Source organism: Lactuca virosa, chromosome 9 (genome assembly GCF_052849685.1).
Source record: "Lactuca virosa cultivar CGN04683 chromosome 9, Lactuca_virosa_CGN04683_v6, whole genome shotgun sequence".
NCBI classification, from domain to species: Eukaryota; Viridiplantae; Streptophyta; class Magnoliopsida; order Asterales; family Asteraceae; genus Lactuca; species Lactuca virosa.
This window is the reverse complement of record NC_136434.1, coordinates 92273852-92345940: the sequence shown is the minus strand read 5'-3', so window position 1 is coordinate 92345940 and position 72089 is coordinate 92273852. Positions and strand designations below refer to the sequence as shown.

Sequence of the window (72089 nt, the reverse complement as noted above, 5' to 3'; positions counted from 1 at the left end):
ATCAGCTGGACTCCTGAAATTTAGATTCGTACACCCTTTCTTAGATAGCTCACATGTGTGTCTAATCAATTTCCAGAACTATGAAAAGGGATGTCGTAATCATAGTCTTAATTGTTTAGACCTTTGCCATTTCTCACAAGTCCATGTTAGTGTGTCGGTTAACCACACACGCTCCACTAACGACTTTGAGAATGCAAACATCACAATTGCTATCTACTTAAAATCTTCTTAGTGAAAGCATTTCCTCACCATCATTTTCATGAATCGGAGAGAAACCTTATGACACTTAGATTTTATAGTGTATGAGTTTCTATCCATATGAATTTGTCAAAACCATAATCACAAGACAAGGTTAGTGACAAATTAGTCTTACATGGATTGAACTTGTTCAATCTTAATTTCTTGTCACCTGGTAGCACAAGGCCCACCAATACTTCCAAGCTGTTATGCACACAGTTTAGAACTAACAAAACTCATATGCATAGTCAACTTAATAGGAACAGACACAGAAACAAGAATTATGTCAACTTAATAGGTTGCAAACCTTAAGTCGTGTGCTAGTGATAAAACTCAGGTTTTACTCTTGATATCTTGAAATCCTTTCAAGATCTTAAAGACTCCCACTGTCCTCTTGACATATAAGTTTCCCTAGTCAAGGACCATTCCTTGACAAAACAAATATTCAAGGAATAGTGTGGACTCTTATCAAGATAAACACTTCACACAATTGGTCTTAGTTGGTCTTTGTCTTATCCAAGACATCACAACTTACCAATTTCAAATGTACAGGAGTAGAAAACATTTTACACTACATTTGATAAGTGTTTTAAACCTTACTTTATGTCACTCAATGTTACAATCTTGGAGTATGACTCTAAGAGTTCTTTTTGGAACGAAGTATGATCCATCTTCTTGATTTTAACCATTCCAACAATTCACGACCCCTCATCTTAGTCATAACAATGCACTAAGATGTCCTTAGAGTATGAATTTTTGATATGGTTTCATAATCATTAAGATGATCATAAAACATGATACTAAAGTACTCTCCCATCTTTTCAGATTTGAGAAACTTTTTATCTCTCTGCCAAATTTGATTCTTCTCATCCGTTCTGCCATACATTGAAACTTTTTCAATGTTACAGAATTTTACTTAACCTTATAAGTATAACCATATTTACTAATCTGTAGTAAATCATGACGAATCGATCTTTGTGGTGGACCTTGACCAGCACACACCCAGTGTGCCTAACTCCTTAGTCCTTCAATTGGCTCACATATGCATGTGATCAATGAATTAGTCTCAATTTTACAAAGATGAGAATTCTCATTCATCATACAATACAACTTGTATGATTCCAAGTTTCTGTCTAACTGAAGCTTGGGTGATGAGAACCTTTCCTCATTTGGTAAATTCAGACACTACCACAAATGAGAGAATCAAACTCATATTTCCAATATTGCTAGAAACATACAAACATCAATTTTCCATAAATGCCATTGTAAGGGGATATAATATAAAATAAACTAAACAAAACTTTTATTTCTTTATAAAATGCGGAAAAATATTCCTTACAATGCATCTTCAAATGAAAACTATGTTATTACATATTTCCTAGCAATCTATCACAACTTTTAAGTAGTAGCTCAAAAATCCGATCCTCGAACCATGCGATAGAAATCCATCTTCGTGATCAGATTCAGCACACTCTTCTTTTAACCTTCCTTTTGCTCGATCCTGTTAAACATCAAGATGCAACCTATTCACATCATGCAATAAGAATCAACAATTAGGAACTTTAACAAAGTTAGATAGTGGACTTACCTGAAGCCGAGTCAAACATTTTGTCTCTACTTGCTTTCAAATATTTCAGGTATTCAGGGCAGCTTCGCTTCCAATGTCCCTTCTCATGACAATAAAAACATATAGACTCTTTGGGAATGGTACACGAGACAATCACAGACTTAGCCTTTCCCTTTACCTTTTGGTCAACCGGGTTGACCAAGGCCGATCCCTTTCCATTGGGACGAGAAAGCTTTTCTGGACTTCCAATGTTACCATTGTCCATGTCCATGGAAGTTTGAGAATTAGACCTTCCATCAATATTTGCTTGACCATTGCGCCAAATCATTGCTGATTCAACAGCAACAAGCAAATAAGAAAGATCTATTAGGGTTATGTCAGGATCTGTCATATGGTAGTCTTTAATGTCAGGACCTTCCATCAATATTTGTTGGGTTTTGAGCATTCTAACACTTCCTAAGTGTACATGCAACCCTAATAAACCTTGGATCTATGTTTGTCTAAGGTACATGCAAAATATTATTTTCCAAGGTTTATAACCTATCTACCATGGCATGGGGTACTTTTAAACATAAAAGAACTAGATGAATTACATACCTTTTGTTGATTGTTGATTCCTTGGAGTTTGAGAGCCAAGCACCAATAATGTGAATGCCTCAAATGGAAATCACAAATCACCACAAACTTGGAAAATGTATGAGAGAGTATACTAACTCTTAGATTTCGGCCACCACTATTACACACACACTCTAGGGTGTTTTTCATGCAACATAAGCTTGTTTATATAGTGTGCATGGTTAGGGTGAAACCCTAATAACCCATGTCTTTTCCTCTTCCAAGGATCCATGGGTTAAAAGCTCCATGGATCATCCATGGACTTCCATATAAGCTTAGCCCATTAACAAATGAGCATTAGCCCACACCATATAAATATAATAGCCCATGATTTAATTAGTCTTCCTTTTAATCACTAAATCAATTCATAATTAATTCAAGATTAAAACTAATTAAATAACATGACTTTATATTAATATATTATAACTTATAATATATTAATAAATCGTAAGTATACAATTCTCATAAAATTATCCATAAACAGTTTGGGTGAAGTGCAACCCAAATGGACCATGCCGGGTCGGGTCAAGTATATACCAAATAAGTTATGGACTTAGACACCTTATCCAACACTTAACCCATTAAGACCTTATAACTCATGCATGGAAGGGAAATAATGATCATGATCACATGTTTATGCTTCTAAACAACTCAAAACGTCTGAAAGGACGGCTTAAATGGATTGGAGTAACTCATACTCAAAATACCAAACTAATGGGACTAAAAGGGCACAAACTCCATGACTAACTTAAATTTATGCATAGCTTCATCAAGTTCAAAGCTTTTTACCTCCAAATCATGCCAAATGGTGATGAGATTCTGGATCCAAAGAGTCCTATTCCTCCAAGATGATCTTCTTATATTTCTCTCTCCTTCAAAGTAACCAAAACACACATACAAAGTTCAAAAGTGCTCAAAAGTGGATTAGGGTTTATTTGGGGACGAAGGTGGGTTGGAGGCTGATGAAAGAATGTAGGTTGGGGCTAAAGGGTGTTTAAATAGGGTCGAAATCCTAAAAATTAGGGTTTGAGGATCATGCACGTACACCCTACATATGCTAGGTACGCCCAGCGTACGTGACCTCGGGCCAAATATTACAAAAATACCACTATGGGCCATTTTGCAAGCTTTCTCATACACAAGGGCTAAAATGCAATAACTCTTCATTCTTAGGGTTAAAATCGAAAATACCTCATCATCGGAATGTTACATTGGGCGTACAGATTGGTACACTGAGCATATTAGGTCAGCTTTATAATTTTGGTCAAGGGTTGAGTACGCCCCACGTACAGGTTGGGTATGCTTAGCATACTCAGCTGTGTTGACCAAGTTTGACTTTTTGACTTTAACCAAGTTTTACCTAAGGATATTTTGGGTATTTTGAGTGGTATTTGAGATTGGTCATATTTCATGAATAAGTGACCAGTTGAGCCGACATTCGGATCCGTGTCCTGTTCAGAGATCTTTTTCAGACTGAGAGGTGAGTTTTCCTCACTGTACTTATGGATCGAAGGCACCAAGGCCGGCCCATTGGATTGATATCCTGATACACATTGATTGATGATATGTTGAGTATGTGGTAGATCTTCTTTATTATATGATAGCTGATGATATTCATTAGACCGGTAGAACTGTAGGACTACTAGATTACTGGTTGTATGATTATCTATCTGTTAAGTATGTTTGTTATCTGTTATATGTCGATATGTTATGTTGGGGTCGAGGCTTTACTGCTCTGTGTATGAGCCAACATACCAGAGGTATTCCAGTCAAATGACTAACTGGACCTGAGGGTATTCTAGTCCGATGACTGAGTAGACCAATTGTATATTGTCATTCTAGTCCGATGACTGATTGGGCCAAGGGTATTCCGGTCCGATGATTGATTAGACCCAACATGCAATGTTATATATGTTATGTTGTGTGGTGGTACTTTGGGGTAACTCACTAAGCTTTGGCTTACAGTTTCAGTTTATTGTTTCAGGTACTTCAGATGATCACAGGAAAGCAAAGGCGTGATCGTGCATATCTTCCTGTTTTTATGACATTGGGTCTTGGAAAAACTCTTACTATGATTATATTCTTGAAATAATGATTTTGTAAACACTTTATGATTAGCATGGGTTGTTTTTGAAAATTTTAAATTTTTATGATTTTTGGGATGTTACAAGTTGGTATTAGAGCCTTGGTTTTAGAGACTTGGATGGGCATTCGTGTGAATCCGGACTCAAACTAAGGAACTTCAAAAGTTTTAAAATGGTTTTCAAATTTTTTTTCAAAAGTAACCAAGGAAGGATGTGATGTGTACGATCAGCTAGAGAAAGAAAGTATACCCCAAGTTACCTCACTGTAATTTGATATGATGTTTATGATAGAACATCATGCTAGTGATAGGTTAGGGATCTTCAGGAATTGCATGATAGGATTACCTAATATATGATGTCAGATAGCCTAGGGTTACTTCTTGTATGCAATTGACATCATTACTGTAGTTGCTTAGTGTATGCATCAGAGTTGTATATAACTAAGATTTTTTAGCATGAGAATGTTTGGTTTAGCCTTATTTCATATTCCTTATTTGGTTATGGGCTTAGGGTAGAATCAAGTATTTGACTGTCTATAGGATCCAGTGTTATGGATGACTAGCATATACGAGTGATGATTCTCTGAGACAAATACGGGTAAGTGTGGAAGGTAGTATGGGCCCATACTACTGGAAGCACATGACTCGTACGCGTAGCAAGAAAGTTACAATCCCAAGGGTTTCTTTTATTTATAATAGCTTTTATGGTATGGAATGTGGCGTGTATGATACATTTTAGTTTATTTTCAGTATGGTGCTCACGAAGGGATTAGGTTTAGGAGCCAGAACGGGTGGCCAGGATAGGTCGGGATTGACCGAGGATCATATTCATGAGATGATTGTTGTTGAGGTGGTTACTGTCATCCGAGGATCGATTCCAGAGTTGTTTGGGTCTATCAAGACCGCCATGATTGAGCTTTTCGGAGATCGTTATGCTGCACTTTCTAAGGTTGTTGCTGTTGTAGCTACCGCGAGTGTTGTTGCCATAGGGATTCTTGGGGAGAGAGTTGTCCGATATCGGGACTTCGATAATACGAAGCCCCCGGTGTTCGATGGAGTTCAGGACCCGATTATGGAGATGAGGTGGTTATCTGATGTGGAGGGGTGTTTCTTCACATGCTCTTGCACTGCTAACCAGAAGGTCAAGGGCACATTGAACCTTCTCCGGTCAAGGGCAAAGGATTGGTGGATATTGATGACTAGCTCGTACACTCCTCAGCAGAGGGCTGTTGTGACTTGGGAGAAGTTCTCTCAGATGGTTCGCATGAGGTATGTTCCTTTGGTGGAGAGGGAGAGACTGGCTCAGGAGTATGTAGATCTGAGGTAGGGGACTGAGACGGTGACGGAGATCACAAAGATGTTTACTGAGAAGGCTCTTTTCTGCCTTGAGTTTCTGCTTCTGAGCAGGCTCAGATGACCCAGTACTTCCGCATGCTCAAAATGGATATTCGGCAGTTCGTGTCCACCCATAGTTATGGTTCCCTCGCTGAGCTTCAGGATGTCGCAAGGAGGCGGGAGATTGAGATAGAGATTCAAACGAAGGAGTTGAGGCATGCTCATGTTCAGACACAGCATGTGACGAAGTGGTTTAAGCCCGCTGATTCGAGATCTGGGGGACATAGAGACCGCACTTGTGGCAAGGTTCATGAGGGTGTTTGTGGATCATCATCTAGGTGCGGGCCACATTGCGAGGGATTTTCGTCAGTAGGCCCCGTCGCCGAGCACCAAGATTTGTTACCACTATGAGCAGGTTGGACATATGAGGGCCAACTCTCCATTACTCGCGGATAGACGGGCACAGGTTCCAGCACCAGCTACCTTGAGGATCACAAATGGGCGCCAGGGTAGGGAAGAGCCCCCGAGGGCTCGTGGTCGTGCTTTCCGGCTCACAACAGAGGAGGCCAGGGCGGCGCCAGACGTCGTTACTGGTATGTTTCTATTTATCATTTTGTTAGTTATTTTATGATATGCTTATGTGTAACACCCATAAAAATCATGCCAAATTTAAACTTTTAAAAAAGTTTCAAAACCATTAATCATTACAAAACTTGTTTTCAAAATAGTATAATATCATAGTATCCCATAAACAAAGTCATAAACATGAGGACCTGTACGATCACGCCTTTGTCTTCCCGCGTTCATCTGATGTACCTGAAACAAAACTAAAACTGTAAGCCCAAAGCTTAGTGAGTTCCCCCAAAATACCAATACACTGCAAATAACACATACACAAATAACAACATGTACTGGGTCCACAACTTTAAAGACTAGATTACCCAGGGCCCACAGTGTGAGTCTAGCTTGCCTTTAGGGCCCATAGCTCACATCTGGATTGCCACCGAGCCCACAGTACGAGTCTGGTATGCCCCACCCGGCCCTCAACTCGTATCTGGAATGCTCTCGAGCCCACAATACGAGTCAGGCATGCCCTACCCGACCCTCAGCTCGTATCTGGAATGCTCCTTAGTCCTCAGTATGAGTCTAGCATACCCTGCCCGACCCTCAGCTCATATCTAAAATACTCTAGGGTTTGTTGTCTATCGCACGGAGTAGTACAACCTCAACACAACCCACATAATATGTCGACATATAACATAACTAATGCACATACAGGTAATCAGAAAGAAACATAGGTAGTCCTACAGATCTACCAAACTGGCAAAGCACTAGCATGCATAACTAACCGATACCCAACATATCACCAACTACTACGATATCAAATCCAATGGGCCGACATTGGTGCCTTAGACCCCTTAGTATAGTGAGGGTAACTCACCTCTCAACTGTCGAATCGAAGTGATAAATTCAAACTCTCGAACCACGACCACGAACTCCACCACCTATATTTACCATAAGACCATTTCCATAAATTTCCAATTTACCAAAATACCCCACAAGTCAATTAGTCAACCCTGGGTCAAAGTCCAAGTCAAAGGTCAAGATCAACAGTCTATGTTGACCCGACTCGTCGAGTGCAGTTCACCGACTCGTCGAGTCCTTCCAGAACTCGAGAAGTCGTGAAATCCCCAGTTGACTCGTCGAGTTTCCCTGCAACTCGCCGAGTTCATGCACGTCCGAATGTCGGGAAAACCCTAGCTGACTCGCCAAGTCATCCTACTGACTCGCTGAGTCCATGCAGACATCCTCTCACGATAATCTTCATCGGAATCGTCGAGTTTTCCATGCAACTCGTCGAGTCCGTTCAGTCCTTTCTCCATTCAGATGCTTTTTAAGCCACTCCAAAGCTCCATATTGCAGATCAAGCTTCCCAAGGCATGTTTATCACGTAAAGTTGCAAACTTTACGTGTATGCAAGGCTCTAAAGGCTTAGAATATCAAATCCAAGCTTATAATGGGGTTTAACTCAAAAGGGAAGGTTCATAATCGCTAAAGCTGGAGACTTTATAACTATAGAGACCAAGATAAGGTCAGATTTGAAGTTGCAACCTCAGATCCTAGCACATACCCGAAAATGGCTAATATACATGCTAGAAAAGCCCTAATCTTAAACATAAAGAGATCTAGAAAGAGGGAAGGTCAAGGTAACGACTTGTTACCTTCAAACTGATGCCAATAAGCAGAAGGTCAAGGTAACGACTTGTTACCTTCCAAGCTTGAAAATCACACAAAATGGAGCACACACACGAATTAGGGTTTCTAGACTCACAAGTGGTTGTAAGGGGAGGCTAAGGGGGCAAATGATCCTTTTAAATAGGGTGCAAAACCCCAAAAATTAGGGTTTCATCCTTCAACTCCAACTCGTCGAGTCGTGTCCTCCGACTCGTCGATTTGGTCACTTAAACATGTGGCCAAAAACGTTCCTACTCGACGAGTCAGGGTATCCAACTCGTCGAGTAGACCTTTCAAATATGAAAATAAAGCTGTAAAGTCCATACCTGAGAGTCGGGGCGTTACAATTCTCCCCCACTTGAACTAGACTTCGTCCTCGAAGTCCGTTGCGGTGAACAACTCTGGATAGTGCTCCCGCATCTCCGCCTCTGGCTCCCAAGTCCACTCAGACCCTCTTTAGTGCTCCCATTGTACCTTTACCAATGGTACTTCCTTGTTCCGTAGGACCTTCACTTTCTTTTCCAGTACGGCCACTGGCCTCTCTATGTAATTCAGGCGCTCGTCGACCTGTATGTCCTCCAAGGACACTACTGCTGCCTCATCTAATATGCACTTCCGCAACTGGGACACATGGAAGGTGTTGTGGATCTGACGAAGCTCCTCCGGTAGCCCTAGTATATATGACACCTTGCCAACCCTAACAATGATCCTGAATGGCCCAATGTAACGGGGGCCCAATTTCCCCCTCTTCCTGAGCGGATCACACCCTTCCAGGGCGAGACCTTCAGGAGTACCATGTCACCGACCTGAAACTCTAATTCTGATCGGTGCCGTTCGGCGTAGCTCTTCTGTCTACTCTGTGCGGTCTGCAACCACTGCCTAATCTATTGAATCTTCTCGATAGTTTGCAAAACTACCTCTGTCTGCCTCATCACTCTGTGACCAACCTCACCCCAACAGACCGGGGTGCGACATCTCCGCCCGTACAACAGCTCAAAAGGTGGGGCACCAATACTGGAATGATAGTTGTTGTTGTAGGCGAACTTTGCAAGGGGTAGGTGGGAATCCCAGCTCCCACCGAAATCGATGACACAAGCCCTCACCATGTCCTCGAGGGTCTGTATAGTCCGCTCACTCTGGTCATCGGTCTGCAGATGATATGTTGTGCTAAAATGCAGCCACATGCCCAGCTCCTCGTGGAACTTCTGCCAGAAGCGGGAGGTGAATCTAACATCTCGGTCGGAAACAATAGAGACCGAAACTCCATGGCGAGCAACAATCTCGTGGACATACACGTCGGCTAGCTTCTCGGCCGATGAACTCTCCCGTATGGCCAGGAAATGGGCACTCTCGGTCAATCGATCCATGATGACCCATATAGCATCAAATCCCTTCGCCGTCCTTGGCAACTTGGTAATGAAGTCCATCGTGATCTGTTCCCATTTTCACATGGGAATCTCTAGAGGCTGCAGCTTTCCATGCGGCCTCTGATGCTCGGCCTTGACCATCCTGCAGGTCAAGCACCTCTCGACGTACCAAGCGATTTCTCGCTTCATGCACGACCACCAGTAGTTCAAACTCAAATCCTGGTACATCTTAGTGGCTCCCGGGTGAATAGAGAAGTGAGACTTATGAGCCTCCTCCATAACCGTCTGCCTGACTCCACCAGACATCAGAACCCATACTCGACCGCATCGGGTCAACAAACGCCGGCTATCCTTCAAATATCGGGCATTCTCGCCCCTGATCCTCTCTAGTTTCCAGTTCTCGGGTCGCATGCCCTCACCCTGAGCATCTCTAATCAAACTCACGAGTGGAGAATCCACCGATATCCTCATACATGTCGCTGGTGTAGAAGACTTAGCTGACTTGCGGATCAGAGTGTCCGGCACCACGTTCGCTTTACCTAGGTGGTAATGGATCTCACAGTCGTAGTCCTTGACTACATCTAGCCACCTCCGTTGTCTCATATTCAGGTTTGGCTGATCCATGATGTGTCTCAGGCTCTTGTGATCTGTGTATATGGTACAGCGGACCCCGTAGAGGTAATGTCTCCAAATCTTGAGAGCAAATACCATCGCTCCCAACTCCAGATCATGAGTAGGGTATCTCGTCTCATGCGGCTTCAGCTGCCGCAATGCGTAGGCTATCACCCGTCCTCTCTGCATGAGGACCGCCCCCAGTCCCGTGATAGATGCATCACAGAACACTACAAAATCCTCAACTCCCTTCGAGGGAGTCAAGACTGGAGCCTCGCATAGTCGCTGTCGGAGGGTATCAAACGCCCTCTGCTGCTTAGGGACCCACCGGAAATCCACCCCCTTCCTCGTCAGACGAGTGAGGGGTACTGCAATCTTGGAGAAATCATGTATGAATCTCCGGTAGTACCCTGCCAATCCCAAAAAACTCCTGATATCCGAAGGAGATTTCGGAACCTCCCACTGCATAACCGCTTCGATTTTGGTCGGATCGACCAAAATCCCCTCCAAGTTAACGAGGTGTCCGAGGAACTGAACCTCTCGTAACCAAAACTCACACTTCGAGAACTTGGCATAAAGTCGTTCCCGTCTCAGAACTCCCAATAACTCCCGTAGATGCTCCTCATGCTGCTCTCGGGTCTTGGAATATACCAAGATATCATCTATGAACACAATGACCGAGTGGTCAAGCATCGGTCGGCAAACCCGATTCATCAGGTCCATGAGTACTACTGGGGCGTTGGTGAGCCCAAACGGCATCACCACGAACTCGTAGTGTCCATAACGAGTCTGAAATGCGGTCTTCTCCACGTCCTCCTCTCTAACCCTGACCTGATGGTACCCGAATCTCAAGTCTATCTTGGAGAACCAAGATGGTTCCTGCAACTGATCAAAGAGATCATCTATCCTCGGGAGTGGATAACGGTTTTTCACCATCAGCTTGTTCAACTCTCGGTAATCAATGCACATCCGGTGCGAACCATCCTTCTTCCTGACGAAGAGGATCAGTGATCCCCATGGAGAACTGCTCGGACGAATGAACTGCTTGCCCATCAGTTGCTACAGCTGTGATGACAGCTCCTGCATCTCTGGTGGTGCCAACCGGTATGACGCCTTGGCGATAGGGGCCACACCTGGCACTAGGTCGATCCTAAACTTGACCTGCCTCTTCGGAGGCACTTCGGGCAACTCCTTCGGAAATACGTCAGCAAACTCCCTGACACTAGTACCTCTGATACTAAACTCTGATCCCTGACCCACGTATCCACCACATACGCTAGATAACCCGCACACCTGTGCTGAATATAGTGCCGAGCCCTGGCAGCTGAACAAAACCCTGATCCCATTCTGGTACCCTCACCATAAACAATCAACTCTCCCCCACTTGGGGTTCGAACTACTACCCGTTGACCCTCGCAGTCAATCATGGCATCAAATCGACTAAGCCAATCCATACCCACAATCACACACACATCCCTAAAGGGGGTTTGGGATCAAGTCGATTGGAAAAGATACCCCGAAGATCTCTAACTCGCATTCCCGGTAGACCGAAGAAGCGGAAACCCCGTATTCGTTAGCGATAGAGACTCGCAACGGACACTCTAGCTCTCCTACTGGCACACTAAACTCCCTACTAAACGTCTGAGATACAAATAACTGACTCGTCCCCCGAGTCAAACAAAACCAATGCAGGTAAGGAGTTCACTAAAAACGTACCTAATCACAGGTATAAACAAATAAGCATAAAACATATACAATTAATAAGATAAGGGACAGAAACATACCAGCAACCACATTCGGTGTTGCCGTGGCCTCCTCTGATATGAGCTAGAAGGCGTGTCCCTGAGCCTTCGGGGGCTCTGTTCTAACTGGCCTCCCGTCCGTAATCCTCAGTGTAGCTGGCACAGGAGCCTGCGCTGGCTTGGCGGCAAGTAACAGACAGTTGGCCTTCAAGTGGCCAACCTGATCACAGTGATAACATAACCTCATACTCGGAACCGAGGCGGGCTGGGGACAATCCTTCGCATACTGCAACTCCTTGCCACACCTGTGGCACCCACTACCAGCTCGACAAACCCCAGAATGACCCTTGTCGCACTTTCCACAAGTGCGGCTCTGCTGACTCCCGGTCCTAGAATCAGCGGCCTTAGACCGTTTCGGCGCCGACTGTGACTGTGCCGGGGTCTGTCGCTGCTCCCTCAACTACAGCCCAATCTCCAACTCACACCACCTAGCGACCTCCTGCAACTCCAGTAGAGTATCACATCGATGGGTAGACACAAACTGACGGATGTGAGTCTTGAGCATGCTCAGATAACATGTCATCTGAGCCTGCTCGGAAGCAAACTTCGGGTAGAACATCGCCCTCTCTATGAACATGCGGGTGATCTCCGTCACCGGCTCCCCATCCTGTATCAATCCCAAAAACTCCTGAGCCAATCGTTCCCGCTCGACCCATGGAATGTAACGAGCGCGGAACATATCCCTGAACTGCTCCCAAGTAACAGCAGCTCTCTGATCATCAGTGTACGACCTCGTTGTCAATCTCCACCAGTCCTTGGCCCCAGACCTCAGCAGGTTCAGGGCACATTTGACCTTCTGGTCAGTAGGACATGAGCATGTAAAGAAACACCCATCCACATCATAAACCCACCTCAAGGATTTGATGGAGTCCTAAGTCCCATCAAAAGTAGGGGCTTCGTGCTATCGAAGTCCCTATACTAAAAAACCCGACTGGCTCCTCCCCCTGCTGTCGTTACAGCCGATGTAGCTGCTGCAGCAGTTGTCTCTGCAAGGGCTGTGTAACGCTCGTCGAAATACTCGACCATGGCGGTCTTAGTAGACCCAAACATCTCTGCCAGCTGTGCCAGGAACAAAGTGGCAACCTCATCGTGCTGGATCTATCGAATCCTGGCGTCTACCTCATCTGCCCCCATCTTTATCACAACCTCGGGTGCTGTCGGCCCCTCCTGGCCGCCATCTCCTGATCCTGATCCTGATCTGGATCCAGCCACAAAGAGTCTCGTAACCACCATTCTGAAAATATACCAGGAAGATATCAGATAATCTGCATGATAACAGGGGACCAACTCCCAACTAAAATCTAGGGATTGTGACTTCCTTGCTACGTGTATGGGTCTGTGCTTTCAGTAGTACGGGCCCATACTGTAACATCCCAAAAATACAGTCTGAAAATTTCGTTTTAAATCAGTAATAAAACCATAGTCATCATACGTCATAGAAAAATCACAACAATGTATCTCAGAATAATATAGCAAATGTCATGTATATCAGAGTATAAACATCCCAGGCTGAACAAATGGTGTGTGCACTGCAATCTTCCCGAGCTCCTCATTTGAAAACTGAGTACCTGAAACCAAAACTGAAAACAGTAAGCACGAAGTTTAGTGAGTCTCCCCAACTACCACATACCATACAATAACATATAAAGCAACTACTGGGCCTTGCCCACTGCATCGGACCGAAGTCCGGAAACTGCATCGGACCGAAGTCCGGAACTAACCAAGGCCTTGCCCTCTGCATCGGACCAAAGTCCGGAAACTGCATCGGACCAAAATCCGGAACTAACCAGGGCCTTGCCCTCTGCATCAGACCGAAGTCCGGAAACTGCATCGGACCGAAGTCCGGAACTAACCAGGGCCTTGCCCTCTGCATCAGACCGAAGTCCGGAAACGGCATCGGACCGAAGTCCGGAACTAACTGAACATAGCATAGCATAATCATAACTACTAGCATAAACACATATACTGCATACTACATTGGACCGAAGTTCGGAACACATAACACACATACATGCTTGAGTCACGAAGACATCAAGCACACTAAACTACTGCATCGGACCGAAATCTGGAACTACTGCTAACTAAACGAGCCGGCATTGTGACCGTAGACCCGTTCCTACTAGAAGGAAAACTCACCTCGCACTGCTGAACTTTGCTGACACTCCTCTGGCTGCTGATTGGAAATTCCCGAACCGCTGACCCTTCGGCTTCCCGAACTACCAATACCAAACATCACTTAGTCTAGTACGGAAAACCCTTATTAGGGTATAATGACCATTCTACTCCTAGTCCAACCTGGTCCATATCTAAAGCCCAAACTAAGGCCCAATACTAAGTAAGCTTCCCAAGCCCACTAGTGGCCCATTAATGGCCCAATTTGCTACATTGGGCCCAATCCCTTTATGGGCTTTACCCTAAGCCCAACACATATACTTGGCCCGTAATCACTGACTCCTGATGGCCCACTAAGGCCCAAAGACCTATAGTCCAAAGCACAGCCCACACCGAGGCCCAAATGCTCGAAACCCAAACTGGCAGCGTTACGCGGGGCGTACTCCAATGTACGCTTAGCGTACAGGCTTGACGACGAGTACGTTAGGCGTACCTGAACGTACGCTCAGCATAATACCCTGTTAAGCCATCTTTCCATTAAGTGCTTAATACTCCGATTCAGAGGCTACAAACTCAGATCCATGTCTTATTTCATGTCTTAAACCATAAAGTTGCTTACTTTATGGCTTCCATGACTCACATAAGCTCCAACTCCAAAAACCATAATCTATTTCCATGGAGAAATATCTTAACTCATACATGAACTCATTTGGACCATCAAGATATCAACTTTCTGTTCTAGGGAGTCATTTAGCACCAAGGGAGGCAACCCTTGGTCTGGAAATCGGATTTAAGCCATAAAGCTTTCACCTTTGGACCAAAAACTAAACCATACTAGATCTAAGCACCCTTAAGTAAAGTTGTGAGCTTTATACCTTCAAAGTGTTCCAGAAGATGATGTTATCTCAGATCTATAAGCTCTGGCCTCCAAGGTTCCTCCTTGCCACTCTTCTTCTTTTCTCTTCCAAGCTTTAAACCACCAAACTAAGCTTCCCAAGGTCAAGATCTGACAAAATGAAGGGTTGGGGCGTTCTAGGGTTTCTCTGAAGTTGGGGAGGCTGATAAGGGGGCTAGGGTTGGAGCCATTATGTTCCTTATATAGTGGCACGCCCTAAAAATAGTGTTTTAAGACTCTGAGCGTACGCTGGGCGTACGCCTCCCCGCACCCGCGATCACTTGCTCCATTACGCTGGGCGTACCCACGCGCGTTCCAAATTGCATGCATGGCCTTCCATGAGAACTTTTCTCCATAAGGGCCATTATTGCCAAAATCTTCAAAGTGTCATAACTCCTTCGTTCTAGATCCGTTTCTGATGAACTTTATATCTACGGAAAGATGGCGAGAAGCCCTATGCTTCTAACAACACACCCCGGCCCGAAACCTTCTCGAATAAAACTAAAAACCCATAAATGACCAAAACACCCCTAGCCTTGACTTCTGGTTTCATAAATGAATGCTTTTCCGAACAGGGTGTTACAACTCTCCCCCACTTAAACTAGACTTCATCCTCGAAATCTGCTATGGCCAACTATTCTGCAATCTACTCACAGCCTTCCTGTCCGATACTCGCTTCACCTGCTCAGCCAAATCCTCAGAGGACTGCCTCCAATGGCCTTCTGCCCGGTCATTCCGGCTAAAACTAGTCCTTGTAGATAATAACCTCGGGTGCACTCTAATCCCGCCAATCCTGAGAACACAACTTACTCATCCGGCAATCCTTTTGGTACTCCCCGTGTACTTATGCTGAACATCCTAGGGATTCACCCCTCTTTTCCTTGTGCGTTTTCTGGCCTTCCCAAGGCAACGTTCCGTAATCAACCACCTCCTCTATTGTCGTGAAGGACGTACCCCTCACGGTATCCATTACTCCAGCCACTCCCAGTGCTGGTCACTACTGCCGGTACTCACTGAATACTTCTTACTACTATAACTTAGTGTTAAGCACCCATCCCATCGAATGGATCAGATAATCCTTCGAGTAAAAGATTCATCCCTGCAACGGTTAGACTCATACGAGAGCTGCGCAACATGGTCAAATCCTTCCCTCTAAGATTATTCAACCCTGCTGCGAGAGGCGTAGCTCTTCTCGGTCACTAGCTGCCTCATACCCCATTTCTCTTATCATTACCACCACTAACTGAAAATTCTGATGTCCCTTATCCGCCTTCCGAATTAACTGAGACCACCCTGGTCCCAACTAATCTGCCAATATCTGGGTTACCGGACTCCCACCGGTTACTACACCCAACACAATCTCTTAGTCGCTCCCAACGACTTCCGAAGGAACTTCGGCTATCTAAACTGCTCTATCTACTCTGCCACTCTGGCGCTACAAGTCCTGGGATCCTCGATCCCCTATCTTGACCCTAAGGTCCTTACCAGGTCCCACCTGCGCTGCTATAATCCCACGGGCCTCGCAACAAGATCACATGTACTCTATCTGAAATTCGTTGTCTCTAGATGATCTGAATCCCTAACAGACCACTCATACTGAATCATTATAGATGAACCCCGAAGTGGGTGACTTAGCATTACTCAACAATCTGTTACGCTTACCATAGATGAGATCCTCAAATACTATTATTGCTGGAGGCCCAAAACTGTCTGAAACACTGATCTGCCTGAAACACTGAACTGCCTGAAACACTGAACACTGAACTGCCTGAAATACTGAACTGCCTGAAACACTGAACACTGAACTGCCTGAAATATTGAACTGCCTGAAACACTGAACACTGAACTGTCTGAAATAACATGTTGTTATAGGGCCGCTTTCCAAAATCGATCGAGACCTTCCCGGTCTCAATTCATCCGTCAGGCATCTGAAATACTGGGTTCTAGCTCGTCTGCAGCGTCAAAAGACTCCCACTTAGTCGCCTTACACAACTTACGAATGAAATCCTTCTCTGGAACTAGTTGCCACTAGTTACCATGCCACTGAGGCTCTAATAACTTTCTGCTCTAACTGATCGAGTCCATACGTCGAATCCTGACGTCACCAAACCCAAGGCTAAAAGTGATTGCTACATGATCATTGGTAGCCTTATGTCATGAGGACCTTAAGCAGTCCACTGCTTCCTTGCTCTCTTAGTTGTAGCGGCGATTCTACAGTCTCATCACTGGCTTAATCAGATCTAATCCGTCTGGGTAATTCCGAAATCCAATCCGTGGATTTCCATATCTTCACTGTTACACCCGAACTGGTGGGCACTACTGTCCTCTCCGCGTCCTAACAACGCACTCATGTTATCTACTAACCTAGTGAATGTTATGGCTACACCTGCAGACTTACAACACTCTATCACTATCTGGCTGCTGGTGAATGTTACGGCTACACCCGCAGACTTACAACACTCTAACACTATCTGGCTGCTAGTGAATGCTACGGTTACACCCGCAGACTTACAACACTCTAACACTATATGGTTGCTAGTGAATGCTACGGCTACACCCGAACACTTACAACACTCTAACATTATCTCATTCGTTGATTATTAATCCGAACACATATGACGTCGAGCATACACGCGACCTATCATCCAAAACTGAACCCATGTCCTGACTGGGATCCCCAGACTGATTCACTAAGGCTTGCTATCAAACATCACGGGAACGCAATCTCCTTATTGGCAAGTTTTTCCAAACTTCTATCTCACACTATCCTCAATCATACAGCCGCTTGAGCTGTCTTCCTTCCAACCAAAGATGCGAAACTTATCCCAGTTTCAAAACTGGTCCTACTTCTGAATCCTTGGATGATCCTCCCCCACTTTGATTCAACTAACGTCTTACAGCACACAATACTGGGAGGATTCTCAATCCTTCTTACCATTCTATGCCCAATCTGCTGAAACCACGCTTACCATTGCTAGTGTTTCAATACTAGCCAGCCCAAAAGGTTACACCACCTCCAAGAACCCGAATAAATCTCCGGTAATAATCCGCTAAACCCAAGAAGCTCCGAATCTCAATTGGAGACCTCAGAATCTCCCTCTGCGTCACGGCCTCTATCTTGGCCAGAACGACTAGGATACCCTTCTGATTGACAAGGTGCCCAAGAAATTACACCTCGCACAACCAGAGCTCACATTTGGAGTACCTTGCAAAAGTTCTCTCCCTCCTCAAAGTCTCTACCACCTCCCTCAGGTGCTTCTCGTGCTGCTCCTTGGCCTTTGAATAAACCAAGTTGACACTGTAATCTCCCAATCCCGCAATTTGGGAAATGATCTTTCGCTATCCGTTAATAATTCTCGGTATGCAATTGGCATATGCCATTTCTTGGAAGTATAATTCAAACACAAACCAAGGATAACCCAGAGTCACACTTACTCAAACTCTTGGAACGAAAGGCTCCCTTGTGTAGTTTCCCGCAAGTGTTGTACTGAATCTAACCCTGCTGGTCTCTCAAAAGTTGATCCAAAATCTAGGGTCTCCTCCCGAGACCCCTCAATATAAGCAACTAATCAGATTCCCTCTTACCAATGTGCTCCAAGTCCATACCTCGTTCTCAAGTCCAAGAACTCATATCATTCAGGGTCTTGCACCCCGAGATACTCATGATCTCCCTGCTATCATTCTACAGTATGTTCTGATAACTTACCTTCTTCATTTCCTCATCTGCTGCATATTGTGGTACCATATAAGCTCTTTTCCGAGACTTGGCAGTGACCTCTGCCACAGTTTCAGTCGTCTGGTGGAGATCTAACGACTCATTCGCCAACTGCTGCGCCTCAATCGCCTGGGAACACTCTGCCCAGAATCTGATCTAAAAGTCATCCCATGACACAGCATCAACCACATCATCACTCAACTCACTACCAACCTCTTCTTATCAATCTCATGCTCTATCCCTCAGGAGACAGGAAGTAAGTCAGATCTTGTCTCCTTTCGAGACAATGTCTGGCACAAAAGTGTTGGCGACATCTGCCAACCATCTGCTGCTAACAATGGGGTCCCTATCATGACTGTTATCTCAGTGCAGAATGCACTCGGCCTCTCGTCACAAATCTCTAAAATGCTCTCCTTGATCACGGTGAAGATCAAAGGAGTCTGATCAATGATACTGCGCGTACTCTCGGATGGAATGGACTCCCTCATCTGACCATCAAGCTGCTCGGCTACAGAGTCCGAGCCTGATCCCTCGTCGACGCCAGAACTACCATCTGGTCTACCACGTAGCGTCACTATACTCGGTAATATACCATCACTAACATCACAATGCTCATCAAAACTCGAGGGATCTCACACACTACAAGTTTCCTGGATTCATCTCAGCCTTCCTTGATTTGAGTACGAATCCTCTGCTTTCAGTAGTACGGGCCCATACTACCTTCCACATCTATCTATACTTTCCTCAAGAACTGCCTTGACTCCACCAAGTCCCTTCTACTACTACTGCTGATCTAATACTAAACTCATCCTAGGCTTGCCCCAGGGTAATCACCAACCCACTCTCCGCCATCAGCTGCATAAGAAGTCCCTGCTTTCTTCCCCTAACTAGCTCGCGAATACTATTACATATTACTCAGACTAGATAATTCTTCGAATGAGAGATCCTACTCTACAACGGTTGGACTCAGACAAGAGTTGCGAAATAGAGCTAGACTTAACCTTCTGAAATTATTTAGTCCTTGCAATATGCAACGTAACATATTCGTTTACTACTTAGTGAAAGATAGCTAAGACTCCTAAAAGCACAAAGCAAGCAGCATTCGAGCATCAAGTACACATAATCAAGCATCTACTACTCTGGCTATCATACTGACTAATCTTTACTAGCATGCAGTTCTCATAAATCTGAACACATATAACAGGCACATAAGGCATCCTTCCTAGATCCTTAGTCCTAATCTAGCATGCTGTCCTGATAAAGCTAATAATCAAATCATAATATGAAATTTTATGGGTAATTTGGGAGTACTTCCTCGAGCTCGGCTGATTGCATGCACCACACGCTTTTCTCTTTTCAAAATTCTTTTCGCTTTTTCTAAAACTCTTTTCTTTATACTTTTTCTAAAATCGTTTTCTTTTCTCAAAATCCTTTTGTAAACATGGTTTTTCTCTTGAAAACTTTATACCACTTCCTTAGTTTGAGTTCAGACACACCCGAGAGTGTGCCCGAATCCCTCAAACCAAGGCTCTGATACCAACTTGTAACATCCCAAAAATACAGTCTGAAAATTTCGTTTTAATTCAGTAATAAAACCATAGTCATCATACGTCATAGAAAAATCACAACAATGTATCTCAGAATAATATAGCAAATGTCATGTATATCAGAGTATAAACATCCCAGGCTGAACAAATGGTGTGTGCACTGCAATCTTCCCGAGCTCCTCATTTGAAAACTGAGTACCTGAAACCAAAACTGAAAACTGTAAGCACGAAGCTTAGTGAGTCTCCCCAACTACCACATACCATACAATAACATATAAAGCAACTACTGGGCCTTGCCCACTGCATCAGACCTAAGTCCGGAAACTGCATCGGACCGAAGTCCGGAACTAACCAGGGCCTTGCCCTCTGCATCAGACCGAAGTCCGGAAACTGCATCGGACCAAAATCCGGAACTAACCAGGGCCTTGCCCTCTGCATCGGACCGAAGTCCGGAACTAACCAGGGCCTTGCCCTCTGCATCGGACCGAAGTCCGGAAATTACATCGGACCGAAGTCCGGAACTAACTGAACATAGCATAGCATAATCATAACTACTAGCATAAACACATATACTACATACTGCATTGGACCGAATTCCGGAACACATAACACACATACATGCTTGAGTCACGAAGACATCAAGCACACTGAACTACTGCATCGGACCGAAATCCGGAACTACTGCTAACTAAATGGGCCGGCATTGTGGCCGTAGACCCGTTCCTACTGGAAGGAAAACTCACCTCGCAGTGCTGAACTTTGCTGACACTCCTCTGGCTGCTGATTGGAAATTCCCGAACTGCTGACCCTTCGGCTTCCCGAACTACCAATACCAAACATCACTTCGTCCAGTACGGAAAATCCTTCTTAGGGTAAAATGACCATTCTACCCCTAGTCCAACCCGGTCCATATCTAAAGCCCAAACTAAGGCCCAATACTAAGTAAGCTTCCCAAGCCCACTAGTGGCCCATTAATGGCCCAACTTGCTACATTGGGCCCAATCCCTTTATTGGGCCTTACCCTAAGCCCAACACATATACTTGGCCCGTAATCACTGACTCCTGATGGCCCACTAAGGCCCAAAGACCTATAGTCCAAAGCACAGCCCACACCGAGGCCCAAATGCTCGAAACCCAAACTGGCAGCGTTACGCGGGGCGTACTCCAATGTACGCTTAGCGTACAGGCTTGACGACGTGTACGTTGGGCGTACCTGAACGTACACTCAGCGTAATACCATGTTAAGCCATATTTCCATTAAGTGCTTAATACTCCGATTCAGAGGCTACAAACTCAGATCCATGTCTTATTTCATGTCTTAAACCATAAAGTTGCTTACTTTATGGCTTCCATGACTCACATAAGCTCCAACTCCAAAAACCAAAATCTATTTCCATGGAGAAATATCTTAACTCATACATGAACTCATTTGGACCATCAAGATATCAACTTTCTGTTCTAGGGAGTCATTTAGCACCAAGGGAGGCAAACCTTGGTCTGGAAATCGGATTTAAGCCATAAAGCTTTCACCTTTAGACCAAAAACTAAACCATACTAGATCTAAGCACCCTTAAGTAAAGTTGTGAGCTTTATACCTTCAAAGTGTTCCAGAATATGATGTTATCTCAGATCTATAAGCTCTGGCCTCCAAGGTTCCTCCTTGCCACTCTTCTTCTTTTCTTTTCCAAGCTTTAAACCACCAAACTAAGCTTCCCAAGGTCAAGATCTCACAAAATGAAGGTTTGGGGCATTCTAGGGTTTCTCTGAAGTTGGGGAGGCTGATAAGGGGGCTAGGTTTGGAGCCATTATGTTCCTTATATAGTGGCACACCCTAAAAATAGGGTTTTAAGACCCTGAGCGTATGCTGGGCGTACCTCTTGTACGCTGGGTGTACGCCTCCCCGCACCCGCGATCACTTGCTCCATTACGCTGGGCGTACCCACGCGCGTTCCAAATTGCATGCATGGCCTTCCATGCGAACTTTTCTCCATAAAGGCCATTATTGCCAAAATCTTCAAAGTGTCATAACTCCTTCGTTCTAGATCCGTTTCCGATGAACTTTATATCTACGGAAAGATGGCGAGAAGCCCTATGCTTCTAACAACACACCCCGGCCCGAAACCTTCTCGAATAAAACTCAAAACCCATAAATGACCAAAACACCCCTAGCCTTGACTTCTGGTTCCATAAATGAATGCTTTTCCGAACAGGGTGTTACACATACTACCTTCCACATGTACCCATATTTGCCTCAAGTATCATCACAACACCCTAACAATATACATATGCATGGTGGTCGCTCATTCCTCACTCCTAGAGGAAAGCTAACTATCTCATGACTGACCTACCAGCCTCACACAACCCACCGATGAAACTTCCACCAACCATGTAGCACTCGTGTATGCTAGCCATACATAACGCTGGACCCTATAGACTTTCGAATACCTGATCGTACCCTAAGCCCTTCATCAAACAAGAATAAGAAATAAGGCCAAACCAAACATTCTCAGGCTATAAGATCTTAATTATGTACAACTGTGATGCATAGACAAGCAACTACAGTAATGATGTCAATTTCATATAAGAAAACTCTAGGTTATCAGGCATCATGTAATCAGGCAATTCTATCATCCAATTCCTGAAGATCCCTGGCCTAGTACTAGCATGTTGTTCTAACATATCACAATATCAAATAACCGTATGGTATTTTGGGGTCTACTTACTGGCTCCGGCTGATCGTACATCCTGCATCCTCCTTTGATATTTTAAAAAACCTTTTTGAAAATCATTTTGAAAATCTTTTCCTTAGTTTGAGACTGGATTCACACAAGTGTTCCTCCAATTCACTCAAACCAAGGCTCTGATACCAACTTGTAACACCCATAAAAATCATGCCAAATTTAAACTTTTAAAAACATTTCAAAACCATTAATCATTACAAAACTTGTTTTCAAAATAGTATAATATCAGAGTATCCCAGAAACAAAGTCATAAACATGAGGAGTTGTACGATCACACCTTTGCCTTCCCGCGATCATCTGATGTACCTGAAACAAAACTGAAACTGTAAACCCAAAGCTTAGTAAGTTCCCTAAAATACCAATACACTGCAAATACCACATACACAAATAACAGCATGTACTCGGTCCACAACTTTATAGACTGGATTACCCCTCGGTCCACAGTGTGAGTCTGGCTTGCCTTCCGGGTCCACAGCTCACATCTGGATTGCCACCGAGCCTACAGTACGAGTCTGGTATCCCCCACCCGACCCTAAACTCGTATCTGGAATGCTCCCGAGCCCACAGTACGAGTCAGGCATGCCCTACCCGGCCCTCAGCTCGTATCTGGAATGCTCCCAAGTCCTCAGTATGAGTCTGGCATGCCCTGCCCGGCCCTCAGCTCATATCTGGAATACTATAGGGTTTGTTTGCTACCGCACGGAGCAGTACAAGCTCAACCCAACCCACATAATATGTCGACATATAACATAACTAATGCACATACAGGTAATCAGATAATAACACAGGTAGTCCTACAGATCTACCAAACTGTCATAGCACTAGCATGCATAACTAACCGATACTCAACATATCACCAACTACTAGGATATCAGATCCAATGGGCCGACATTGGTGCCTTAGACCCCTTAGTATAGTGAGGGTAACTCACCTCTCAACTGTCGAATCAAAGTGATAAACTCAAACTCTCGAACCACGGCCACGAACTCCACCACCTATATTTACCATAAGACCATTTCCATAAATTTCCAATTTACCAAAATACCCTAGAAGTCAACTAGTCAACCCTGGGTCAAAGTCCAAGTCAAAGGTCAAGATCAGCAGTCCATGTTGACCCGACTCGTCGAGTGCAGTTCACCGACTCGTCGAGTCCTTCCAGAACTCGAGAAGTCGTGAAATCCCCAGTTGACTCGTCGAGTTTCCCTACAACTCGCCAAGTTCTTGCACGTTTGAATGTCGGGAAAACCCTAGTTGACTCGCCGAGTCATCCTACTGACTCGCTGAGTCCATGCAGACATCCTCGCACGACAATCTTCATCGGACTCGCCGAGTTGGCCATGCAACTCGTCGAGTCCCTTCAGTCCTTTCTCCATTCAGATGCTTTTTAAGCCACTCCAAAGCTCCATATTGCAGATCAAGCTTCCCAAGGCATGTTTATCACGTAAAGTTGCAAACTTTACGTGCATGCAAGGCTCTAAAGGATTAGAATGTCAAATCCAAGCTTATAATGGGGTTTAACAAAAAGGGAAGGTTCATATTTGCTAAAGCTGGAGACTTTATAACTATAGAGACCAAGATAAGCTCAGATTTGAAGTTGCAACAACAGATCCTAGCACATACCAAAAAATAGCTAATATACATGCTAGAAAAGCCCTAATCTTAAACATAAAGAGATCTAGAAAGAGGGAAGGTCAAGGTAACGACTTGTTATCTTCAAACTGATGCCCATAAGTAGAAGATTCAGATCCACCAGCTCCTCTATGCACAATCCTCTTATACTTTAAGTCTTCTTCTTCCAAATCACCTTCCAAGCTTGAAAATCACACAAAATGGAGCACACACACGAATTAGGGTTTTTGGACTCACAAGTGGCTGTAAGGGGAGGCTAAGGGGGCAAAGGATCCTTTAAATAGGGTGCAAAACCCCGGAAATTAGGGTTTCATCCTTCAGCTCCAACTCGTCGAGTCGTGTCCTCCGACTCGTCGAGTTGGTCACTTAAACACGTGGCCAAAAACGTTCCTACTCGACGAGTCAGGGCATAGAACTCGTCGATTAGACCTTTCAAATATGAAAATAAAGATGTAAAGTTCATACCTGAGAGTCGGGGCGTTACATTATGTGTATGATTCTTATAGGTACCTTCTTAGTGAATTCCTTACTTGTTCTTGTGCTATTCGACTCGGGTACAAGTACGTCCTTTATATCTTAGTCTTTTAGTAGGGGTTTTGATATGACCCTTGGAGAGTTGGAGTATCCGTTGCGGGTTTCTATCGCCAACGAACACGGGTTTCAGCATCGAGCGTTTACCAGAGTTGTGTTTTGGAGATTTTTGGGGTACTTTATTTGATTGATCTAATTCCTATCCCCATGGGGGATGTGTGCGTGATAGTAAGGATGGATTGGTTGAGCATGCTTGGTGCTATGATTGACTGTGAGGGTCAATGGGTGGTAGTTCGAACCCCAAGTGGGGAAGAACTGGTTATTTTTGGAGAGGGTACCAGGAATGGGTCATCCTTTTGTGCTACTGACAGGGCTTGGCGGTATATTCATCATGGTTGCATGGGTTATTTTGTGTATGTGGTGTGCCTCCCGAGAGGCAGGTTGAGTTCAGGATTGATTTGGTTCTAGGTGCGACTCCGATTGCCAAGGCGTCATACCAATCGATTGGCACCACCTGAGATGCAGGAGTTGTCCTCACAGCTTCATGAGCTGTTGGGCATGTAGTTTATTAGACTGAGCAGTTCGTCGTGGGGAGCTCCGATTTTGTTCGTCAAGAAGAAGGATGGTTCACACCCGATATGCATTAGTTACCGGGAGTTGAACAAATTAACGGTGAAGAATTGTTACCCGCTTCTGCAAATTGATGACCTTCGATCAGTTTCAGGGTGTATCTTGGTTCTCCAATATTGATTTGAGGTCAGAATATCATCAGATAAGGGTTAGAGAGGAGGACGTGAAGAAGACCGCGTTTCAAACTCATTATGGTCATTACGAGTTCGTGGTGATGCCATTTGGGCTCACCAATGCGCCTACGACATTTTATGTATTTGATGAATCGGGTATGCAAGTCGATGCTTGATCGATCAATCATTATTTTCACTGATGATATCCTAGTTTATTCCAAGACCAGGGAGCAGAACGAGGAGCACCTTCGAGAGATTTTGGGAGTTTTGAGGCGAGAACAGTTGTATGCCAAGTTCTCGAAGTGTGAGTTTTGGTTACGAGAGGTCCGGTTCTTGGGATATCTCATTAATCAAAATGGGATTTTGGTCGATACGGTCAAGATTGACGTTGTGATGCAGTGGGAGGTTCCGAAGTCTCCCTCGGAGATCAAGAGTTTTTTTGGGTCTAGCAGGATATTATCGGAGATTTATTCAGGACTTCTCCAAGATTTCGGTACTGTAACGCCCGTAGATCCGGGCTAGTCAATTTAGAGACGATAAGTGTTAAAAATGACTTTTTAATAAAAGATTATTTAGAATGAATAATCTTAACCAAGTTGTAGTATATGTCACAGGGTTTCCGAAAATATAAAGAATGCCGAAATCCGAGTTATAACGAAGAAGTTATGACCTGTCGAAGTTTCGCGACAGAACCGGCACGACACAGCGCGACGTAAATAGTGAATATACGTTAGGGCGATATTTGGCCTTAGCGATCTAAACGAAAGTCGTAGAATACGTTAAACCGAGAGCGTGCATAAAAAGAACGTATAAATCTGACTTCGTATGAGGAAGTTATGATTTTTCGAAGTTTCGACTTAGCGGTATGCAGCTCAAAGTTCGAATATGAGATCGAGTGATTTCTAGCCGGAACAATCTAAACGACAATCAAAGATTTTGTCAATAGTAGCCCAACGGTGAAAAGACAGACGGAAACGGATGTCAGATGAAGAAGATATGATTTTCTAACGGAGTTTTCCTGTCCCGGCCTACTAAAAATAATATAATAAAAATTAAAGTCAAAATTACCCGACAGAGTCTAAACGAGAGTTATAGAGCATAATCTCACCTATGCGTGGATATAAAGAACGTCGAAAACGGAGCTCGTATGCGAAAGATATGAATTTCTGAAGTTCGAGGCGCGAACCCCGACACTGTGTCAGAGTTCACGACGTGAATACAGTGTTCACGACGTGAACTCAGTATTTATGACTTCTGGAGCCTGTCAGACCCAACTTGCGATGACGCATGCAGTGACGATCAAGCCCACGACGTGAAAATACTGTTCACGACGTGAAAATCGAGAAATCAGCCCTATAAATAGAAATCGAAGGCAGCCGGTTTTGGTTGCTAATTTCTCAACCTCTCTCACTCCCGATACCCTCTCTAGCCCTCTTAAAGTACCCCCGAAGCCTCGGTATCAATCTGATACCCGAAGCGAGTCCCGACGCTCCAAAGATCCCGAGAAGAAAAGAGTTTCAAGCCGAAGCTCTGCCCGCGAGAAGCCCGGTGTGTGAAGATACCCCGGTTTCATCGAAGAATACTACTTTACAAGCCGTAGTGCTGTCCGAGCATCGTCTAATCAAGTGAGTGTATAGTTACTTTCTTCTAACACATAAATATGAAGTATTTACTATGAAATACGTGCTATGTGTTTATATATTGTTTGTTTATTTGAGATGGGTGTGGTATGAATGTTTTATATAGGTTTTAAATAAGTTAAACTGTATATGCATTTTATATCTACGAATATGTTGGGTAAAACATGGGTAGATAAATGATGAGGTATGAAAGATAATTAAGAATAATATTGGCAGATGCACCAAATAGAGAATTTCAAAATACTAGCAGATGCGCCTAAGAATAAAATTGGCAGATGCGCCTAATAGTTTATGTCGTAATCCAGGCAGTGGTGCCTAATAGTGTATGTCGTAATCCAGGCAGTGGCGCCTAATAGTGTATGTCGTAAGCCAGGCAGTGACGCCTAATAGTGTATGTCGTAATCCAGGCAGTGGCGCCTAATAGTGTATGTCGTAATCCAGGCAGTGACGCCTAATAGTGAATGTCGTAATCCTGGCAGAGGCGCTTAAAGGATGAAGTTGGTAGATGGGCCTTATGTAGTAATGGATTTTGTGCCAATTCCTTAGGTCAATCCTTAGGAATGAATGAATGAAGGATAGTTGATTCTTAGGGTAAAACCTTAAGAAATAAAGAAGATAATGAGGATGGGTAATTGGGTTGATTGTTTGATGATTGAATATAATAATTGTATTATTGTGGGTTGAAAACCCTATATGCTCACCAGGCTCCCAAGCCTGATCCACTCAGTTTTCTTTGTATTACAGGAAGTGGCTCAAGAGCATAAGTTGGTTGACATGACGAGAGATAATGGATTATAGGCTAGTAGTTATAAATAACTGCTGTAAGGTCTATTTTGATCTGTTTATGCTTTTGTTCTGTATCGGAACATGACATCCCGAGATTTTATTATTTAATGAAAAGTACATTCTCTTTGAGAAATGTTTTGATAAAGTTTTATCATATCTTGTTTGGGAACAAATTCCGCAACCGTTTTCTTTAAAAGATTACTCTGATTTATAAAACAAAGCATAAACAAATCGGTCTTTTCTGACCGTGAAAAAGGGGATGTCACAGTTGGTATCAGAGCATTAGTTTAAGCGAACTAGGAATTTGTAGGATTTCTAGACTTAAACTTAGAATGCTAAGCGATGATTGTGAGATGAGTGTCTACCATATTTTAGACACGAGCACTAGTTTGTTTTAGGAAAGATGCCTAAAATGCTTTTATGTGCTAAATGTTATATGTTTGCCATACATGATATTATTTGTTCGGATCAATGGTCTGTTGCCGACCGGGTCTGGAAACCTTATGTGTTTAGGATTCTAAGCGTACGCCTACGATATTAGAACTAGCATGAAAACGTTTCGGAGTGATAAGGAGATTTATACGTCTATCGTAAATAAAGCTTTCTTATCTTAAATTCTCGCCCGGTACATCGAACGTTTGCTTGGGTGTACAAAACGTTATGGTGGAGACTCGTAGAGAATTGAGTAAATGGAGGAAATGAAAGGCTTATGATAGTGAATGACACCTATCGGGAGATATCGTAAGAGTGGTATCTTGCCTTTAGAATATGTCTGATAAAATAGTTTAACGTTTAGAGGAGTATGGTACGTTTGATGTACACCTTCGATTGGCAGGATGATGGAACGATTGGTGTAATTCTTGAAGTTGTCCCATTGTCTGGAATTTCCATCACCAACCGAGTCGAAGTAGAATTGATGATTGAAGATACGCATGGAAGAAGTCCTAGTAAAGTCTAGGAAAAATTTTATGATTAATTGGACACATTCATATGTGTTAAATTGTTTTGTGATTTTAGGACTTGGAGACTGCGAGACAATACTTGGGACGAGTATGAGTAGGTGTGAATAGTAGTAGATATCTATACTACTGGAAGCACAGGACTCACGCTTGGATCTGGGAAAGTCACAAGGTTACCAAGAAGCTAGTGATTGATTCCGTTTTTATTCAAGTATGTCGTTACCATTGTTTCAGTAATGACTAAAAAAAGATGATTGATATTCTGACCCTAGTGGTCATATCAAATTGAGTCCGACTACGATGAGTTTGTTACGTGGTTCGGAGAACCAAGTTCGATGTAACATCTGACCTAAGTCAGAAGATTGAAATCAATGCGATCAATAGCATCGCGCTCGTTGTTAAAGAAGCTTGTAGCTAGAAATGCTATATACTAAAATGTGATTATATCACATTAGAATATGAAGGACGGTATATTCCATTCTGGAATATGACTCTCAAAGACTTGAGTCTAGGCGTTGCATCATTTGATGAAAGGTCATTAGAACATGACCCAGTGATCTGTTACAATAGATAAAGGAAAATACTTATCCTAAGAAGAAGAAGGAGTCCGCAATAAGGATTTATTTTGTAACTCGAAGCTTACGAATGAAAGTCCAACATAGTACGAAGAACAGATGCAAGATTCAACATCACGGTTATTACTTAGGATGGAAAGATAACGTATGGAATCATTAAACAAGCCCTATTTTCGTTGATGATTCCGGGACGTAATCATCCTAAGGGGGAGATAATTGTAACGCCCGTAGATCGGGGCTAGTCAATTTAGAGACGATAAGCGTCAAAAATGACTTTTTAATAAAAGATTATTTAGAATGAATAATCTTAACCAAGTTGTAGTATATGTCACAGGGTTTCCGAAAATATAAAGAATGCCGAAATCCGAGTTATAACGAAGAAGTTATGACCTGTCGAAGTTTCGCGACAGAACCGGCACCACACAACGCGACATAAATAGTGAATATACGTTAGGGCGATATTTGGCCTTAGCGATCTAAAGGAAAGTCGTAGAATACGTTAAACCGAGAGCGTGCATAAAAAGAACATATAAACGAAAGAACATATAATTGGGTTGATTGTTTGATGATTGAATATAATAATTATATTATTGTGGGTTGAAAACCCTATATGCTCACCAGGCTCCCAAGCCTGACCCACTCAGTTTTCTTTGTATTACAGGAAGTGGCTCAAGAGCATAAGTTGGTTGACATGACGAGAGATAATGGATTATAGGCCAGTAGTTATAAATAACTGTTGTAAGGTCGATTTTGATATGTTTATGCTTTTGGTCTGTATCGGAACATGACATCCCGAGATTTTATTATTTAATGAAACGTACATTCTCTTTGAGAAATGTTTTGATAAAGTTTTATCATATCTTGTTTGGGAACAAATTCCGCAACCGTTTTCTTTAAAAGATTACTCTGATTTATAAAACAAAGCATAAACAAATCAAAATAGACCTTACAACAGTTATTTATAACTACTGGCCTATAATCCATTATCTCTCGTCATGTCAACCAACTTATGCTCTTGAGCCACTTCCTATAATACAAAGAAAACTGAGTGGGTCAGGCTTGGGAGCCTGGTGAGCATATAGGGTTTTCAACCCACAATAATACAATTATTATATTCACGGTTATTACTTAGGATGGAAAGATAATGTATGGAATCATTAAACAAGCCCTATTTTCGTTGATGATTCCGGGACATAATCATCCTAAGGGGGAGATAATTGTAACGCTCGTAGATCCGGGTTAGTCAATTTAGAGACGATAAGCGTCAAAAATGTCTTTTTAATAAAAAATTATTTAGAATGAATAATCTTAACCAAGTTGTAGTATATGTCACAGGGTTTCCGAAAATATAAAGAATGTCGAAATCCGAGTTATAACGAAGAAGTTATGACCTATCGAAGTTTCGCGACAGAACCGGCACGACACAGCGCGACGTAAATAGTGAATATACGTTAGGGCGATATTTGGCCTTAGCGATCTAAACGAAAGTTATAGAATACGTTAAACCGAGAGCGTGCATAAAAAGAACGTATAAATATGACTTCGTATGAGGAAGTTATGATTTTTCGAAGTTTCGACTTAGCGGTATGCAGCTCAAAGTTCGAATATGAGATCGAGTGATTTCTAGCCGGAACAATCTAAACGACAATCGAAGATTTCGTCGATAGTAGCCCAACGGTGAAAAGACAGACGAAAACGGATGTCAGATGAAGAAGATATGATTTTCTAACGGAGTTTTCTTGTCCCGGCCTACTAAAAATAATATAATAAAAATTAAAGTCAAATTTAGCTGATAGAGTCTAAACGAGAGTTGTAGAGCATAATCTCACCTATGCGTGGATATAAAGAACGTCGAAAACGGAGCTCGTATGCGAAAGATATGAATTTCTGAAGTTCGGGGCGCGAACCCCGACACTGTGTCAGAGTTCACGACGTGAATACAGTGTTCACGACGTGAACTCAGTATTTATGACTTCTGGAGCCTGTCAGACCCAACTTGCGATGACGCATGCAGTGACGATCAAGCCCACGACGTGAAAATACTGTTCACGACGTGAAAATCGAGAAATCAGCCCTATGAATAGAAATCGAAGGCAGCCGGTTTTGGTTGCTAATTTCTCAACCTCTCTCACTCCCGATACCCTCTCTAGCTATCTTAAAGTACCCCGGAAGCCCCGGTATCATTCCGATACCCGAAGCGAGTCCCGACGCTCCGAAGATCCCGAGAAGAAAAAAGTTTCAAGCCGAAGCTCTGCGCGCGAGAAGCCCGGTGTGTGAAGATACCCCGGTTTCATCGAAGAATACTACTTTACAAGCCGTAGTGCTGTCCGAGCATCGTCTAATCAAGTGAGTGTATAGTTACTTTCTTCTAACATATAAATATGAAGTATTTACTATGAAATATGTGCTATGTGTTTATATATTGTTTGTTTATTTGAGATGGGTGTGGTATGAATGTTTTATATAGGTTTTAAATAAGTTAAACTGTATATGCATTTTATATCTACGAATATGTTGGGTAAAACATGGGTAGATAAATGATGAGGTATGAAAGATAATTAAGAATAATATTGGCAGATGCACCAAATAGAGAATCTCAAAATACTAGCAGATGCGCCTAAGAATAAAATTGGCAGATGCGCCTAATAGTGTATGTCGTAATCCAGGCAGTGGCGCCTAATAGTGTATGTCGTAATCCAGGCAGTGGCGCCTAATAGTGTATGTCATAATCCAGGCAATGGCGCCTAATAGTGAATGTCGTAATCCTGGCAGAGGCGCTTAAAGGATAAAGTTGGTTAATGCGCCTTATGTAGTAATGGATTTTGTGCCAATTCCTTAGGTCAATCCTTAGGAATGAATGAATGAAGGATAGTTGATTCTTAGGGTAAAACCTTAAGAAATAAAGAAGATAATGGGGATGGGTAATTGGGTTGATTGTTTGATGATTAAATATAATAATTGTATTCAGTGTTGCAAAACTCGGCCTACTCGAGTAATTGGCCCTCCACCGAGGCGAGTAATGTGAACTCGGCAAAAAAACTCGGATTAAGTCAAACTCGGTCAAAAATCGGTCAAACTCGGTCAGCATTAAACTAACTCGGGCCTACTCGGTATTACTCGGTCTTACTCGGGCCTACTCGGTCAAACTCGGCCAACTCGGTCAAACTCGGTCAAACTCGGTCAAATGGTCAAAATTGTCATAAAAAGAGAAAAAAATCAAAAATTTCAAGATTAATATGTATAATACACTTAATGATTTATTATTTAACGCACACATGTGATTATTACTACATATACATCTTAAATTTTTAGTAATTATTCACGAAGTGAGACCATTGTGTGTATTTCAGTTTTTATGTATTTACATGTATCTAATTTTGTTATATATTTCAATCAAATTATGATTTTAACTTATGATTTTGACATATATAATTTTCCTAAAAATATTTCTACATGAATTACCGAATCCGAGTACTACCCGAGTACTCCTGAGTACTCCCGAGTACTCGCTACTCCCCAGTCGGCCGAGCAGGTACCGAGTAGCGAGTTCTACAACCTTGATTGTATTATTGTGGGTTGATAACCCTATATGCTCACCAGACTCCCAAGCCTGACCCACTCAGTTTTCTTTGTATTACAGGAAGTGGCTCAAGAGCATAAGTTGGTTAACATGACGATATATAATGGATTATAGGCCAGTCGTTATAAATAACTGTTGTAAGGTCTATTTTGATCTGTTTATGCTTTTGGTCTGTATCGGAACATGACATCCTGAGATTTTATTATTTAATGAAAAGTACATTCTCTTTGAGAAATGTTTTGATAAAGTTTTATCATATCTTGTTTGGGAACAAATTCCGCAACCGTTTTCTTTAAAAGATTACTCTGATTTATAAAACAAAGCATAAACAAATCGGTCTTTTCTGGCCGTGAAAAAAGGGATGTCACAGGTACCCCTCACTTGTCTGACGAGGAAGGGCATGGATTTTCGTTGAGGGCCTAATCAGCAGGCTGCATTCGAGACATTAAGGCAAAAGTTGTGTGAGGCCCCAATGTTGACCCTTCCTAAGGGTGTTAAGGATTTTGTTGTGTATTTTGATGCATCCATCACTGATTTGGGAGCGGTGCTTATGCAACATGGGAGAGTCATTGCGTATGCTTTTAGGAAGTTGAAGTCGCACAGGGTTCGTTATACGACTCATGATTTGGAGTTAGGAGTTGCTCTCAAGATTTCCCAACATTATCTATATGGGGTCCGTTGTACCATCTACACGGATCACAAGAGTTTGAGATATCTTATGGATCAACCGAATCTAAAAATGAGGCAGCGTAGGTACCTTGATGTGGTCAAAGATTATGACTGCGAGATTCTCTACCACCCAGGGAAAGCGAATGTGCTCGTTGATGCTTTGAGCCGCAAGACGGCTAGTTCTGCTGCTTTGATCATTTGTATGAGGATTTCTATTGATTCACCATTATTGGGTATGATTAGAGAGGCTCAAGCAAAGGGAGTCAAGAATGAGAACTGGAAACAGGAGCGACTCAGAGGCAAGATTGACAGGTTTTCTACCGACAGTCGTGGATTGTTGATCTGGTATGGTCGAGTATGGGTACCAAATTTTGGTGGGGTTAGGTAGGTTGTGTTGAAGGAGGCACATAAGTGTAGGTTTTCGATACACCCTGGAGCCACCAGGATGTATCGGGATTTACGACTTGGTTATTGGTGGTCGTGCATGAAGCGGGAGATAGCCTGGTATGTTGAGCGGTGTTTGACCTGTCAGATGGTCAAAGTCGAGAACTAGAGGCCGTATGGAAAGCTTCAGCCTTTGGAGGTTCCCATGTGGAAATGGGAACAAATCACCATGGATTTCATCACCAAGTTACCTAGGATAACTAAAGGGTTTGATGCGATTTGGGTGATAGTGGATAGGTTGACCAAGAGTGCCTACTTTTTAGCCATCCGTGAGAGCTCGTCGGCCGAGAAATTGGCCGCTGTATATGTACGCGAGATTGTCACTCGACATGGTGTTCTCGTTTATATCATTTCGAGCCGAGACGTTAGATTTACTTCTTGGTTTTGATAGAAGTTCCACGGAGAATTGGGTACAAGGTTACACTTTAGCACAACTTATCATCAGCATACGGATGCAGATAGACAGAGCGACCGGACCATTCAAACGCTCGAGGATATGTTGCGAGCCAGTGTGATTGATTTTGGTGGCAGTTCGGACTCCTACCTTCCCCTAGTTGAGTTTTCTTACAACAACAACTATCACTCCACCATTGGTGCACCGCCATTCGAGCTTCTCTATGGGAATAAGTGTCGTACCCTAGTATGTTGGGGAGAGGTGGGTCATAGAGTCATGGGAAGGACTGAGGTAGTCCTTCAGACGTTAGAGCTCATTCAACATATTACGCAGAGACTTCAGACATCTCAGAGTCGGCAGAAAAGTTATGCCGACAAGCATTGATCTGAGTTGGAGTTCCAGGTCGGCGACATAGTTTTGCTGAAGGTATCACCTTGGAAGGGTGTAATACGCTTCCGGAAGAGGGGCAAGCTGGGGCCCCGATATATTGGGTCATTTCGGGTGATTGCAAAGGTCGGTAGGGTGGCATACATATTGGATTAACTCTCCAAGGCTCATTCCCTCACCAGCCTCCGGCCCTCATTTTATCAATTGCAACCCTTATCTCTCGTGTGTGTTCCTTTGAGCTTGAAAGTGTGTGTTTTGGTGTCTTTGAAGCAAAGATGAGAGTGAAGAACCAACTTGGAATATCAAGACCACATAGATCGAGAAACACCTCACCTCCAAGATTCATTTTGAGGTATAAAGTTCCGAACTTGATGACCATATCCTCTAGATCTTGTTTATGTTAGAAGTTTATGCTTATTAGCCCCATATTCTTGGTTCTTTTGGGTATAAGCTACCCTAGACCAAATGAGTTGCCCTTTTGGATGTTTTAGGGTAGTTTGAGTTATAAAAATGTGGCCTTGGACCTTCTTTTCACTCCATGCAAGTATTAAGATGTCTTAATGGGTTAAGAAGTTGGAGTTTTAGCTTTTGGGCACTTGCTAGCCATGCAACACCATAAAGTTGGAAAGTTTATGGTGAAGGACATTAGTTAAGGGTCAGATCTGAAATTTGGTCAAAAGAGCTTAAAGGAATAAGCTCTTAATAGAAGGATTAATGGACGGCTTCAAACGTTGGGCATAAAGATTGGTACGCTGAGTGTACTAGGTCGGCTTCATGATTTTGGTCAAGGGTTGAGTACGACCCACGTATAGGCTGGGTACGCCCAACATACTCGGCTGTGTTGGCCAAGTTTGACTTTTTGACTTTGACTAAGTTTGACCTAAGGGTATTTTGAGTGGTATTTGAGACTGGTCATTATTTGATGAATAGGTGGCCATTTGAGCCGACATTCAGAGTTTTGTCCTGTTTAGAGATCTTTTTCAGAGTGAGAGGTAATTTTTCCTCATTGTACTTGTGGGTCGAAGGCACCAAGGTCGACCCATTGGATTGATATCCTGATACACATTGATTGAGGATATGTTGAGTATGTGGTTGATCTGCTTGATTATATGATAGCTGCTGATATGCGTTAGGCTGGTAGAACTGTATGACTACCTATGATTACTGGTTGTATGATTATTTGTCTGTTGAATATGTTTTGTTATTTGTTATATGTCAAAATGTTATGTTAGGGTTGAGGCTTTACTACTCTGTGCATGAGCCAATAGACCGGGGGTATTCCAATCTGATGACTAAGTGGACACGAGGATATTCCAGTCCGATGATTGAGTGGACTCGTTGTATATTGGCACTCCAGTCCGATGACTGATTGGGCCAGGGGTATTCTAGTCTGATGACTGATTGGACCAAACATGCAATCTTATATATGTTATGTTGTATGGTGGTACTTTGGGTTAACTCACTAAGCTTTGTCTTACAGTTCCAGTTTATTGTTTCAGGTACTTCAGATGATTGCGGGAAAGCGAAGGCGTGATCGTGTATATCTTCCTGTTTTTATGACATTAGGTCTTGGGAAAACTCTGATTATGATTATATTCTTGAAACAATGATTTTTAAACACTTTATGATTAAAATGGGTTGTTTTTGAAAAATTTAAATTTCTATGATTTTTCGGGTGTTACATTAATGGGGTGGTACGCATGACGTACTCACCAGAAGGCCATTTGGGCCATTTTTGGGCATTGGGTCATTATGTGTTTGAGTCATGGTTAGATGGGCCAAGTAGGGGAAGGGTAAAATGATCTTTTACCCTTGACATGATAGAATATTAATCTGGACCATTTATTATGGGTTATTACCCTGATTAATAATTAGGGTATGTTTAGTGTGAGTAGCCGTGGTAGCAGTAGCCCGAGGGTGTGATTTGTTTATCATCAGATTGAGGTGAATCTCCTCACTATACTTGCGGGTCGAAGGCACCAATGCCGACCCACTGGATTATGTTGTAGGATAATAGTGGTCATCATGACACTTACCGATATGCCTGTATGTGCTTGGTATCTTTTGTGACTCCTGGTAGTATGACTATATGCTTAGCTATAGAGGTGAAATTGACCCGTACCGGTTGAAAGATACCGAAGGAGTCGGAAGGGACTCAGAGAGTCGGAAGGGACTCAACGATTCGGAAGGGACTAAGGGAGTCAGGGGTGAAATAGACCCGTTACATGTTTAGTATGATATGTATGTATGATGTGCATGTATGGTATGTGGTATTTTGGGGAACTCACTAAGCTTTGTGCCTACGATTTATGTTTAAATGTTTTTCAGGTACTTCCAGTTCAAAATGGAAGGGCCCGACATGATCGCATCGCGTCCACATGTGTCTGACATTTTATGATTTTGGGATTGTACTCTGATGACTGTTTTTCTACTAAGATTATACTCTTATGGGCTAAAAACCCTCTATTAACTTTCGTTTAGACTAGATGATCCCTAATATTTTGTGTTACTTTATCTTTACATGGATTATTGAAGTTGGTATAGCTTGTGTTTGATAAATCGTTACCTAGTATGTTAAAGTTTCTATCTTTATCGCTTATCATTCAAGTTTGTGTAGTTAGATGACCACTTTGATTGGATAAACTTGTTGTCTAGTTATTTATGAACCTTAAATTGCTAGATCTAGGATTGACCAAATCCTATATTATGTGAATAAGTTAGTTGATTTGACTATGATAGAGAGCAAAATTTGATCATAAATAATGTTTTGGTTAGTTGTCTTAATATTAGATAATTAATCCTAAATTAGGTGAATAAGTTAGTTGATTTGACTATGATGGGAACGTACAGACTTATAAAGGTTGATTGGTCATGAAAGGTTATACTCAGGCTCAATGAGTTTATTATGAGGAAACTTTCTCACTAGTAGCTATGATTAGGTCTAGTAGGATACCACTTGCCATAGTTGCATTTCATGATTATGAAATATGGCAAATGAATGTAAAAACTGCTTTCCTTAATGGGAAACTAATTGAGGATGTTTACATGGCTCAACCAGAAGGTTTTCTACATTCCAAGTCTCATAATATTCCATGTAAGCTTGAAAATTCCATTTATGGACTCAAACAAGCACCTCACAGGTGGAACATATGTTTCAAATAGAAAATCAAGGAGTTTGGTTTCTTAAGAAATGAAGATGAACAATGTGAACCACTTGGGTTGTGGTGACTTGGTAAGGCATGTGGAAGATATGGTGGATAACCTATTGACCCATGTTCAAATCCTGGCACTACTCAGCCCTTGTGGCCATGGAGGTTCGCCTGCAGTGACTCCAGGGCATGAGGCAAAGCCTCATGTTTGCAGCGGGGGATTAGTCGGTGTGCGAAAGCTGGCCCGGAAACCCTCGTTAGGGAAGTTCCCTTTCCAAAAAAAGACGAACAATATGTATGTTAGATCTAGTGGGAGAGTAGTTGTCTTCCTTATCTTATATGTCGATGACATTCTTCTAATAGGAAACGATATCCCAACACTGAATAGAACACTGAATAGTGTAAAAGCATAGCTTGGGAAGAGTTTAGTTGTGAAGGACTTGGGAGAAGCTACTTACATACTTGATATTAAGATCTATAGGGATAGATCTAGACGACTAATATGACTTCCCCAAAACACATGTTTAGATAAAATCATGAAGAGATTCAAGATGGAAGAATCTAAGAAGGGATTGTACCTATGAAACGCGACTTGGTTTTGAGTAAAACCCAATGTCCCAATAGTACTGAAGAACTGGAAAAAATGAGTTGAGTCCCATATGTTTTGGCTATAGGATCGATCATACACACCATTATATGTACAAGGTCAGACGTTTCATACACCATTAGTATGGCGAGTCATTATCAAGCCAATTTAGGAGAAAGTCCTTGGACCGCAGTCAAGAACATTATGAACTATCTTAGGAGGACTAAATACATGTTCTTGGTTTATGGTGGTGAAACGACCCCTTTCTAGACTTTCATATTTCTGAAAGACCCAAACTTTCATATTTGACAATATAGTTACTCCAAAACATGCTACATGCATATTTATAAAATAATATTTTACATTGATAAAGTGATTACAAAAGATTGGATACAAACCGACTATGTTTTAATATTTTACATAACTGCCCAGGATATTGTAAATTTATACAAACATAAACCGAAATACAAAGGTAATATTACAACTATTCTAAACCTTCCAACAGTATAAGACTATACTGGTTACTTATTCCCTGCAAATTTGTTAAACATTGAGAGGGTAAGCGGTAACGCTTAGTGAGTTCAATAATAGATACAATATAACGTTATGCCATATATATACTTTAATATGGCGGAGGCAAAGAGGATCAAGGAACAACAAAGGCATACGTGAATCATGTGACAAACTTTCAATACTTGATATACATCAATAAAGCTTTGGCCCAAATGGCACAGAAGACATACAACTTCGGATTAACATTTTGGTAGATTTCAGGCTTATAGCCCTATCTAACCTTTTGCCAATACCATAGAATAGAAATCATTCTCTTACGGAGACATGTTCTACATGGCTAGAGGCTACATACCAGTACCAATATGAATCTAAGTCCTTTCACTGATCACATGGTCAAAGGTATTTCTTTTGCTATTAAAATAACGAATAAAAATAACACGGAAAAATACTCAAGAATATCATTTTGCTAGAATATTCAGGCTTTCAGCCTTATCTTAGAATACTACCGAAGCCAAAGTGATGCCTATGTCATACACTTCATGGTCAACGATTCATACCAATACCCAAGTGATGCCTATGTCATACACTTCAAGTCAAAGGTACAACCGTGCTATAAAAATAGCGGAAATGATAACACGAGATGATAATATGGAAAAAGCACATAGCACATATAACACATAACATACAATTGTTCCTATATATTAAACGCACCTTGAAATAACCTGGGGTCAAAATAATAATTTGTGCAGCATTTCGGCTCTAAATATGACTTTATTTGTTGAAAACCGGGCTCTGCGAAGGTAGAGCTTCGAAACCGAAAAGATAAATTTTTCGGGCTTCTCGGGAATCTCGGGGCGTGTTTCGGGTGCTAAAAATGATATCGGGGCTTCGGGGGATGTCGAGATAGTAAAAATATTGAAAAGGGGGGTGAAAGTGGCAAATTTCTCAAAATACCCGGGAAGGCTCACATGGCTCCTATTTATAGGGGAGGAGGTCCGAAGGCTCGGATCCGAGGCTAGGAAGCGAGAGGCACGTATGCGAGGCTCGGACCAGCTGGCAGCAGGGCGAGGCTCGGAAGGACACCTGCGAGCTTCGGATTGCTCGGATGACGCGACAACTCTTCGGTTCGGGCCAACACTTCGGACCAATCAGCGGGTGACACGCGTACTGCGGTCCAATCAGCAGCGAACACATGTCCGACACGTGTAAGCCTCGCATGCGAGGGTGACGTGTCCAAAGATGACTCATGCGAAATTTCTCGAAAATTGTGACAAATCTTGTAAAATCCATAACTTTCTCATACGGGCTCCGTTTTTGACGTTTTTTATATGCACGCGTAGAGAAAATTATGCTCTACAACTTTCGTTTAGACTTCGTCGGAAAATTTTGACTTTATTTTTATATTATTATTTTTAACAGACAGGGACTGGTAAATCCATTAAAAATTCATAACTTCTTCATCCGACGTCCGTTTTCGTCAGACTTTTTACCGTTGTACTGCTAATGACGAGACCTTCGATTCTCGTTTAGGTTGTGTCAGATAAAAATCACTCGATCTAAAATTCGAGTTTTTAGCTGTCTACTGCTAAGCTGAAACTTAGAAAAATCATAACTTCCTCATACGAAGTCAGATTTTGGCGTTCTTTTTATCGAACTTCTCGGTTTAACGAATACTACGACTTTCATTTAGATCACTAAGGCTAAAAAGTAGTTTATCAAAAACTCACAGTCGGTTTTGTCGCGGATCTTCGATTGGTCATAACTTCTTCGTTATAACTCGGATTTCGACGAGGTTTTCGCCTACGTGTTTCTAACGAGATTATCTACAACTTTCAATAATAAAATTTCACTTATTTCAAATTTTATATTTTCGCTAAATTTCACTATTTGGATAATAATTGGAATCTCATAAGACTTCCAATAATTTATGAGTGATTCTAAACATAGTTTTACTTCATTTCTAGTAAAAACTATCTGTTAGAACTCAATACTCAATTTCACATAATATTTCATAATATTATTAACTTTTCAAATTACATAACACGATTTCAAAACGTGTATGTTACAGGTAGCAAAGAAGAGTTAAGCATCAAAAGTTATGTGGATGCAAGTTTCCAAACTGACAGGGATGATTTTAGATCACAATTTGGTTTTGTGTTCATATTAAATGGAGGAGCGGAGACTTGGAGAAGTTCCAAGTAGGAGGCTATGGCTGACTTAACTACAAAGTTAAAGTATATTGTAGCCAAAGAAGCAGTATGGCTCAAAAAGTTCATTAATGATTTGGGTGTTATTCCTAGCATAGCCGAACCAGTTGAGATCTTATATGATAATGAGGGTGCAGTTGCTTTAGTTAAAGAACCTCGAGATCACAAGCACACAAAACATACACATAGAAAGTTTCACTATATCAGGAAACTAGTTGAAAATGAAGACATTATTATGAGCCAAGTTCTGTCAAAAAAATTCAGCAGATCTGCTCGCCAAACCACTGCCACGGATCAAACATGATGCTCATACTAGTTTTATTGACATTAGATATTCTAGTGAATTGATTTGATTACACAATTTGTAGTTTGATCATTTGGAACATTTTAAATATTTTGATTTGGTGATTATTAATAATAAGTTGTTATATATTATTATTGTATTCCTACTTTTGTATGTTTAGAACCACTTCTATAATAATATTTTATTATTCAAACTTCCACGATCAGTCCTACTCTTGTAAGACAATAAGAAATATCTGAAATATTTACAAAATGACTATCCAAATCTGGATTTTGGATATCCAAAAAATTCGGATATCCGATTTTTCGGATCTGATTTCGGATTATTTATATCATATATTCAAATTCGGTTATTTATGCACCCGACTTAATGTGGCTAAATCTATCACCGTGCATAACATATAAAACTTTATAACCCTCTTAGGAAGATGGACTCTCGGCGGTCGCTCATGTTATCCGTAGTCGGAGTTGCGCCTGCATAAACAATATAAAACCGTTTTCAAACAAAAAAAACTAAATTTCAAACCGAAAAAACCGTTACTTTCCGTTTCGTTGTGATTAAAAAGAAAAACAAATGAAGATTTGGATTCGATTCTACACTAAAACCGATCAATTATCAACCATGTACGTAGGATACCCACATACTCATTCCTGATAACTTAATAGGATCTTGTAGTGATTTAATACCTTATAGATGTAAATAGTTGCACAATGAACGTGAACCAGGCAAAAACCCTAAAAAACAGTGCAACCTAACATAGGACACCCAGTATAAAAGCAAAACCGCGGCCGATCCCCAAACCCTAACCTCAAGTGCAAACACAACACCGAGCCACACTCTGTCGTTCATTTCTCTTTCCTTAAACCCTAACATATTTTCTCTGCGGATTTATTCTGGTAAGCTATCTTCTACAAATTGCAATTCGTTTTTCTTCCCAATTCACAATTTCAGTGATCCCCTTTGTTTTTCTTTGTAACTTCTTTACCTGATTATTGGCTTTTGTAACGGTAATTGTAGTTTGAAGAAACATGTCGGACGATGAAAGAGGGGAAGAGAAGGAGTTGGATCTTTCCTCTCCTGAAGTTGTAACCAAATACAAATCGGTGGCCGAGATTGTTAACAGTAAATACCATTCATCGCTTAATTTTCACATGTCCGATTTTGATTATGCCATTTATCTTGATTTTCTGCTCTACAAGTGTGATTTTTCGTGTCTACGCATTTTTCAATATATTTCGAGTCATTTGAGAAATGTTCAAGAATGCAGGCAACTTATCTTCACTTCAATCATGTTTCTTTTTGCTAATTAGGATCAGAAAAGGACCAAATTTACAATGCAATTAGGGAAATGTACTGTTATAGTGTCGAAACAATCAAATTGGGTATTTAGGGTCGACAGAATCAAATTTGATAAACCAGGTCTGAAGCTGTAGTAAGGTTTATTATTGAGATCATGTTATCTACATATACGGGGCTTTAATCAAATGTGATTTTCTACATGAATGTTTATTCCCTTCCATCATACAAAATAGTCTTTTTATTCTTGATGCTAAATACGATGCACCTTGATCAATTTTTCAGAGGCGTTGCAGTTGGTATTGTCAGAATGCAAGCCCAACACCAAGATTGTTGACATTTGTGAGAAAGGAGATTCATTTATCAGAGAGTAAGCCTTTATCTTGTTCATTTTTTACCTAAATATACTACTAGAGATTTATATTTATTTATCTGGACTTGATAATTGCATTATCTTTTAACACAGGCAAACTGGGAGTATGTACAAGAATGTAAAGAAGAAGATTGAAAGAGGTGTTGCATTTCCAACATGTCTGTCTGTGAACAACACAGTCTGCCATTACTCCCCTCTTGCAAGCGATGAGACAGTCTTAAAAGAAGGTGACATATTGAAAATGTAAGTTTTCATACAGTTTATATAAAAAGTTAATGAGATGATTTGAGGCTATTGTTATTGTTATTTATTAGTATAAAAAATGGAATCAGATGATTGTTTTTTTTTGGTTTCAGTGACATGGGGTGCCATATTGATGGTTTCATAGCTGTTGTGGGGCATACACATGTTCTTCAGCAAGGTCCAGTCACAGGAAGAGCAGCTGATGTTATTGCTGCTGCAAATACTGCTGCTGAGGTTGCCCTAAGGCTTGTGAGACCTGGAAAAAAGGTAATTTATTTGATAATCTTTATTTCTCTTTATTGTTTTGTGAAAGTAATAAAGTATATATTTTTGTTTTACTTTTATGTTTTTGATAAGCCATGATTTCTCTAAATGATGCAGTGTTTATTGGGCTATGGAGTACTTCCTCCTGTGATGCTTTTTATAGTCATAGTTACACTGATAGAGCATCATGACTTTTACCATGTTTTAAAAACTTTTTGTCTTCCAGTAACTCTATGGATCTCTTTTTCCTGTTTTTTAGTAGTTTCATATATAAAATTGTCTCTTTTTGCTGATGACATGGTTTTTTAAAAGCTGTTTTGTTATTTTCTATTTGTTCTCATTAGGCTTCATGTTTTTATTGGGCTACACTTAATACACCTTTTATTTTGTTTTTGGCTTTTGTAAGGTCTCCTATGGTGTATATGCCACATGATTTCTCTATGTGATGTATTTATTTATAGGCTATGGAGTTTCCTCCTATGATGCTTTTAATAGTCATAGTTACACTGATAGTGAATCATGTTTCTTTTTCCCTTTCTAATCCTTCGTAGTCATCTTGTATATTTTCAATTCTGATCTCTATAAGGTCTCCTCTTTCAGAATTTTATATGAAATAAACCTGTTCTTGAAGTTTTTTTAAGAAAATTCATGTATTTATTCCTTTTTTTTTAATGCAGAACCAAGACGTGACAGAAGCCATTCAAAAGGTTGCAGCTGCATATGACTGCAAAATTGTTGAAGGGGTTCTGAGTCATCAAATGAAGCAATTTGTGATTGATGGAAACAAAGTGGTTTTAAGTGTCTCAAATCCAGATACAAGAGTTGATGATGCTGAATTTGAGGAGAATGAAGTCTATGCAATCGATATAGTCACAACCACAGGAGATGCCAAGGTAATTAATTAATTCACTCAACTCCGGAATGGAATCTCAAATTCCAAATCCGTCGGAATCCACAATCCGTAATAATATATTTACATATGTATCGATGTCTGTTTTGTAGCCAAAGTTGTTGGATGAGAAACAGACGACTATTTATAAAAGAGCAGTTGACAAAAACTATCACTTGAAAATGAAAGCATCACGTTTCATATTCAGTGAAATCAGTCAAAAGTTCCCAATCATGCCATTTTCAGCTAGGTTTGTTTTTTATTTTATGTTTTAATTTTATAATTTTCAAAATTGCATATATATTATGTGTTTAATTTGTTATATAGGGCTTTGGAAGAGAAGCGTGCTCGATTAGGATTGGTTGAATGTGTGAATCATGAGCTTTTGCAGCCATACCCTGTTCTTCATGAAAAGCCTGGTAGGATTGTAGGAAGGAAATTTTTATTATTTTGAGGATATATAATAATAATATTAAATAATAAGTTTTTTGATTAAATTATGCCAGGTGATTTTGTTGCACATATCAAATTCACGGTTCTACTAATGCCAAATGGATCGGATCGTATCACTTCACATAGTCTGCAGGAGTTGCAGCCTACAAAAACCGTTGATGATCCTGAAATTAAAGCTTGGTTAGCTTTAGCTGTTAAGAGCAAGAAGAAAGGTGGTGGCAAGAAGAAGAAAGGTAATAATTTAATTTTTTTATAATTTATATAACAAAAGTGTGACATGTGTGTGTGTGTGTTTTTTTTTTAATAAATATGAAGGTAAGAAAGGTGAAAAGGGAGAAGGTGATGAAGCCGTGGCAATGGAGGAAACAACAAATGGCGAAAGTTGAATATTTTGATTTGTGTAATTTTGAGAATTTGAATGAAATTTTGGTTCCTCCAGAGTTGGTTTTTCTTGAAGGATATGATGAGAGCATTTCATTTGAGTTGTTTTCTTTGATGGGAAATACAACCCATAAAACGAAGTCTTTCTCGAAATAACATATTGGCATGTTTTGTTGGAGGATCAATCTTTGTGTTGTTTTTGTTACTTTCTTGCATTTAGCGAGACATTTAGATAATTACTTTTAAACAAATATATAAGTATACATATTTTGTTATAAAAGGAGTTGAGGCATTTTAGATTATTTTTATCTAAAGAGTTTCAAATTAGAATATCACGACTCTTTTTGTATTATCTTCTTTCTTTTTGTATCTAAAGAGTTTCAAATTATAATATCACCTATTTTGAGCCAGGGAGATGTGATTTGTATGCCCTGGGCGACCACCATGTTTATGTTAGAATCGATAAAAAGCGATAAAATCTGTTATTTATAAATCCAATCCAATAATTAGTGAAACTCTAGTTAAATAAGTTAATTTGTTTTACCTATTTATATAAATGAGTTGAGATGGGATTGAAATTTCAAACTTGATATCAATGATCAACCAATATAACAAGTTGAGATGGATTAAAAATTTCAACTGTGGACATGATCCAATGTCCATGTTGACACGTAGTACAATGTTGGAAGAGAAGGGGTTAAATTATGCTAAATGAAAATGTTGGATTGAGAGGAAGATGGAAGTAGCGAAAGTAAGAAACTAAGAATGTAAGACAAGGGGAGTGGGTGCGGTTTCACTTGTGGTTTCGCCACATCATCAACCAAAACACCGCCCCCTCCCTGTGGTAAGAACCACACTCTCTCTTTCTCTCTTCGCCCAAAAAGTGCCGCATTCCTACTCTCTATCTTCTCTCTTTATTTGTTTCTCTCTCTTCTCCTTTGGTATACCACACCTAATGGCAAAGAACCACACTTTATGATAAAATTGACATGACACTTATATGGCGTTTATGTGGCAGAGAAGGAAGTGCGGTTCTTGTGACACCACTTCCTCCAGCCTAATAGTGGATATGTGGTAAAACATTGTGGGACATAATTACAAATGCTATAATACAAATCCGATGAGGACAAGGGTGATGCTACACTTTTAGAAAAGATGTCCATGTATACTTTTTGATTTTTTTAGATTATATCTGATTTTTAGTTGGATATCCTTAAAACATTAAGATGCTGTGTATTTATGTATTTCTATTACTAGGTTTAAACATGTGGAAAACACAGTTGATAAAAAAAAACATAGTATGTTTAGATATTCTATAAAATGATAAGTTTGTACTATGTTTTGAATATCTTATAAAAGCATAAGTTTATACAATGCTATGTACATTTGAGTATAGTGTACTACACTGTTGACAAAGTAAAACCATATTTAAACTTCAAAAGCATATAATCATTAATCACATGTTGCAAAATTTTTAAAAAACATGTATAATAAATAAAATCATAATATTAAAAAGAATATAATGATAGTGATTCTTATGTATTACATATTAATGGATGGTATTTGGTGAAGTTCCATTACATATGTAAATTGAGAGATATAAATAGAAGGTCAAATTTACAATAAATAAATATTGAAAATAGACAAAATTGATCAACATTTCTCAAAAGAAAAAAATATTTTAATTTTTCTTAATAATATTTTAATCCACTTGTCACCACTTAACATGTGTAGGAAGATAAATAGGAGGATATTTAATTTCTCTTTTCAATAATTGTTTGACCAACATATTCTTGATAAATTATGCATTTATGTTTAATTAAGTAAACGTTCATTCAATATATTATATTTAATTATTAAAAAAAATCTATAATAGTATCAAGTTATATGATATTTAATTTAATAAAAATAATGCATCCCAATAAATAAAGAAAATAAATACCTATGAAGGGTTATAATCACATTTTTTAGTAATTAATATTGTCATAGCTATGTAAATGCAATATTTTGTTTGCAATTATACTAAAATATTGGTTGTTGTTGAATACTCAAATTATCCCTTAATTGATACATTTTTTTTTTGAGAAATGTTGATTAATTTTGTCTATTTTCAATATTTATTTATTGTAAATTTGACCTTCTATTTATATCTCTCGATTTGAATGGTGACAAGTGAATTAAAATATTATTAAAGAAAATTAAATATGACACATGTCATCATTTGATATGGGTAGTAGAAGGAAGAAATTATATGAAGTTACATTTTCCTCCCGTGTAAATTCCAACACTTCTTCACCCTTTCAATTTATAATCAATTCTATCAACCTTTGTTGTTGCAGATTGAAAAATTGTTGTGGATTTGTATATAGAATTTGAATAACATATTTGTCACATTAACATTTTTGTGAAATCAAGCAAAAGCATTCAATAAAAGTTAATGATGAAGAAAAACGGCATACTGTGTTAAGAAGCCAAAAGCACACATGAGAATCTCTATCACAGATTTCATGTATCAAGAAAACATAAATCAAGATCATCTTTTGTGCAATTTAGTATTTTGAAAGATGAAACTAATCCCCTACTATAATTAATGGCACGATCTTGCTTTACCCAAACTCAAAATCAAGCTAACATAGACAATATTAGATTTCGATTACAAGATTTTTTTAAAAATCTAACTCAACTTAATCATGGTAACCAAACGTTTATTAGGACTAAAACAAACATGACAGAATCCGGCATATTAAAAAAAATCACGCATTTCACCAACCACTTATTGTGCATATAGTTAGCTCCCTTGTACCGATGTTGGTGATGAGCACCTGATGAACCAAATCTTCTGAAACAAATTGCTCATTCTTATACACAATTCCCTTACCGGTTACCGTGGTTGAGCGTTGTCAATTGGCGATTGGTATTTCACCCTCAACTGAAAAATGAACATAGATAGAACCATAAACATTCGATTAAAAGGGATGAAAAGGAAAAAATGATACATGAAAAATTCCAATTAATCGAACCAAAACATGAAATTAGACCTATCATCAATGATTAGGGTTAAAGAATCATAAACTCACCACTTTTGGATAAAATACCTCAACACTTATAGATCGCCAGGCTTCAAAAACTGTCAATTGTAGCACCAAACAACCACTAAAAAGGATGAAGGCGGACGTTACATCGTATGAATACATATATTGAGCGCTAGTGTTAATTTTGGAAGCGCATACGTTCACTACACCTTCCGATCTTGTTAATTAACACAAAAATCTTGGTGATAATACTTGATTTCTCATATTGAAGTTGGAAATGAGGAGCCCTATAAAGAGGGCCGAGATTTAAGGTATACAGGAGTATCAAAATTGATTCTAAAACTAAGAGGGTTTATAGGAGTTTTATTTTGGTTCCTGAATTATTGGGATTGCTCTCTTCGAATTCAAATTCAAATGATTAGATAACCTGAAAATCAGACGAAGGGAAGAAAATGATCTGCAAGGGATTTATAATAGCTGAAGGACAATTTTGGAAATTCATTTTGAAATATTGAAGCAGCCTGAGCAATTTCCACATGACAATTGGGTACTTTTTTAATAGGATATGATGTATATCTATTTATTAAAGCACATTGAAGAAAAAAATAGTTAAACTTAGAAAATTTAATCCACAACAAAATGATGGTACAATACCTTAGGCCATAAGGTTTATTTACCTTTCACTTTTTTTTTTCTATGTCACGGTAGTTTTTCATCTCTCATTTCACTCTTTAAAAATCAAAATTCAGGAAATGGTCACATTTTTTTTTATTTTTATTTTTTATATTTTTTTAAATATATTTAATAAAAATTAAAAACCATAAATATATTATACTATCTTTTTTGTAGAGAATTAAAAATCATAAATTTTAATATATATATATATATATATATATATATATATATATATATATATATATATATATATATATAGGTTATATTTTTTAGTATATATATAATTTAATAAAAATTGAAAAAAAGAAAAAGATAAAAAAAATTACATTTAAATTGCTCCAGCCAATCAAGAAAGGAGAGGAGCAAGGAAGAAAGCTTTTACCCCAAAATCTTTCACCTTAAACTGCACCGAATGTGATGTTCCTTGATGCAGTTCACTAAACTGCTAGGTGCAGTTCTACCCATACTGTCCAACCTTAATGTATAACTTGTGCTAACCACACTGATAACCATAGCTAACACACGTTCCCTAACAACATGTAAGTCAATTTCCACATGCTTGGTTCTTTCGTGCTGAACCGGATTAGAGGAGAGATACATAACACTAACATTATCATAAAGACAACCGTAGCATGAGATAACCGACAATGTAACTCAAGGAGAAGATTTCAAAGCTAAGTAGTCTCAATGACCACAATGGCTACCCCATGGTACTCGACTTTGGCATTAGAACGAGAGACGACATGCTGGTATCTGGAGGACGAGCAGACAAGGTTATCACCGAGGTAAACATAAAAGCCATAAATGGACCGACGAGTGATAGGACATCCGACCCAATCAACATCAGAGTAAGATACCAAGTGATTGAAAATGGAAGGATGGATAAGGAGACCATGCATGAGTGTTCCCTTAAGACAACAGAGAATACGCTTGAGAGCGTGAAAATGAGGAACACGAGGATCATGCATAAAAAGACAGATATGTTGAATATCATATTAGATATCAGGATGAGTAAAGGAGAGATATTGAAGGCTACCAGCCAGGCTCCTATATAAGGCCAACTCAAGGAAAGGAAGCATCAGAGAAGAGTTTGGACTTACTGTCAATCGGGGTACTGCAGGGATTTCAATCAACCATGTCAGCCCAAGTAAGAATTTCTTTAGCAAAAGCTAATTAAGAGGTAGAGACCATCGACACGACGAGAAGCGACAATGCCAAGGAAGAAAGATAAGGGTCAAGGATCGGACATGGGGAATTCCGAGGAAAGCTACATGATGACCGTAGTAATTAGAGCAGAGGATGAAGCGGTAAGGATAATATCATCTACGTAAAGAAGAAGGTAGATGGTATCAGATCCTCGATGGAAAGTGAAGAGAGAGCTAGCAAATTTACTTCTGGAGAATCCTAAGGAGGAGAGATAGACCATAAAATGTTGATGCCAAGTTCTAGGAGCTTGTTTAAGACCATAAAGAGCTTTACAGATCCGACAAACATGATTAGGAAATTGTGGGTTAACATAACTAAGAGATTGACTTATATAAATAGATTTAACAATATCGCCATGGAGGAAGGAGTTTTTAACATCAAGTTGAAGGATAGGCCATTTGTGAGAGAAGGGGACGCTAAGGACAATCCGAATAGTAGCTGGTTTAACAACAATACTAAAGGTGTCATCAAAATCTAGACCAGGCTGTGAGAGAATCCTTGAGCAAAAAGGCGACCTTTATAGAGATCTAAACGACATCCACTGTTAAATTTATGATGATACAACCATTGACAACCAACAATGTTGGAAGAAGTGTGTTTCAGAACAAGTTCCCAGGTGTTGTTAGACTGAAGGGCACACATCTTAGAATCCATAACTACATGCCAGTTTGGGTCACACATGGATTGAGTAGTGGAGTGAGGAAGAGGTGCAGATGGCGAAACAATTGGGGATTAGGGGGTCCCAAAGAGGAAGGAGGAGGGGAAAAGGTTATCACAGTAGTATGAGATGAAGACACGTTAGTAGGATCGTTAGAAGAGGCCATACCTAACGGGGATGGAGTTTCATCAGGGATGAAAGGCTCATAAGCAACAGGAGTGGTAGAAGCATTGAAATCAGTGTAAGGAAAGTTTGTTTCATAAAAAATGAAATGACGTGAGATAATGACCCATTGAGTGATAAGGTCAAGACATCGATGTCCATGATGATCAATAGAGGGGCCAAGGTATACACCAACATATGAACGTGAAGAAAGCTTATACGGAGCAGTGGATACAATGGTAGGATAACATAGACATCTGAAGACATGAAGATGAGTATAAGATGGTGATAATGAAAAAAGGATTTCAAATGGTGTTAGATATTGCAGAGTGGTGGTAGGAAGGAGATTGAAGGTGCGAGCAGCGGAATGAAGGGATTCAACCCAGAAGGTAGGAGGGAGCGAGGCTTGAACGAATGATGTGTGTAGGATGTTATTGATACTGTTAATGGTGCATCCAGACTCCCCATTTTGTTGTGAAGTGTAGGGACATGCGAACCGAATTTTGATCCCATGATCTTTGAAAAAATAAAGAGGTTTATTATCGAACTCATGACCATTGTCACATTGAAAAGTTTGATGTCAGTTTTAAATTGATTTGTAACATATGAATGGAAATTTTTAAGGACAAAAAACACATCCGATTTAACATGTAAAGGAAATAGCCATAAGAAATGTAAGTATCACAAAGAAAAGGAATATAATACTTAAAACTACTCAAACTCATAACTGGTGACAAAGAAAAAGGTAAACTAAAATGGGTTCCTAGTTGAAAAGCATGACACAAAAGAGACGATTGACTAGAACAAGAAATAAATTTGTGAGATTATAGAAATTTAAAAATTGTCGAGCCTGGGTGACCAAGGCGATGATTCCACGTGTCATAGGAGAAGACAAGAAGAATGGAAGCAGAAACAGGCTTGATGGTGGATGGAAGAATTGGATAGAGATCTGAGTGGTTGTTATCATAACGCGCAACTGAGAACCTGTGATAGGATCCTTCATAGAGAAAAAACAAGATCAAACTCAACAAATATGGAATTGTCTATGCAAAAACAATGAACGGAATTAAGTTTTTTTAACAATTTTATTTGAGACAAGGATATCTTTTAAAAGAAGCGAATTATTTGAGAAAGGAAAAGAAGATTGTGCAATAAATTTAGCAGGAATGACAACGCCATTTCCAACCTTTATAAATTTTGAATTACACAGTGTTAAGGGTTGCATGGTACCTTGATTGAATGACATGTACGATCTAGATCTAGAATCCATGTAGTAGTGATTATCCGTAGGAGGTTGCACTGAAATTAACCGAAAAACTAAAGCTAAGTCCATGTAATTTTGATTCTCGAGTTGTGCAACATGTCTTCCAAAAGCTGTTTTTGTAGGTTGCTTTTGTGGGGCTGGAACCAAGAGGTGGCAGGTATGCCACATGTTGAGCACAATATGGCAGCAAGGGTTGTTGTGCGTTGACAATAGGAAAAACGTTGTGAGGTGGCTGTTGTGAAGAACTGAGGGGTGGCAAGTGCGCCACCTATTGAGCGACAACAGAAGGAGGGCTGCTGTTATGGCAGTGAGTTATTGGCGAGTCTCCAAGAACACCTTGGTGAGCTGAAATGTGCTGTCCGAGTGAAGTTTGAGTTCCAAAAAGTTCTTCATTTTGTCCTGGATAAAATTGATTTCCTGAAAAAGAGTTGGAACTAGGAGAACCGTTATTGTTACCCCTTGGAAGCAACCCGTCCATTATTTTTACCCTGATCATATTGATTTTTTGATTTTCCATGGGACACATTGGATGAGTATAGAGTCGCGAAGGAGGGTAATGGTACATCACTAAGTTGTTCTGTGGTTTCTTCTCGAGACTCATGCATTAGAAACATGCTATTTGCTTCAAGAAACAAGGATAATGGCATTGTATTGGTAATTACATCCACAATGCTATTATATGATGGTGGTAGTTGGCAAAGAATTTGCGTTACGAATTCAACTTCATTGATTTTGGAATCACAATCTGCAAGAGAATCAACCATGTTTTTTAGGCAATGCCGATAATCAGTGATGGAGGTGGCACCTTTCTTAGCGTTGTGGAACTAATCTTGAAGTTGGAGCATACGTGATATCTTGTTATTGAGAAAAATTTCTGTAATTTTTCTCAAAGATTCTTGGAAGTACAATCATCACTAGAGATAATTTGCAGGAGGTTTACATCAAAAGTGGTGTAGAACCATGATATGATTTTGGAATCAATTGCAACCCAATCTTCATCAACATCACCTTTAGGTTGTGACTTTTCGTTTATATGGCCATAGAACTTGTCACCTTTGTACATATCCAAGAAAATTCTACGCCATAGTTTATATTTCGACCCATCGACAAAGAGTTTGAAACTGAATTGGGAGTATACATTGGTCAAGGCAAAAACCAATTGAGCTGCTATGGGCGTAACTGTGGTACTACTTCCAGATGCAGATGTCATGGATCCCAAGGAAACCAAAATAACAAATATAAACAAGATAAAAAATAAGACAGAGAGCTACCCGCAGGAAGAGGGAAACAAAACGAACCTGTAGTTCCAATGAAGGCAGTGTAACACCTAGATTTCAGGTATTCGTTTTATCCCTTGAGTTATATTTATTTTGCAAGTTTAGTCCCAGATGGCAATATTGTAAATTTGAAGACCTTTGGAGTACGCTGGCGTACACCCTTGTACGCATGGTGTACTCCAGAGCGCCTTAGAAACACTGAGCGTACACAGGTACGCAGGGCATACGCAGTCAAATTGCAAACCCTAAATTTTAGGGTGTGGACTCTATTTAAACTCACTTATGGCCTCAAGCACCTTTTTACCTTCAGCCTCTTTCCTTATCTCGAAAACCCTAAGAGTGTTTGTGCTTGTGAAGCTTGTTTGGGACATTTTGGTGCATTTTTGGAGCTCTTGGAGTACAAGGAAGATCATTGAAGTAGTGGTGTTGCACTCTAGGCTTTGGATCCAACATTTAGTCCCCCTTATGTACCTTGTGGAGGTAATAAGTTTCAAACTTGATGATATAATCTCTTGGATCTAGTTTTTCTCAATTTGTTTCCTTTTTGGTCCCAAACTTAGCCTTTGTGAGTAGGAGGTACTCGAAGGCATTTGAGCTGTCCTTTCAGAGGTTCTTAGGGGTGTTAAGTCATAAAGTTGGGTTCTTGGTCACTAGTTTTCCCCCATGCAAGTGCTAGATGGTCTTAATAGGTTAAGAGGATAGGGTTTTTGTTTTTAAGGACTTAATAGTCATGCTAGGACATAAAGTTGGAAACTTTATGGCTTAGGACATCTTATGTGTCCTAGATGTGAAGTTTGGACGTATGTGCTTAAGGGATTAAGCACTTGGTTAAGAAATTGGAAAGCAGACTTGTACGCAGGGCGTACCAAAGGGTATGTTGAGTGTACAAGCTCAGCGCCCCGTTCTCCAGTCAACTACGAGGTACGCCTTGCGTACATGAGGAGTACACCCCGCATACTAACCGAGTCAACCCGGTTGAATTTGACCTGGTTTTGACTAGGGTTTGACCGAGGGGCATTTTAGGTAATTGGATGGTAGCATGAGTTTTGGTGATTTTTATTTGTAAAGGTGATCGGTAGTGTGAGTTTCGGAGCAGCGTGTCAGTTCAGCTTTCCGCCTGTCTGTGAGGTGAGTGTTATCACCACCCTAAGTGGGACAAAGGCACCAAATCCGACCCACTATATTGTATGAGTAGGATTTCATGTTATCGTATGATTCTGTTTGTTGTGCTTATATGGTTTATGCATTGAGCTATATAGGCTCAGATTCATTACAGACTCAGGGTTGATACGGACCCAGGGGTTGATACAGACTCGACCCAACTATATGCTGTAATTTGGGTTGATACGGACCTGACACATCCAGGTGCTATTATTTGATATGTATGTTGTATGTGGTAGTTTAGGAATATCACTAAGCTTTATGCTTACAGTTTGTGTTTATGGTTTTAGGTACTTCCAGTTCCAAAGGGAAGGGCCTGACATGATGGCACAACATCCTCTCCATATGATTTCCGCACTTGATATTTTGTACTCTGATGTTTTGGAATATTGTAATAAACGATGGTTTTTGATACAATTAATAAATGGAAATTAATGTTTTAAAATGAAAAATTTTGGCAATGATTTTGGGTCGTTACAAGATGGTACCAGAGCCTTGGTTTGAGGGATTCGGGCACACTTTCAGGTGTGTCAGAACTCAAACTAAGGAAATAATAATATTTTTGCAAGAAAAAAAAGAATTTAAATTTTTGAAAAAGATTCTTTTAAGTAAAAGGGGGAATGCAATGAATGCAATCAGCCGAGCTCAAGTAAGTGTTTCCCAAGTTACCCATACTTATGTGTTGTGATTAGTATGATTGATATGTGAATTGCATTCTAGATTAGAGCTAAGGATACTGTTAGGAAATATATGATAGAATTGCCTGATTTGTGTGATGTCTTATAGCTCAGTAGAATTTGATGCCATGTACTACATGGAATTGATATCGGCTCAGTTATTTGCTAAGTGTATGCTTTCAAAGTTGTATATGATTAGGATTGTATAGCCCTAGAATGATTGATTTAGCCTCATTTCATGTTCCTTGTTTGGTTTTGGACTTAGGGTAGAATCTTCATTCGACAGTCTATGTGATCCTATTTTGTGTACAACTTGCATGCATAGGGAAACCAACAGTGTTGATTGAGGTTCTTGAGACTGCTAGTGGTGAGGGTTGAGGGTTCCTAAAAGAGTCTAGGGTATGTATGTTGTGTAGCATAGATTTGCTCTTGGTTGTAGTATGGTAACTTAGAGGAATCAAGATTTACCTTGAAGAAGGTGCAGGTAGGTGTGGAAGGTAGTATTGGGCCCGTACTACTGGAAGCACATGACCTGTACATGAGAAAAGTGTAGATATGGGGATTCTAAGGGTATCAATGTGCTGTGAGTTTCCCCTTGAGAGTTTGCTGATTGTTTATATCTTTGTGTTTTAGTTTGAGGATGGTGGTCACTCGTTTGGGATTGGGAGGCACTAGTTCTGGCTTTGCTTCGGGTTCAGATTCTGGCTCTAGCTCAGAACTGATTGATGAGAGGTTGTGTGAGCTTATTGCACCAAGGTTACTCGCGATATTCTTGAAGCTACCCCCGTGATTTTTGGTACCGTCAAGGAGAGGATTTTGGAGCTCATGGACGAGTGACTCAGGACCTTTCGAGCCGAGATTGTTGCAGGGAAGGCTGGGGCATGAACTCACTCATTCTGGGAGTTCAAGGCATGCAGAGTGCCTGAGTTCTTTGGTGGTAAGAACCCCATCACTAGCCGTCGCTGGATCGCTGACATGAAGAATTATCAGTGCACGAGCGTTTTCGCTGAGGGGGGAAAAGGTGGGATTCACGTCCTGCTTGCTGAGGAACAGAGTGTGGGACTGGTAGGAGGAGGTTACCCGAGTCGTGGGGATGGCAACAGTGGTATACATGACATGGGAGGACTTTGTTCAGAGGAATATGTTGAATTCGATGGTTTCTCCATCAAATTCCATAGTGATCTTTCCTTTGTGGACATCAATAATTGTGTGAGCAATATTCATGGAAGTTCTTCCAAGGAGGATCATAAATGATTTGGAAGGAGACTTCTCTTCAAGATCAATGACATAAAAATTAGCGGGAAAGACAAGTCGATTAACTTGCATTAGCACATCCTCCAACACTCCTCTTGGAAACACACTTGACTTGTCCGATAATTGGATGATTACTCCGGTTTCTTCCAAAGGTCCAACATTGAGAGATTGAAAAACAAAATATGGCATCACATTGATCGAGACTCCAAGATCTAACATGACACTTTCAACGCGCAAATCACCAATGGTACAAGGGATAAAAAATATTCCCGTTGCATTTAGGAGGTGACTTCTTTTGGATAGCCACGAACACATTTGCATTGACTTGGATCTTTTTCTTCACCTTGAAATTCCTCTAGTTGGTGCATAAATCCTTGTGAAATTTGGCATAGCTTGGAATTTTCTTAAAGCATCCAATAGTGGAATATTGATTTGGACCTTGCGAAAAGCTTCAAGAAACTCCTTCTCTTCATCTTTCTTCTTTGTGGCTGCTAGCCGAGAAGGAAAGGGTGTTGGTATGGCCAATGGCTTGATAGGCTTGTTGGAAGATTCAGGTTGATCAATGTTTGGCACAACCGGTTCCTTTGGAGGAACTACAACCTTTGAAAGTTCAATAACAATAACCTCATCTTCTTCTTCTTCTTCTCTTGAGGCTCTTTTGAGGTTGCTTTCTCTAAGGGTTTTCTCGCTTTCCAAGGTTATTGCACTCACATTGGGATTCTTTTCAGTTTAAGATGGAAGTTTACCTTGTTGTTCCACCTTGTTGATAGCGGTAGCTAAATCTCCTATTTGAGCTTGAATGTTGGGGAAGGTTGTTGGATCTATATGCTCAAGAATCATTATTGAGTGATATTGATAATAATATATGATCCTATAGGGTCACACCTTAATCAAGTTGGTACTTATTGAATATTTATTAAGTATTTGATATTAATAAATAAATTCAACTCTTGTATTTAATTAGAGAATAATTATTGTTTTATGAAAATAATAATAAAAGAAAGAACAAACTAGTCATAATAAGATATGGTATCATATAATGAGTCATGTACAAAGTTTTGGACATTTTGGCTTACCATGGTTTAGTTAATTGACTAGTCTTTGGTTAAAATAAGCTAGACATATTTTTTTGTCTTCTTTTGTTGACCATATGGCCGAATTTTTTAAGCAAGCATGTGGCTTACTTGTCAACTTTCACATCTTACATCCATACCTTGTCCCTTGTTGCTTTATGCTGTCACACCCCCGAACCGGAACGACGGAAACGTCCGGGGGCGAATGACTTCATCTTGTAATATCATAACAAGTGTATATAAATGAAACATAGGCATTGTCATCAACATACATAAAATATAACAACATACATAGTTTACATCATTGTATTTGTTCATAAAATTACATCCCAAAAATATCAAGTGTATGGTGAAAAACAAAATACAACAACCAAATTCCTTAGCTGCCAACCTGTTTAACGAGTTCCTGAGAATACAAGTCGTTTGAAAAACGTCAACATATAATATGTTGGTGAGTTCATAAGCACTTTTTATATGAAAACATTGTGATAGTTAAAACCCCATAAAATCCAATATTTTCTGTAAAAAAATAGTTTATCAGTCTTGTTTTCAAATCATGTATAGTTGTGTGTGTGTTCTTGTTTATCCGTGTTGAGATCCTATAAGAAAAATGTTTCCCCAGAAAATCCTATATTTTCTGTTATACAAAAGTTGTGGTCTTAAAACCCTAAGACCTGCGTGGTGAACTTATGTTTAAAGTATTCAACCTGTAGTTGGTTACAATTCAAAGGTGTGTCCCGCGTAAATTTTAAATAATATAGTTATATTATAAGTGAGTCGTTATAACCATACTAATATGACGGAGTGTCTGTCTTGACGTTCTTCAGGCGTCGGTTTCGAAGAAGACATTTGTCACCGTAGACTGGCCTGTCTAACAGTAGCGAACAACTTAGGTGTGGGGTGTCAACCCCGTATAGATCTATACATAAACTCCCGCTCTCCCTCCAGGAGACTCTGGTTATAACTGCTACAGGACTTTCGGTGTACGCTAAAATAGGTACGGTGAATGTGCGACTTACTAGAATCCTAACAGAAATTTACGCTAATAGTTGATCCCGTTGTTTAATATTTTAAATAACGTTAATTGTGTATGTGGCCAAGATATTTTGATTTTATGACGTATGCCGAGGATAAACCAATTTAAATCATATTGTCAAAGATGGTCCAGTATTAATGAAAATGACAAAAATGACCCAACTTTATATAAAATATAAATTAAGGCCCATAGTTATCCAAAATGCCATAAGAGGCCCAAAGGGCCAATAATGGCCCATAATTAGCATAAATGGTCGAAAATGGCCAAATATTGTCATAATTGTTGAAAACGACCCATTCCTACTAAAATACTCATTTAAGGCCCATTTTTATAAAAGTGTACAAAAATGATCCATGTTTGCTAAATAGTTCATTTTCGGCCCATTTTAAGTAAAAATGTCTTATTTGGCCCAAACTTGTTATATGTTTCATTTCCGGACCATATTGTCTTAGAAATATCATAAATGGTCCATTTTTACTAAAAATTCAATTTTAGTCCAAAAATACTGAAAATGACATAAAAGGCCCATTTAGATAAAAATGACCATTTTGGCCCATTAATGCCGAAAATGTGATTAAAGGCCCAATTTTCACTCTATTGGCAAATAGCGTCCCTTTTTATACTTTCTTTAGTTTCTTAGTGAGTTTTTAAACATACTTAACCTTGTTAACCAAACATTAGAAGTTACATAAGGGAACTTATTCCAACAACTTCGAGACTTGTATGAATCTCGAATTTTATGGAGCTTGTAGTATAATATCACAACATTTTAACACACACATAACATGTAAAACATACCATACAAGAAATTATACAAAGATCTAACAAGAACTTGACTTGTATCCTCCCCCAAAAGAATGAAAAACTCAAAAATAGGGTGTATGAAGCTCACCTTGGGTTTGATCGGTTTTGAAGAGGAAGAATGGAGTGAGTTTTCGGCCTAGAGTGTTCCTTTGGGAAGATTTTCGAAACCAAGAGGGGTCTAGGAGCACAAACACGAAAAGAGTATGGCATGAGGAGAGATCTTTAGTGTAAACTTGGATTTAAACCATAGAGTTAAACAAGAACTTACCAAGTGTGCAATACTTGATAAAGACTTCTTGAGGAAACCACACAACCCATGATTTTGAGGAAGAAAAATGGGAGAGTTTTCTTGAGTTCTTGAGAGATAAATATGATAGAATGAAAGTTGGAAAAAGATGAGAGTGAAATGAGAATGATGGTGGTGTGTGCTTGGCCGAGATAAGGAGAGGGGAGAGGGAAGACGCTTGTGCCTTGATATTTGATGGTCAAAACTTCTTTCCCTAGATACATGTTAGTTTATAACCTAGATATATGATGTGTAAATATGAGGTGGCACTCAGAAGTCCACCACTCTCTTTTTTTTTTAATAATAAATGGGCCGATCGGATTTTGGGTGGAGAAGAAGAAAGGAATGTTGGGCTCGGGTTTGAAGTGTAACCGAGAACCCATAGGCCCAATAGGGTTTTCGGTTTTAAAGGCCTAAAATAAGTGGTTCTCGGCCAAATAAATGATCCATGAAGGGTATTTGTCCAATTAAGTCTTAAAATAATTCCTCATGGCCCAATATGGCCCATTAGGAGGTTTATGGCCCAATGCTATATTGATGAAGAGTTTTCGGCCCAACTATGGCCCAAATAAGGGTTCTCGGCCCATAACAAATGTTAACTAGGGCCTTTGGCCCAAGAGGGCCCAATAAGAGAGTTTTGGTCCATTAATGGGTTTGGACCGAGAGAGTTTAGGTTAAAGTCCAAAGTCGAGTGATTATAGCTTATCGGATTAGGTATAGAGCTTTTACGAGAAAGTTTCGACTAAATTCAAGTTTTGGATGTATGTACTGATATATCATTGAGGTTTGGTTCACATTTAAACATGGCGTTACATAGTTACACAAAGAACTATCTTGTTCATGAATAGGAAAACCTAGCCCTAAAATGCTAGTTGTGACATCATCCCCCCGTTAGAGGGAATTTCGTCCCGAAATTCATTTCGAAGGCTATACTTAAGAATTTGAAAAGAGATGAGGGTACTTTTGCTTCATTTGATCCTCACGTTCCCATGTAAACTCAGGAGCGTGCTTTACACTCCATCGAACCATTACAATAGGAATGCGACTTTGTTTAGTACGCTTCACTTCCCTATCCATGATTTCGACTGGTTCTTCAACGAACATGAGATTCTCGTTCACCTCAATCTCATCGAGTGGAACAATGAGGGTTTCATCAGATAGGCACTTATTGAAGTTTGACACGTGGAATATAGGGTGTACGTTGCTGAGCTCTGAGGGTAGCTGCAGCTTGTAGGCCACCGGACCGATCCTGACAAGGATCTCGAATGGTCCGATGTATCGTGGATTTAGCTTTCCCCGCTTTCCAAACCGTATCATCCCTTTCCAGGGAGAGACCTTTAGCAACACGCGATCACCTACTTGTAAATCCAACAATTTTCGTCTCTTGTCTGCGTAGCTCTTCTGTCTATCCCTAGACGCTTGGAGTCGTGCCCTGAATTGAACGATTTTCTCTGTTGTTTCCCGGATGATTTCAGGTCCTGTGAGTGTGTTGTTCAGTGCCTGTCCCCTTGCTAACTGAGTGTCTCCTACCTCAACCCAACAGAGAGGTGATCTTCATTTCTGACCGTACAAGGCCTCAAAGGGAGCGACTTTAATGCTCATGTAGTAGCTGTTGTTGTAGGAAAATTCAATTAATGGCAAGTGGGTATCCCATGCTTTGCCAAAATCTATCACACAAGCTCGTATCATATCTTCCATGGTATCGGTTCTTGATAGTGAGCTTGTTTAACTCCTGGTAATCGATGCACATTCTGAAAGATCCATCCTTCTTCTTGACAAATAAGACCGGAGCTCCCCAGGGTGAGAAGCTTGGCCTGGTGAATCCTTTGTCGACGAGTTCACTTAGTTGGCTTGATAACTCCTGCATTTCTACAGGAGCTAACCTATAGGGTGATTTGGCAATTGATGTGGCTCCATGTACTAGGTTAATTCGAAATTCGACCTGTCTCTCAGGAGGTAATCCCGGGAGATCTTCCGAAAATACGTTTGGAAAGTTGCACACATCCGGAATATCGTTAATGTTCTTTTCCCCTTTTTGTTTGTCCACTATGTGGGCTAGGAAGGCATGATTTTTCTTGTGCCGGCACCTTTGTGCCTTAATGTACGAGATAAGACGAAGATTTACACCAGGTTTATCGCTGTAAATGATTAGAGTTTCTTTGTTGGGTAGGTGAAGGCGAACGACCTTCTCACGGCACATAATATCGGCATGGTGGGGGCTTAACCAGTCCATACTGATTATCACATCAAAACTTCGAATATTAACCGACATTAAGTCGATTGAAAATGAGTGGTTATTTAGTGTTAACGTGCATCCTACGTAAATGTCTTTGGTTGTTTCAGTCTTCCCATTAGCCATCTCCACCGTGAAGGCTTCGCTTAGCTTTTGGGGTTTTGATTTAGTAGGTGTTTGAATTTGTGACTTACGAAACTCCGCTCGGACCCACTATCGAATAAAATGCATGCGTAAGTGTGGTTGAGGGGAAACGTAGCAGTTACTACAGCCGGGTCTCGTACTGCTTCACCTTGCCCCAATGTTAGGACCCTGCCGGATCCCCTGACACATTGGTTGTTAGATTTTGGACAATTCCGATTGAAATGTCCAGCCTCCCCACACCCGTAACACATGCGGCTGCCCCGACATTGTCGGGTTGAGGGTTGTTTTGTCGTGGAGGCGCTCTGCAATATCGGGCAGTGTGCCCTTTTCTATTGCAGTTTGTGCATTGAAAGTCTTTGAATGCACCGATGTGATGGTAACTACACTTGTCGCATTTTGGGTTGGAACCTGCATAAGGTTTCGCAGGTGTTGGTGTAGTTGTGGTGATTGCAGCTGGGGTTTGTATGGTCGGAGTAGTAGCAGCGTGAACCGCTACCGTTTGCTGTTTCTTAGAAGAATCCGAAGCTTGTCCCCCTTTCCTTTTATTTACCTTGCTCCTCTTGTTGCTATCTTCCTTCTTGGTCTCAGCCTTTGGAGTCTTGGTGCTCTTCTTGTTCCCATGATCATACAACTTTTGAGCTAAACGCTTTGCACTATCGAATGTTTCAGGGTTGGCTGCAATAACGTTCCCCTGAATTGGAGGAGTTAACCCCCAAATAAAACGTTCGATTTTCTTTCCTTCCGAGGTTATCATTCCCGGACACAAAAGTGCCAGCTCGCTGAACCTAGAGATATAGGCTTCAATGTCTGAGTTTTGCACAGTAAGATTCCATAACTCCTGTTCCAACTTTTGTACTTCCCCACAGCGACAATATTAAACCAACAACATCTCCGTGAGTTCCTCCCACGGCATGACATTTGCAAATGGAAGTGTTAAGGCCTCAACATGGCCATTCCACCATGATAGGGCTTGTTCAACAAACGTACAGGCCGCAGACTTCACTTTACTTTCTTCCGGGCATTCACAAATTTCGAAGACGAACTCGGTCTTCTCGATCCATTGTTTTAAAGTTATCACCCCACCGGTTCTGTTGAATGTATTGGGCTTTGCATTATAAAATTCTTTATAGGTGCATGCTTTTGTAGACACTTGATTCATTCCATGATTGGAGCTTCTTGTTCCCTGACCATTTCCACCTCTATTGTTTCCATTGTGGATGTGAGCCAACGCTGCAATGACTGCAGCCGAGACTGCTGCCTGAAAAGCAGCAGAGTTTATCTCTGGCTGTGGTGGTGGTGGTGCACCCGTATTGTTGTTTCTACGCACATATCTTCTAGGCATGTTCTGTCATAGATCAGAAGGACGATGAGTATATAATGATTTCGGATATCTTTTATTGTCTTGCGGTTGCGGCGATTCGATTGTTCTTATATGTGAAATCATACAGTATCAAGAAATAATGAAAATAGAACTCATAGCAGATAACAACATCACAAATAAAACACACACTTGTTTCATTACTGATAAAGGTTTGGTACGTGTTACGTGAAAATTTGGCCCTTATAAGGCCTACAGTACATGGGATAAGAGTCAAACAACATAACAACCCCATCGAGTAGTGTAATCACTTAATCGAGGGGTTAACCCTACATACACAAAACAAAAAGGAAAAGAGATAACATCAAGAGAATGTGGTGGGTAGGATGGGTCCACCTCGCGGCGGGAGGTCTCCGGTGGTGCTGATGATGAAGTGGATGCGCCCTGGAGCCTGGCCAACTGGCGCTCGGTGACACGCAGCCTGGCCTCCAATGTTGCCTGTCGCTCCTGGTAGTCTCTCACTGTCTGCTCCATCTCCAAATGTCGTGAGCCCATGGGGGCCCATCATGTGTGCCGGTACTCGTGCCATGTAACCCGGATTGATGACTTCGGACTCCACGTCCGAGTCATGCTCCCATATGTCCTCATCACTACCCTCCATCTCATCCTCCTCAAGGTCCACCTCGGGGGCTCCGGGCTCCGCTTCTAACTCCTCTAGGTCTTCCTCCGACTCTTCTTCAAACCAACCCCCATTCCCCTGATTGGGGAAGTAGGGATCATCGGGAAGGTGGAAGCCAGCCATAGCGTCTGTACGAGAATATAAGCATGAAAAGGGAATATAAGAAAATACAATAAATGTTTCACTTACTGTCAAAATACTCCTATAGTATTTTATTTGTTTATGTTTGATTCATCAATCCTTTGGGTATTAGGTTGACAAGTTTCAGATTCGTTGTGCACCCCGATCACTCCCAAACACGTGTTGGTCGTATTTTGGATAAATATAGTTGATCAGGCTATATTTATCCCCAATACGACTACATAACTGCCTGGGTTTAACCGCGATGTCCAACTCCTCCAACAACTTTCAAGTGTTTCTTATCTTTGTTCAAAGTGTTTTAGTCCTATTGTATTTATAGTTGCATATCTTGTATGGTTAGATATGCTAGTTCACTATAAACAATGCTCTGATACCAATCTGTCACACCCCCGAACCGGAGCGATGGAAACGTCCGGGGGCGAATGACTTCATCTTGTAATATCATAACAAGTGTATATAAATGAAACATAGGCATCGTCATCACCATACATAAAATATAACAACATACATAATTTACATCATTGTATTTGTTCATAAAATTACATCCCAAAAATATCAAGTGTATGGTGAAAAACAAAATACAACAACATCCAAATTCCTTAGCTGCCAACCTGTTTAACGAGTTCCTGAGAATACAAGTTGTTTGAAAAGCATCAACATATAATATGTTGGTGAGTTCATAAGCACTTTTTATATGAAAACATTGTGATAATTAAAACCCCAGAAAATCCAATATTTTCTGTAAAAAAAATAGTTTATGAGTCTTGTTTTCAAATCATGTATAGTTGCGTGTGTGTTCTTTTTTATCCGTGTTGAGATCCTGTAAGAAAAAAGTTTCCCCAGAAAATCCTATATTTTCTGTTATACAAAAGTTGTGGTCTTAAAACCCTAAGACCTGCGTGGTGAACTTGTGTTTAAAGTATTCAACCCGTAGTTGGTTACAATTCAAAGGTGTTTCCCGCGAAATTTTAAATAATATAGTAATATTATAAGTGAGTCGTTATAACGACACTGATATGACGGAGTGCCTGTCTTGACGTTCTTCAGACGTCGGTTTCGAAGAAGACATTTGTTACCCTAGACTGATCTGTGTAACTGTAGCGAACAACTCAGGTGTGGGGTGTTAACCCCGTATAGATCTATACACAAATTCCCGCTCTCCCTCCAGGAGACTCTGTTTATAACTACTACAGGACTTTCGGTGTACGCTAAAATAGGTACGGTGAGGGTGCGTCTCACTAGAATCCTAACAGAAATTTACGCTAATAGTTGATCCCGTTGTTTAATATTTTAAATAACGTTAATTGTGTATGTGTTGGATTAGTGTCTAAGTACATAACTATTTTAGTATGTACTTGACCCGATGGTGCATGGTCCTTTTGGGTTGCCTTCACCATAGCAACTTGACAGAGTGATTTATGAAGAGAGAAGAGATATTATTATATTAATATATTATGAGAATAATATATTAAAGGAATAATAATATTATTTATATAATATTAGTCATAAATTAATTAAGAATTAATTTGGTGACTAAAAGAGGCTAATTGAATAAAGGGGCTTAAATTGTCAATTGTGTGATAGTTAGTTTTTGGGCTATGGATCCTTGTGAATATAGGGTGGCCGAAATTAAGGAGTATGGGCTCCTTGGATTCGTCCAAACCTTATTCTAGAAGGATCCTTGGATTGCTTAGGGCCTAAGTTATTCAATTAGGGTTAAGGATGTAACCTTAGTAGCTTATAGTATAAATAGACCCCTAGGGTTGGAGAAATCGACTACCTTGCTTCCTTGGGAACCCTAGAGCCGATTTCTACACCTCTCCTCTCTCTCCAAATAATCCTCTTGCTAGTTGGTGTTTGTAAGCCATTAGAGGAGTGACAATTGTGACTCTAAGCTTCAAGAACAAGAAGATTCAAGCAAGCAACTAAAGGTATTAATCTAGATCTGATTTCATATGTCAAGTTTGTATTGTATTCACTATATCTAGCATTGTAAGCCTTGGATACATTGCATGTTCAATTAGAGAAACCTAGATCCAAGCATTAGGGTTTGCATGTGCACATAGGAAAGTTCTTATGGCTCAAACCCATCAGTGGTATCAGAGATTAGATTGATTTCTATTGAATTGATGCTTTGATTGATTGTTTATTACATAAAAAATCGTTTTTTTGTGCCCCTGACTGACAGACTTGGCGAGTCCTATTGTGGACTCGGCGAGTAGCATGAACTCGGCGAGTCCATAATGAGACTCGGCGAGTCGGAGCGTCTATCAGAGTGGTTTTCGGGATTTCTTGCTGTTTTGCTTAAGGATACTTACCTAAATCGTTTTGGGTCAAAAAAATCCGAATTTTATCATATGTTTGACTATATCCTTAACAAAACAAAAGATAATTACCATTTGTTTAAATAATAAATTCCTTAATTGATAATAATTGATTATTTGAATTAATTGTTGGATTATCTTGCAAGTAATATTGACTAGGTCAAATTTAGATAATCATTAAATTAATTAGTTAATTTATATTATTTGCTATTTGATCCTTTATGTTTTGAATAGTTCAAAACTTGTCCTCAGGTTTTGAAATTTAAGTTTTGTGATTAAAAGTTTTAATTTGGACTATTTAAATTTCAAACCTTAGAATTTTACAAGTTTTAAAATTCAATCTTATACATATAATATTATAAGATTAATATATATATATATATATATATATATATATATATATATATATATATGTATAAATTAAATGCTAGTCTTACCGTTAGTAGGCCTCATTCACGAAGCCGATCTATAAGGGGGGTATAAGGTTATGGCCTATAAAATGGCCGTTTAATGGGTGTCCATTCTCACCCACCGCTTCCTTGATTGGTGGAGGGTCGTTAGCCGAACGGGTAGGATCGGGCAAATCTTTCCTCATTAAAAGTATAATGAATCTATATAAAGTAACTAAATGTTTTTACAAAATTCCCAATCTTAGTTACTTTAGGCAAAAGTGAATTGATGCAATTCCATGAAATTACACTTTGTACCCTTGCTAAGACGTTAATGGAGCGCGTATGGTTAATCGACACATTAATTGGGTTCTAAGCAAAGGTGGCAAAGGGTGACTCATTGTTTGTTATAGTTCGATGGAGCGTGTGTGGTTAACCAGCACATCGAATTGGTGACTGTAACAATGAGGACACCATGTACATTTGCATGGTTATTCACACCCTGTTTTGTGATCCTCGGCATCCCAGTCACAAATCGAGGGGCATATCGAGATTTAAACATGCCATTGAAAGGTTCAATGAATCTCAAAGGATCTAGGAGTTTTTCAATACATTTAAAACCTAATCTCTTTTTCCTTTTTCATGGTGGAAATTAGTGAATCGTCATTCACTTACCTTCAAATGTTCTGCAATTTGGGTTACAGCATCCCTCTCCCAAGTTGTAGAGTATTGTGTTGGTTCCTAGCCTTAATATCTCATTTGGGTGATTTATTAAGGACTCAATCAACTAACTTGATTTTCTCCCGTTTTGTAGATGTCTGAATCTAACCATGGTCTTCCCGAATCCCAAGGAAAAAGTTTTCCTGCTCAAAGTGAAAGTCTGTTGCACAATGAAGGTGAAAGATCAATCCTTCCATTATGGACTGGCTCCATTTCACTTCCTCCACCTCCTCCCATTGTTCTCCCAAACCCACAAGACCGAAGAATTGAAAGATTCAAAATAACTAAAGCCCTATTGGCGATGAAACATGAAGATGGAAAATCCGTGTGTGCTTACGTCCTAGAGATGAAATCAAACATCGATAGGTTGATAATGTTGGGTGCGACTTTCCCTAAGGAGTTGGCTGTAGACTGGGTTCTTAAGTCACTCCCGGAATCATATAATAAGTTCAAAAGAGAGTATTATATGATGGATCTTAACGTGACCCTCATTGACCTAACTTACATGCTCATTGCTGCTGAATCAGAAATGATTTGGCAAAGTAGTGGAGCATATTTGTCTGGTAACTCAACCAACCATGCTTCCATGGACACTCCAGAAGAACCCACCTGTTTCTGCTGCCAAGAGAAGGGGCGTTGGATACGAAGCTGCCCAGAGGACCTGAAGAATCTAAGAGATGGGAGAGTCAAGAAGTATGGCTCTGCTTGAGATAAAATCCATTATCTAACTCCATTAAGTTCCTATTCATTGATTCTTAATACATAATGTGATAAGATTACATTTGAATGTTTTGCAGGATCAGAGAAAAGAGAAGAAGCTTGATGGAAGAGCAAGATGAGTCTGATCACGAAGAAATGGATTACGATCGCATGGATTCGAAGATCAAATTTTGAGCTTAGAAAGTTACGATAGATTTTTTAGGAATATTTGATTACATAGTTTTTCAGCTGATTTTGCATTGTAAGGACGTGTTTTTCCGCTGCTTTATGAATAAAATAAAATTTTGATTTGACTTATTTATTTATATCCTTGCAATGGAATCATTGTGGAAAATTGATGTTTGCGTATTTCTATAATAAATGGATGTGATTCTTAGTTATATTATTTATGGAAATTTTCTTAGTAAGGAAAGATTCCCATCGCCCAAGTCTTAATTGGACGGAATCTTGGAATCATATGATTTGAATCATGTGATGTATGGAAATCTTGATACTTAGAAATTTTAAGACTAATTCCTTGACAAAGAGTCAAGTGAAGGACTAGGAGAACGGGTTCACGATGATGTGCACCAGTTAAGTCTGTCATAAATAACAATTAGATTATTCGTCATATTTACTAAAGGATTAGTGGATGTAGTTATGCTTATAGGATTAAGCATGATTATGAACCATTAAAAAGTTTCAATGAATGGCAGAACGAATGAGAAGAATCAATTAGGCAGAAGGATAAGAAGTTTCTCCAATCTAAGAAGAAGGGAGAGTACTTCTGTATCAGGTTTTATGATCGTCTTAATTGTAAAGAACCATATTACAATCCATCCTCTAAGGATACCTTAGTGCACTAGTTTGGCTAAGAAAGGGAATCAGGAATTGCTATAGTGGTTAAGTCATTAAGATAAATTATACTTCGTTCCACTATCGAATATTAAAATTAAGATTGTGACATTGAGTGACACATCTTAAGTAGGTTTGTAACACTTATCAATTGTAGAATAAAGAAAGTTTTCTTTTTCATACACATTTGGAATTTGAAAGTTGTGATGTCTTTAAGAAGACAAAGACCAACAAGAACAAATTAAATTAAGTGTTAGTCTTGATAGAATTTCGCACTAACTCTTGAATATTTGTTTTGTCAAGGAATATTTATTGACAAGAGAATCATAAATGTCAAGAGGTCAGTGGGAGTGTAAATAATCTTGAAAAGCTTCAAGAATAAATCAAGAATAAACCTAATCAATGATCACTAGCACACGACTTGAGGTTTGTAACCTATCGTACTGACAATTTTTTTTTCTGTGCCAATTCTGTTGAGTGATTATGCATATGAGTTCTACGAGTTCTCAATAAGTTGCATAAGGGCAAACACCTTGTTCAATGAAAGTACATTGACGGGCATAGGTGAGCTGCTAAATAACTTGAAAGCAATGGTGGGACCTTTGATGGCGAGAAATTAAGAATGAACAAGTTCTGTCCATAAGAGGTTGAATTTGTCACAAACATTATCTTACGATTATAATTATGACAATTCACAGGGATAGGAACACATACACTATAAAATCTAAGTGTCATAAGGTTTCTCTCCTTCATGAAAATGATTGTGAGGAAACGCTTTCACTAAGAGAGATTTTAAGAAAATAGCGATTATGTAAATTGCTTTCTCAAATTCGATTATGATTACGACATCCCTCTTCATAGTTCGAATTGTGAGATTTGGCAATTAGTCTGAACATTTGGGACTTAGTAAAATAAGTTCTGAATTAGTTTAGACACACATGTGAGCTACCTTAGGAAAGGTGTGTGATTTTGAGAAGCTTAGATAAAGGCTTATCGAAGCATATCGTATTAGAAACAATGAACTTTGGAAGTCAATAGGTATTGTTTTCTAGAAGTTTAGCTGGTTTCTGAATACGTGTCAAAACTAGTGGGAGCATAAATGTTATGCTGGAATGCAGTGGCGGAACCAGAAACTTTTACAAGGGGTAGCACCAAAAATTCCCGATAAAAAGTAATAAGATAATTTTTTAAAATTATGATTAATTAGATATAACAAACTAGTGCAAAAATCTTACATTTTAAATTTGACATATTCGTTTACTCATTTTTCAAAAGCGTTCCATCACTCGTTCAATTTTAACATCTATAAGTGTTTCTTTTTCTACGCTACAAATCAAAACATCGTTCATAAAGTCATTACCCATTTTATTACGTAAGTCGGTCTTCAAAAGCTTAAATACGGAAAATCATATTTCAATGGTTGCGGTTGCTACTAGTGGAAAAAACCAAAATGCCAAGCTCATTTGTGTTGTACATGCCTTGTCGTGTGAAGCAAGGGGGCAGGAGAAAGAAAACCCAATTTTTTTTCCCTTTGCTTTGTTGAAATATTGTTGTTGGCTACATTAATATTGGAGTTTTGTTTACACATTTGGGCTACTCCCTTCATTTAGTGGACCATTAATTATTTGGAAGTAGTTTAGATTTTTTGGGCTTTTTATTTAAGATAGGAGCACCATTTAATTTAGCAGTGCACTACATGAATATAAAAGTAATCCAAAATTTTAACATATGTCGGGAGAGAATGAGGGGTAGCATGTGCTACCCCTACCAACTAATTGGTTCTGTCCCTGCTGGAATGGATATAATCATCATGTTAGTGGGAGCATGATCATTATTTAAGTATTGCAAGTTGGCAATATTAATTATAGAAAAACAAAAGTTTCACTTTGCAAAGTTGCAGGGATAGAAAAGTTGTTTTTGCTATAATTAAGGGAGAGAGAATGTTATACTTCGTTTCCAATCTAAAAGCTTAGATTGAGAAATTTCAATTAAATTTAGTCAAGGATATATTTTATATTCTCAAAGTTCGATTATGATTACGACATCCCTCTTCATAGTTCGAACTTGAGAACACGGCAAATAGAAATATTATGACAATATTATAGTAAGAAACTGGTAAAGTATCACTTTTTAACTATGAGTTGTATCCCATACGCTTCGGGTA

General features: G+C 40.0%; 1 protein-coding gene and 1 long non-coding RNA gene across 2 annotated transcripts; one reads left to right on the top strand and one right to left on the bottom strand.

Moving 5' to 3' along the window:
* The first annotated feature begins 42678 nt into the window (after window positions 1-42678).
* Window positions 42679-46043, top strand: LOC145137855 (ERBB-3 BINDING PROTEIN 1). The gene is made up of 10 exons (XM_079071997.1): window positions 42679-42855; window positions 42977-43081; window positions 43541-43625; window positions 43722-43871; window positions 43985-44138; window positions 44813-45028; window positions 45138-45274; window positions 45352-45443; window positions 45531-45710; window positions 45793-46043. Exons 2-10 carry the CDS (start codon window positions 42988-42990, stop codon window positions 45861-45863), a joined length of 1179 nt encoding a protein of 392 aa, XP_078928123.1. The 5' UTR covers window positions 42679-42855; window positions 42977-42987; the 3' UTR covers window positions 45864-46043.
* Window positions 46044-48423: 2380 nt separating this feature from the next.
* Window positions 48424-49418, bottom strand: LOC145138486 (uncharacterized). Its single transcript, XR_013721548.1, has 2 exons — window positions 48936-49418; window positions 48424-48787 (listed from the first exon to the last, which is right to left on the bottom strand). It is a non-coding gene; the product is annotated as an uncharacterized LOC145138486 (long non-coding RNA).
* Window positions 49419-72089: the final 22671 nt, after the last annotated feature.

Coding starts and splice junctions, on each gene's coding strand:
- LOC145137855 (XM_079071997.1), top strand. CDS start 42,988: ATGTCGGACGATGAAAGAGGGGAAGAGAAGGAGTTGGATCTTTCCTCT. Junction 44,139..44,812: donor TTGTGAGACCTGGAAAAAAG/GTAATTTATTTG, acceptor TTTTTAATGCAG/AACCAAGACGTGACAGAAGC. Junction 45,275..45,351: donor ATCATGCCATTTTCAGCTAG/GTTTGTTTTTTA, acceptor TTTGTTATATAG/GGCTTTGGAAGAGAAGCGTG.